The sequence below is a fragment of the Lactuca sativa genome, chromosome 6 (genome assembly GCF_002870075.4).
Source record: "Lactuca sativa cultivar Salinas chromosome 6, Lsat_Salinas_v11, whole genome shotgun sequence".
Lineage (NCBI taxonomy): Eukaryota > Viridiplantae > Streptophyta > Magnoliopsida > Asterales > Asteraceae > Lactuca > Lactuca sativa.
In genome coordinates, this window is record NC_056628.2 from 118,406,500 (window position 1) to 118,476,737 (window position 70,238).

At 39.2% G+C, this 70,238-nt stretch overlaps 1 protein-coding gene and 2 pseudogenes across 1 annotated transcript; all 3 read right to left on the reverse strand.

Annotated features, from left to right (window-relative positions):
* Window positions 1-23,085: 23,085 nt before the first annotated feature.
* On the reverse strand, window positions 23,086-29,965 carry LOC111899262 (26S proteasome non-ATPase regulatory subunit 2 homolog A). The gene is made up of 22 exons (XM_023895123.3): window positions 29,618-29,965; window positions 29,444-29,544; window positions 28,124-28,244; window positions 27,976-28,035; window positions 27,803-27,870; window positions 27,678-27,720; window positions 27,506-27,571; window positions 27,399-27,437; window positions 27,242-27,324; window positions 26,951-27,065; window positions 26,289-26,363; window positions 25,876-26,034; window positions 25,696-25,803; window positions 25,514-25,618; window positions 25,091-25,231; window positions 24,892-24,996; window positions 24,260-24,814; window positions 24,110-24,169; window positions 23,912-24,025; window positions 23,749-23,834; window positions 23,561-23,669; window positions 23,086-23,479 (listed from the first exon to the last, which is right to left on the reverse strand). The coding sequence occupies exons 1-22, from the start codon at window positions 29,732-29,734 to the stop codon at window positions 23,225-23,227; spliced, it is 2,685 nt and encodes an 894-aa protein (XP_023750891.1). The 5' UTR covers window positions 29,735-29,965; the 3' UTR covers window positions 23,086-23,224.
* An 808-nt stretch (window positions 29,966-30,773) lies between these two features.
* LOC111899266 (uncharacterized) lies at window positions 30,774-32,300 on the reverse strand (annotated as a pseudogene).
* A 148-nt stretch (window positions 32,301-32,448) lies between these two features.
* Window positions 32,449-33,207, reverse strand: LOC111899267 (uncharacterized; annotated as a pseudogene).
* Between the last annotated feature and the right edge of the window lie 37,031 nt (window positions 33,208-70,238).

Consider the following 70,238-nt stretch of genomic DNA (forward strand, 5'->3'; position numbering starts at 1 on the left):
CTTATAGTTTGGGCTGTTATTTGGGCTGCTAGATTTTGGGCCGTGACTGGATATTATGGTTAGAGTGTTGTGGGCCCATTGGTTGTTATGGATCATGAGTTTAGGCCCATTTGATGAGGTGGGCCCAATTTAGTAAATTGGGCCAATAGTGGGCTTTGCTTCGGACTTTTGGACTTTGGGCCATTGGTGGGCTTGGGAGCTTACCTAGTGTTGGGACGGATTGAGTTAGGGGTAAAATGGTAAATTTACCCTTGGAAGAGTATTGTGCTTGGCCTAATGTTTATTTCTGCTATGTTGGCTAGTTCGGGATTTTCGATGAGTCGGTGATTCGAGAATCTGCTTCTTCAGTTCAGAGTTTCGGCAGTGCGAGGTGAGTTATCCTCACTATATCAACAGGGTCTAAGGCACCAAGGTCGGCCCTTTATCGGATTGAGATTCGGGTATTGTTGTTATGTTATTCTTTTGATATGTTTGCATCCTGGTAGCTAGGATGGTGTATGATAGAGACCTAGTTGAGGTCGGTAACCAGATATGTAAGGTGATGCTATGCTAGTGACCGGTTAGGTCGGTATCCTAGTTAGGATGAAGATATGCTATGTGATCTGTTTGATCGGCTTGTTGACTGCGAATTGTTATATGATTGTATGTTTATGTGCACATGGTTGTTTGGACTGGAGTTGGGTGGAGGCGGGTCCTGCTTTGTGCTGTAGGCCAAGATACCCAAGGCGGACCGGTTGTCCCGAAGGCCCAGCGAGCGGTCCAGATAGGCTATAGGCCCCAAGAGGGTGGACCAGACATGCCAGGCTCGGAGAGTGGACCAGGTCGACTGAAGGCCCGGTGCGGGCGGACCAGTCATACTGTAGACTCAGAGAGTGGACCAGGTGGATTGAAGGCCCGGTACGGGAGGACCAATCACACTGTAGACTCGATGTATATGGCAAGACTCGGAGGGTGGACCAGGTGGACTGTTGGCCGGTGCGGCGGACCAGTCACACAGTAGACCCGAAGTGTATGGTTGTTCTGTGATCGGATATGATCTGGCATGTTATGCGTGTATGGTATATGTGGTTGGTATTTTGGGGATATCTCACTAAGCTTTCGGGCTTACAGTTGTGGTTTTATGTTTTTCAGGTTCTTCAGGAGACCGTGGCAAGGCAAAGGCGTGATCGTACCGCTCCTCATGTTTATGTTGTGATGTGATTCTGGGAATACTCTAAATAAATTGTCTTGAAAACCTTTTTGTAATAATTTAATGAAATGAGGTTGTTTTTGAAAAATTTAAATTGGTTGGAATTTTTCGGTCGTTACAAGTTGGTATCAGAGCCTTGGTATTTGTTGTTATGTTATTGCTTTGAGATGTTTGCATCCTGGTAGTTAGGATGGTATGTGTTAGAGACCTGGTTAAGGTCGGTATCCTGTTATGTAGGATGATGTTATGCTAGTGATCGGTTAGGTCGGTATCCTGGTTAGGATGATGATATGTTCTATGATCTGCTAGATCGGCTTGTTGACTGTGAATTGTTATATGATTGTATGTTTATGTGCACATGGTTGTTGGACTGGGGTTGGGTTGAGGCGGGTCCTGCTTTGTGTTGTAGGCGAAGATACCCACGGCGGACCGGTTGTCCCGAAGGCCCAGTGAGTTGTCCGGATATGCTGTAGGCCCCAAGAGGGCGGACCAGACGTGCCGAGGCTCGGAGAGTGGACCAGGTCGACTGAAGGCCGGTGCGGGCGGACCAGTCATACTGTAGACTCAGAGAGTGGACCAGGTGGATTGAAGGCTCGGTGCGGGCCAACCAATCACACTGTAGAGTCGATGTATATGGCAAGACTCGGAGGGTGGACCAGGTGGACTGTTGGCCGGTGCGGCGGACCAGTCACACAGTAGACCCGAAGTGTATGGTTGTTTTGTGATCGGATATGATCTGGCATGTTATGCGTGTATGGTATATGTGGTTGGTATTTTGGGGATATCTCACTAAGCTTTCGGGCTTACAGTTGTGGTTTTATGTTTTTCAGGTTCTTCAGGAGACCGTGGCAAGGCAAAGGCGTGATCGTACCGCTCCTCATGTTTATGTTGTGATGTGATTCTGGGAATACTCTAAATAAATTGTCTTGAAAACCTTTTTGTAATAATTTAATGAAATCGGGTTGTTTTTGAAAAATTTAAATTGGTTGGAATTTTTCGGTCGTTACATATAAGAGTTTACTCTCCAAGAACGTTCTTGGGCGGTAAACTCTCGAATCTCACAGTTTTGCTATGTAATCTATGTTATTAAGCACATTATAAGCACTATAAAACAAATAGAGAAGTGTACTCATGATTTTGGATGAAAACCCGAAGATCCGAGAGAGAGAAAATGGCTTTTCTCTAGTTGGAAATGTAACTAATGAAATAATTTGGTTAAGAATCATATATATAGTCCTGGGATTTTTGGCAGAAAATATTTTTATTCAAGAAATGAACTCTAATATCATAAGGTTTTGAAATACTCGAGTTTCACAAACCCATGTGCATCCACTCTCCTGATATCTCCTTAAATGTAAACCCTGAAATACTCAAACTTATTCGGAAAAGTCTGAAATTCACTGTAACTGGTCTAGCTTCTATTGAATTGATAATTTTCGTACAGAATGGAAATTTCGGGATGTCACATCATCGCCTCCTTAGAAGGAATTTCGTCCCAAAATTAGAATTTAAGCAAATAAGTAGTTACAAATAACTAAGTAAAAAGACGAGGATATTTCAGTTTGATCTGATCCTCACGCTCCCAAGTGAATTCTGGTCCTCGCTTGGTGTTCCAGCGAACCTTCACTATCGGGATACGGGTTTGTTTCGTCTGCTTGACCTCATGGTCCATGATCTCTACCGGTTCTTCCACGAAGTTGAGGCTCTCGTTGATCTCGATCTCGTCGAGTGGGATTACAAGAGTCTCTTCGGACAGACACTTTTTCAAGTTAGAGACGTGGAATGTAGAATGTACGTTACGAAGTTCGTCGGGTAAGTTGAGTTTGTAAGCTACAGGACCGATTCTTGCGAGAATCTCGAAATGTCCTATATACCTTGGATTAAGCTTCCCACGCTTACCGAAGCATATCAAGCCTTCCAGGGTGAGACTTTAAGAAGGACTCGGTCTCCCACCTGGAATTCCAAAGGTTTTCTTCGCTTGTCAGCATAGCTCTTCTGTCGGTCTCTAGAGGCTTTCAATCGTTCACGGATCTGAACGATCTTCTCTGTCGTATCCCGAATGATTTCCGGGCCTGTGAGAGTACTGTCAGAAACTTGCCCCCTAGCTAATTGGGTATCACCCACTTCAGCCCAGCACAGAGGGGATTTGCACTTTCAGCCATAGAGGGCTTCAGATGGACCAGCATTGATGCTCGTATGATAACTGTTATTATAGGAAAACTCGACAAGGGGTAAGTGAGTATCCCATGCCTTTCCAAAGTCGATCACACAGGCTCTCAACATATCTTCCAGTGTTTGGATGGTCCTCTCACTTTGTCCGTCGGTCTGTGGATGGTAGGTTGTGCTTATGTCCAGCCTTGTTCCCAGGGAGTATTGTAGCGATTTCCAGAATCTTGAGGTGAACCTACTAACTCTATCGGAGATAATGGATATAGGTACACCATGTAGTCGTACGATCTCCCTAATGTATGTTCTCGTAAGCTTCTCCATCTTGTCAGTTTCTTTGATAGGCAGGAAGTGTGCAGACTTGGTCAATCTATCGACGATGACCCATATGGTATCAATTCCACCCGTTGTCTTGGGCAACTTGGTTATGAAATCCAAAGTGATCCGCTCCCACTTCCATTCTGGAATCTCTGGTTGTTGTAGTAAACCGGAGGGCTTCTGGTATTCGACCTTAACCTTTGCGCAAGTAAGGCATTCACTTACGAAGGTAGCAATCTCTGCTTTCATATTAGGCCACCAGTATAGCTTTTTAAGATCCAGATACATATTATCTGAACCTGGGTGGATGGAATATCGAGTGTTGTGCGCCTCGGTCATGACCAAGTCTCGGAAACCACCGTGCTTCGGTGTCCAGATCCGGTTCATGAAATATAAGGCTCCGCCACCCTTGGCTTCTAAATTTTTATCCATTCCTCTAGGGGATTCACTCGTCACATTTTTAGGTTTCATGGCTTCAAGCTGGGTTGCCTGAATTTGCTTAGACTAGTGTGAATGGATGGTCATTGTCAACGACTTGACTCTTCGACCAAAATATTCCTTCTGACTTAGGGCGTCTGCTACTACGTTGGCTTTACCCGGATGATAACGAATTTCACATTCATAGTCACTGAGTAGCTCGACCCACCGTCGTTGTCTCATGTTGAGCTCCTTCTGATCGAATATGTGTTGTAAACTCTTGTGGTCGGTAAAGATAGTGCTTTTCGTTCCGTACAAGTAATGTCTCCAGATCTTCAGAGCAAACACCACTACTCCTAGCTCAAGATTGTGGGTCATGTAGTTAACTTCGTGTGTCTTCAACTATCTCGAGGCGTAGGCGATGACCTTACCTCGCTGCATCAGAACACACCCGATCCCTTGATTCGATTCATCGCAATAGACTACGAAGTCTTCTATTCCTTCGGGAAGGGATAGTATTGGTGCGGTGCACAAAGCTCGCTTGAGCGTTTGGAATGCTCTCTCCTGTTTCTCTTCCCAGTCAAAGGCCACACCTTTCTGGGTCAGTGTTGTAAGAGGTTTCGCTATTCGGGAGAAGTTCTGTATGAACCTGCGGTAGTAGCCAGCGAGACCTAGAAACTGCCGAATTTTTGTAGGCGTCTTCGGTGCTGACCAGTTCTCAATGGCCTTAATTTTAGATGGGTCCACGTGGATTCCCTCTTCACTTACCACGTGTCCTAAGAATTCGACTCTTCGGATCCAAAATTCACATTTAGAGAACTTCACATAGAGCTTCTCTGCTCGTAAAGTTCCTAGAACTTGTCGCAGATGATCGCCATGCTCTTCCTTACTTCGGGAGCAGATCAGGATGTCATCAATGAATACAAAGATGAACTGATCCAAGTAAGGTCGGCATACTCTATTCATCAGATCCATGAAGACTGCGGGCGCATTGGTCAATCCGAATGGCATCACCACAAACTCGTAGTGTCCGTAACGAGTTCGGAAGGTTGTCTTCGGAACATCCTCCTCTAGCACTCGTAATTGGTGATATCCGGATCTTAGATCAATTTTGGAAAAGTAGTTCTCCCCATGCAGTTGGTCAAATAAATCGTCTATGCAAGGCAGAGGGTAACGATTCTTGACCGTTAGCATGTTGAGTTCTCTAGAGTCGATACACATACGGAATGATCCGTCTTTCTTCTTAACGAATAAGACCGGTGCTCCCCAAGGTGAGAAACTTGGTCTTATAAAGCCCTTGCTGAGCAGTTCGTTAAGTTGACCGGATAGTTCATGCATCTCTGCTGGTGCTAATCGGTAGGGCGACTTGGCTACTAGGGTAGCTCCTGGGACTAAGTCGATTCTGAACTCGACCTGTCGTTGCGGAGGTAATCCTGGTAGCTCTTCTGGGAAGATGTCGGGAAAGTCGCTCACTACTGGAATGTTCTTTAGTTCCTTCGTTTTGAGGCTCGTATCGACGACGTGAGCAAGGAATGCATGGTATTCTTTACGTAGATACTTTTGTGCTTGAATACTTGATATAATACGAAGACTCGCACCGGGTTTGTCGCCGTAGACGATAAGAGTTTCGTTAGACGGGAGGTTTAGACGGACTGCTTTCTCGTAGCACATGATGTCGGCGCGATGAAGACTTAACCAATCCATGCCGATGATAACGTCAAATCTTTTAATCGAGACCAGCATAAGGTCGATTGGGAATGAATGGTTATCTAGAGTTAGGGTACAACCTAAGTATATGCTATTCGTGCTTTCTGTTTTTCCATTAGCCATTTCTACTGTGAATTGTTCTTTAAGTGTGTGAGGTCGTTGTTTAAGCATGCGAGCAAATTTGTGGTTCACGCAGCTTCGCTCCGCTCCACTATCGAACAGAATGCATGCATAGGAGTTATCGAGGAGGAACGTACCAGTCACCACCGTCGGGTCAGCAACTGCTTCCCCATGGCCTATTGCCAGTACCCTCCCTGCTCCGCCAGCATTCTTCGCTTTGGGGCAGTCCCTCTTATAGTGGCCTGCTTCACCACATCTATAGCAGGTCGGGCTCGCGCCAGAGCCGGGGACTTGGGCGATCGGCCTCGCCGGGGATTTACATAAACGGGCGGTGTGTCCTTTCCTGTTGCAGTTAGAGTACTACATTTCACGGCAGGGGCCGTTGTGGTGGTAATTGCATTTGTTGCACTTGGTCAAACTTCCAGCATACTGTCCCACCGGAACAGTAGCAGCAGCATCAGCAGGGGTCATTGCGGAATGCACTGCCACAATTTGCTGCTTTTTGGCAGCTCGCTGCTTCTTCTTCTTTTCTTCCCAGAGCTTCCGCTTAGTATCAGCGGGTTTGGAGGGTTCCGGGATGGCTAGGGTGGTTGTTGTTGCTGGGGTTTTGACTCCATGGTCGATAAGTCGTTGTGCCAGTCGCTTGGCACTGTCGAAGGCAGCAGGGTTTGATGATAGGACATTCCCCTGATACGGACGCACTAGCCCCCATATGTACCTCTCGATCTTTTTCCCTTAAGTGGGAAACAATCTAAACGATAGTCTAAGATCTCGTCAATAGTAGTCCAACGATAAAAAGACAGACGAAAACGGTTCGGATGAAGGAGTTATGAATTTCGAACGGAGTTTTCCTGTCCCAGCCTACTAAAAATGAAATATAAGTAATATATTTATAATATATTAAAAATAAACTCAAAATTAGCCAACAGAGTCTAAACAAGAGTTGTAGAGCATAATCTCACATTCGCGTCGATATAAAGAACGTCGAAAACGGAGTTCGTATGCGAAAGTTATCAATTTCTGAAGTTCGGGGCGCGAACCCCAAAGCAGTGTCGGAGACCATGACGTGGCAGGTCTTCTAACACCTCCGGGAGTCCCCCAAACGTAACTTGTGATGACGCATGCAGTGACGATCAAGCCCACGACGTGGAAAAAGGTGCCACGACGTGGCAAGGGCAGATTTTGCCCTATAAATAGATTTGAAGGCCCAGTCGTTTAGGGTTGCTATTTTCTCTCCTCTCTCCCGTTTTACCTCGATTTACATGCAAGAAATATCCCGAAGCCCTGGTATCACCCCGAGACCCGAAGTGAGTCTCGAAGCCCGAAGATCCCGAGAAGAAAAGACTTACCGAGCCGAAGCTCTGCCCGCGAGGAGTCCGGTTTTTGTGAAGATCTTCCAGATCTACCGAAGAATACTACTTCTACAAGCCATAGTGCTGTTTGATCATCTTCTAATCAAGTGAGTGTGTAGTTACTTTCTCTAACGCATAATTATAAAGTATTTTATACGAAATACGTGTTATGTGTATATTTTGTTGTTATATGTGTGAATGTATATTCACTTTCTTCTATCTCATGGATATGATTTATTCTCTATGAAATACGTGTTATGTGTATGTGTCTTATCTTTTATCTGGAATGTGTTTTGAATGAACATACTATACGGGTTTTAAACTATGTATAAAAATGTATATTTTATCTACTAAAATTTTGGGTAGAACATGGGTAGATAGTTGTCTTGTGATAAAAAGAGGAGAGGCCTCGATGTTTTTGATTTAGTCATCTAGCGGAGTTTAAATGACGACCATAGACTTTTCTAGACAGTCATGTGGAACGCTAGCAGGCTCGCCACCTGTAGGTGTTAGTGAACTTGGGTGTTCATTCACTGTACTCCATCCCCCTCATGGTTGCCTTATTTGAGTTATATTGTTGAGGAACCCCAGAAGCATGTGTTGTTGTCCTGAAGAAATATTCTTAGACTAGGTCCCTTATGTTAGTTGTCTTAGGGATGTAAAGTGAGAATAACGGGAATGGGTAAGTGGGTTGTTGTTGGTTGGTGGAATTAAATATAATTATTTATTGTGGGTTGAAAAGTATATATGCTCACCAGGCTACCAAGCCTGACCCACTCAGTTTGTTTGTATTACAGGTAGTGGCGCCAGAGCATAAGTTGGATGGTTTGTCAAGTTATTTTTGGATTATAGACCTGTTGTTGTAAATAACTGTTGTAAGGTCTGTACTGAAATGTTTATGCTTTTGGTCTGTTTATCGGAACATGAAATCCCGAGTATTGTAATATAATGAAAAATACATTTCTTTAAGAAATGCTTTGGTAAATCTTATTTTATCATATTTTGTTTTGGGAACGAATTCCGCAACTCTTTAAATCAAAGGATTACTCTGAAATCATTTTAAAAGCATAAATTAAAGCGGTCTTTTCTGGCCGTGATTTTGGGGATGTCACAGTTGGTATCAGAGCATTAGTTTAAGCGAACTAGGAACTTGTAGGATTTCTAGACTTAAACTTAGAATGCTAAATGAAATTGTGAGATGTGTGTCTGTTATATTTTAGACACGAGCATTAGTTTATTTTAGGAAAATTGCCTAAAATGCTTTTATGTGCTAAATGTTATATGTTTGCCATATATGATATTATTTGTTCGGATCTATGGTCTGTTGCCGACTGGATCTGGAAACCTTATGTGTGTAGGATTCTAAGCGTACGTCTACGAATTTAGAACTAGCATGTAAACGTTTCGGAGTGATAAGGATGGTATGAATATCTATCGTGAATGAGGATCTAATTTCACCTTATTCAGTGTATAGATCAAAAATGGTGAGAACGAGGAGTGGAGTTGGAAATGTTGATGAAAACAGGAATCAACCACTAGTGATTGAGCAAATACCTGTCGTAGCAGCAGCACCTGAGCCGATAACAATGGCTGGTGTACAAATGATGATTCAAGCAATGCTGGATCGTTAAATGGAGGAAACTAGGCGGTTGCTTCAATAGAATTTTGAAGAACTGTCAATTCATGTGGAAGAGCCCGAATTAAATGAAGGGCACTCTGAAGGTGGAAACTTCAGTGGATCTGTTGGTCAAGCCAACCCACCGATAGTTAGGCAAAACAACCAGGAAAGAAGGAATGATGGTATGGGATGCAAGTATAAGGATTTTCTTACTTGCAAACCATCGACCTTCACTGGAAAGGAGGATCCGATTGGAGTTATGGATTGGATCTCAGAAATGGAGTTAGCCTTCATGACGTGTGGTTGCAGAGGCAAGTTGCAAACCACTTTCGCAGTACGTCAGTTTAGGGGTGGAGTTGTTCGTTGGTGGAACACTTTAGGAAAGACCCTAAGCCCTAATGAGCCACTGCAACTGACAATGACATGGGCAGAGTTCCTGTTGCAGTTCAAGCGCAAGTTCTGTTCGGCCCAAAATCTGTTGGAGTTAAAGAACAAGTTTCTGACATTGACCAAGGGCAGCATGTCAGTTGATGAATACACAAACGCTTTCACCGATAAGATGAAGTTTGCTTTGCGCATCGTGCCAGATGAGCTGACAAAGGTTGACCGATACGCAAAAGGACTTCCATGGGAGTATGCGGTGCCAGTGCGTCAGGCACCTACTCTAGAGACAGCTATTTGGGCTGCCAAGTCTGTTGAGGACATGATCAAGGAAAGATCCGCCAGCAAGGTTGAAGTTGGCGAGAAGAAAAAGTTTGAAGGAACTTCAGGTTCTAATAAGAAAAGAAAATTTTCGAAGTATGATTCGAAAAAGTTTGGAGGAAAAGGAGGCAAAGCAAAATGGTGTGAGAAGTGCAAGAAAAAGCACTTTAGGAAATGTAGTGAGGATGTAACCTGCTATAAGTGCGGAAAAATGGGGCATTTTGCCAATGAGTGTCCGAGCAACAAAAGGATGTGTTTTGGTTGTAATGAAGAGGGGCACATTTTGAAAGACTGTCCGAAGAAGAAGGAGGCAGCTAAGCCCAATATTCCACCAAAGCCGAAGGCGCGAGCCTTTCAGATGACACTGGAAGCTGCGAATGATGAAGCTGATGTCGCTTCAGATGCCTTTCTCGTAAACGAATTACCTGCTCAATTTTTATTTGATTATGGAGCCAACTACTCCTTTATTTCGCATGAGTTTGGTAGAAAACTAGCCTTGCCTGTTGATAGACTAGATAATGCTTTATTTGTCGAAGTAGCTAGTGGCAAGTTTGTACCTGTTAGCCATCGTATGAAAAACATCTTAATTAACCTTAATGGGAATAAGTTTCACAAGGAATTATTACCTATCAAACTTAATGGTTTCGACATCGTGTTGGGAATTGATTGGCTTAGCGCCAATGATGCCGAAATATTGTACAAGAAGAAGATAGTAAAAGTAAACTCGCCAGGGAAAGAGTCATTTATGGTGTATGGGGATAAACGCAGAGTGAATTCTGGAATCATTTCCCAAATGAAAGCCAGAAAGTGTTTGACTAAGGGGTGTACATCATATTTAGCATTCGTGATTGATGCTAAGAAGGAAAAGAAGGTGATGCAGAGTATTCCAGTGGTATGTGATTATCCGGAAGTATTTCCCGAAGATCTTCCTGGATTACCACCTGATAGACAAGTGGAGTTCAAAATAGACTTGTTACCAGGAACCATGCCAATAGCAAAAGCACCGTATCGATTAGCACCGACGGAGATGAAGGATTTGATGATGCAACTTCAAGAGTTATTGGACAAAGGTTTCATTAGACCTAGTTCATCGCCCTGGGGAGCTCCAGTGTTATTCATAAAGAAGAAAGACGGGAGCATCAGAATGTGCATTGATTACAGAGAGCTGAATAAGGCAACAATAAAGAATAGATACCCGTTGCCAAGGATTGATGACATGTTTGATCAATTGCAAGGTTCGAGCTATTTCGCGAAGATCGATCTTAGGTCAGGATATCATCAGCTGAAAGTAAGAGAGCAAGATATAGAGAAGATTGCATTCAGAACACGATATGGACACTACGAGTTTTTGGTTATGTCGTTTGGACTAACCAATGCTCCGGCAGCATTCATGGATTTAATGAATCGGGTTTGTAATCCATTCCTTGATAAATCTGTGATAGTGTTCATAGACGACATTCTGATTTATTCGAAAATCCAAGAGGAGCATGGCAGACACTTGCGAGAAGTGTTAGAAGTTTTAAAGAAGGAGGAGATGTATGCAAAGTTCTCCAAATGTGATTTTTTGATTCGAGAAGTCCAATTCTTGGGTCACGTGGTCAACCAGGAAAGGATAATGGTCAATCCAGCAAAGATTGAGGCTGTAATGAAGTGGGAACATGTCACACCTCAAAACCAAAGGCGGAAACATTCTGGGGCGGAGGACGTCATGAATATCACAACCAATGTACATAGTAAGCATAGTACACAAAACTTTACATTGCATAGATTCATTTACATTGTCTGAAAACAAGAGTTACATGTGTTATACATATACATATCATATGAACAAAATTACAGACGTGTCTTCTACGTACTTCGTCTTCGCCAAAAGGATCGTCGGTACCTGTCTAATGTGGACCTGAGAATACAAGCAGTTTGAAAATCAGCATAAAGCTGGTGAGTTCATAAGTGTTTTGTTTTCTGAAAATGAACATGTTTCCTTTGATTTTTCCGAAAAAGTTTGTTATCCAAGAAAATCCCATATTTTCTTATAAGTATAGTTTAGTTAAATATCACAGTGTATAGTTTAATACATAAAACTATATATTGAAAACCACTGGGAATTACCATCCAGTACTACAGCAGATATTTTTAATACATAGAAATATTGATTGAAAACCATGGGAATACTATCCCGTACTAGATATAAAATAGTTATTAATACACAAAACTATAGATTGAAAGTCATGGGAATACTATCCCGTACTAGATATAGAATAGTTTTTAATACACAAAACTATATATTGAAAGTCATGGGAATACTATCCCATACTAGATATAGATTCAAAACCATGGGATTACCATCCCGTACTAAATATAGATTCAAAACCATGGGATTACCATCCCGTACTAGATATAGATTCAAAACCATGGGATTACCATCCCGTACTAGATATAGATTCAAAACCATGGGATTACCATCCCGTACTATATATAGATTCAAAACCATGGGATTACCATCCCGTACTAGATATAGATTCAAAACCATGGGAATACCATCCCGTACTAGATATAAGAACTATAGATTGAAGATAGATATAAAATCAAATCCGTGAATAAACTTATATTAATACGTATTGTGAGTCGGGTAACCATGCTAATGTGACACCGAGACCTCCTTGACGTTCGTCAGACGTCGGACGATATCCAGAATTTGTCACCCCAGGCGTGCCCGCCTAACTGTAGCTAGCAGTTAAGGTGTTGGATTGTCAATCCCGAATAGATCTATTCACAAATTCCACGCTCTCCCTCCAGGAGACTCTGGTTATACTTCCGGGGAGGATTTGCTGATAACCCAAAGGGTAATGACGAATCTCACAAGCTAGTATTAAATTATTCACGGTGTTTTCAGACGTTATCAAACATACTAATCGTTTTGAAACATAATACAGTGAAAACAGTTAAATGTAATGAAATTATCTGGCAATATACTCTAAGTTAAATAGAGATAAACTGAATCAGACATAGTTTATCTAATAACTTTAAATAAATCTGTGCTCGTTAAACATGAACTAAAGATCCCAAATTATTCCCATAATAATTTGATTGTTACTTATACTGTAATTGAAATCCATGAACTTATGTTCGATAAAACATCCCTTATGCTCCACATAATACATAAGGGGTAAAGATATATAAAAGTTAGCCAGATATTTATAGAAATACATCAGTTTTAGATTTTGAAAACCTTTATTTTTTTGCTTGTATCCCCCCCCCTCCCTGAAAACATTGAAAAACACGGAAAAAGGTGTAGGGGTATGAACTCACCAGACGAGAAAACGTGACGGTTTGGATGCTAGACGTCGGTTCGGGGCTTGCAAACGCAAAATATTCCTATGTATTATGAAAAGATACACATTTGTATCTAATTAGGACTTGAATTATTTATTAGTTGAGGACATACACTTCTAGTCGCGAAAACACTCCATTACAAGTGTTTGGAGGGACCCGGGTGGCATCTATGGACACATAAGGCTTGGATATGGAGTTTACTCTTCAAGAGTAAACTCACACAAGAGTTTTCGGCCCTAATGACCCACTCCCCATGAGTTTACGGCCATAAACTCATGGTGGGGTGTTCTACGGTGCTAAATGGCCTTGTATCATTTGAGGGTTAATTCTAGGTTTGGTTTCAAAGCATGGGAAATTAGTTTGGGCATTTTAAGGACCATTTAAGGAGTTTACGGCAGTAAACTATGTGTTTACAGCCTTAAGATCATGTTTACCCATTCACAAAGTGTTTTGGTGGTGTTAGGACAATCACATGTGATTTAAACTCATTTTACAAGCTTAGGGGTGAAGTTATGGCACCATTTGACATTGTTTTAGGAGTTTACGGCCCAGGAACCCATCCTTGGGGGGTTTACAGCCGTGAACTCCTAAGGATGTTGTTTTCATCAAGTTTAAGGCCCCTAAATCGATTGTGGTTGGTTCTAGACTTTAATCCAAGGCTATTGGTGTGTTTAAGTGGCATTTAAACACATGAAATTGAGTTTACTACCCATGATAATGAGTTTACGGCCCAAGAATGTTCTTGGGCAGTAAACTCATGTTTACTCCCCAAAAATTAAGTTCAAGGTGTTCTAAGTCCGTTCCCTTAAGTCATTTAGCCATATCTAAGCTCCAAAGGTGGATTGCAAGGGTTTTAAGACTCAAACCCCCCCCCCTTTAAGTGTGTTCACGGACCAAGAGCATTCCAGGGCCGTAAACACATGTTGATGGTCCTAAATCATGATTTGAACTCGAAATTGAAGGCTAAAGATGCTAATCTATGAGTTACGGAGGTTACCTTGATGAATTGGAGCCTTAATTTGATGATTTTGGACCTTAAGTTTGGATTGAGGAGAGAGGTTAGAGAGAGTAGTGAGAGAGTTAAAAGCTTCAAATGAGGCTCATTTCACTTTATATATGATTCGGGTTTGGGACACGGTGGAATTCTACCCGATATCGATGTTAAACGGGGCTTTTGGTCGCACCCAATTAAGTTTACGGCCACTTTCATGAGTTCCTAAGGGGTTTGGACACTCATGAGACTATAATAAACATATAAATTTAAATAACCTATCCCAAAAACGAAATCGGAACGAATTGCTAAAGACGGGTTTTACGGACGGAACGGGTTACGGCAATGGAACAAACTTTGGGTTGTCACAGAACAACCAAAAAGTCCCACGGAGATCCGAAGCTTTTTAGGATTAGCCGGATATTACCGAAGGTTTATCCAAGGCTTTTCTTCAATCGCTAGTCCATTAACAGCTTTGACCCACAAAGGAGCTACTTATGCTTGGAGTGATAAGCATAATGAAGCATTCGAGAAGCTAAAGAAGAAGCTATGCGAGGCACCGATTTTATCTCTACCCGATGGAGTTGAAGACTTCGTTGTTTATAGCGATGCGTCTGGAGTTGGATTGGGTTGTGTTTTAACCCAAAGAGATAAGGTGATCGCATATGCATCTCGACAACTGAAAGAGCATGAAAGGAACTACCCTACTCATGACTTGGAGTTGGCAGCAGTAGTTTTTGCTCTGAAAATATGGAGGCATTACCTCTATGGCACGAAGTGTAAACTTTTCACTGATCATAAGAGTCTCCAATATCTCTTTAATCAGAAAGAGTTAAATATGAGGCAACAACGCTGAATAGAGTTACTCAAGGACTACGACTGTGAGATACTTTACCACCCCGGTAAAGCTAATGTTGTTGCTGATGCTCTCAGTCGGAAAGTCAATGTTGAGAGAAAAAGGCCAAGAGCGTTGAGAATAGAAGTTGTCTCGACAATTGTGGAGAGTATAAAGAAAGCTCAAGAAGAAGCTTCTGAAAAGAATGACAGGAAGGAGGAACATTTGGGCAAAACGTTGGTGTTTGGTACAAACGGTCATGGACTGAAGGTATTCCAAGATCGTATTTGGGTACCTAAGTCAGGAGGAATAAGAGATCTTCTGATGGAAGAAGCTCACAAAACCATGTACTCAGTTCATCCTGGCAGCACTAAAACGTATAGGGACCTGAAACCCTACTACTGGTGGTCGACGATGAAGCTTGATGTTGCAAAGTATGTGGTCGAGTGTGTAACTTGTGCAAGCGTCAAGACACAACATCAGAAACCATATGGGAGTTTAGAGCCTTTACCTGTGCCTATGGTTAAATGGGAAGACATTGCTATGGATTTTGTCATTAAACTACCCCGAACAAAGAATGGTCACGACATGATTTGGGTGGTCGTTGATCGATTCACTAAGAGTGCGCATTTCATAGCAGCCAAGGAGAAATGGTCTATGGATAAGCTTGTGAATTCTTATGTGAAGGAAATTGTGAGGCTTCATGGTGTCCCGTTAACGATTGTGTTAGATCGTGACAGCTGTTTCACCTCAAGGTTTTGGAAAAGTCTACAAGAGGAAATGGGTACCAAGTTGTGTTTAAGTATAGCATACCAACCACAGACTGATGTTTAGAGTGAAAGAACGATACAAACACTTGAAGATATGCTGAGAGCATGTACCCTAGAATTCCTACGTAACTGGGATGAACATTTACCTTTGGTAGAATTTTCCTACAATAATAGTTTCCACTCGAGCGTAAAGATGGCACCTTATCAAGATTTGTACGGACAGAAGTGTCGTATGCCGTCTTGTTGGCTTGAGGCTGGAGAAAAGTAGTTTATGGGACCTGATATGGTCCATCAGACTGCTGAGAATTTGAAAGTGATCAGGGAAAGAATGTTAGCAACTCAAGATAGTCAAAAGAGCTATGCTGACAAGAAGCGAAGGCCAATGACCTTCGAAGTTGGAGATTCGGTTTTGCTTAAAGTCTCGCCGTGGAAGGGACTTATAAGATTTGGTAAAAAGGGAAAGTTAAGTCTAAGGTTTATTGGACCGTTTAAAGTTCTTCAAAGGGTTGGGAACCAAGCTTACAAGCTTGAATTACCCGAAGAACTAAATGGAATTCATAACACTTTCCATGTGTGTTATTTGAGGAAGTTCACGGGAGAAGTTCTCGATATAATTCCAATTTCTGAATTGAGAATTGATGAAAACAAAAGGTTAATTGAAGAACCTGAGGCAATTGTTGACCGAAAGACTAAGAAGCTTCGACGCAAGATGGTCGAATTAGTGCTTGTCCGTTGGAAACATTCGAATGTGCCAAATCTCACCTGGGAAACGGAGAGTGACATGTTGAGTCGCTATCCGCATTTGTTTGTTGATGTGTGATTCCGGGATGGAATCATTCTAAGGGGGAGAGAATTGTAACGCCCGCGTTTCCAGGCTAGGCATTATTGTTGATGTAATATTCTAGGTTAACCTTTGTAATTCTTTTGAAGTATTAATGATGAAATATTTGAGTATTATGTGTTTTATGCTTAGTTGCGTGGCTTAATTGAATTAAGAATAAAATAACCGTCAAAATTAAAGTGTGATATAAGCCCGATATCCTTTCATAAAGTTGTAGTTGTCGAAACAAGGATTCCGGAGATATAGGGAATGTCGAAATCCGAGTTATAACGAAGAAGTTATAACCTGTCGAAGTTTCGCGACAGAACCGGCACGACGCCGAATGACGTAAAATATTAATTTAAGATAGAGCGATATCTAGCCTTAGTGATCTAAATGAAAGTCGTAGGGTTCGTTAAACCGAGAGCGTGCATAAAAAGAACGCTCAAATCTGACTTCGTATGAGGAAGTTATGATTTTCCGAAGTTTCGACTTAGCGGTATGCAGCCCGAATACTCAAATATGAGATCGAGTGATTCTTAACTGAAACAATCTAAACGAGAGTCTAAGATCTCGTCAATATTAGTCCAACGATAAAAAGACAGACGAAAACGGAGTTCGGATGAAGGAGTTATGAATTTCGAACGGAGTTTTCCTGTCCCGACCTACTAAAAATAATATATAAGTAATATATTTATAATATATAAAAAATAAATTCAAAAGTAGCCAACGGAGTCTAAACGAGAGTTGTAGAGCATAATCTCACATTCGCGTCGATATAAAGAACGTCGAAAACGGAGTTCGTATGCGAAAGTTATCAATTTCTAAAGTTCCGGGCGCGAACCCCAAAGTTTTGTCAGAGACCACGACGTGGCAAGCAATGCCACGACGTGGCAGGTCTTCTAACACCTCCGGGAGTCCCCCAGACTCAACTTGTGATGACGCATCCAGTGACGATCAAGCCCATGACGTGGAAAAAGGTGCCACGACGTGGCAAGGGCAGATTTTGCCATATAAATAGATTTGAAGGGCCAGCCATTTAGGGTTGCTAGTTTCTCTCCTCTCTCTCTCGTTTTACCTCAATTTACGTGCAAGAAATATCCCGAAGCCCCAGTATCACCCCGAGACCCGAAGCGAGTCCCGAAGCCCGAAGATCCCGAGAAGAAAAGAGTTTCCGAGCCGAAGCTCTGCCCGCAAGGAGTCCGGTTTTTGTGAAGATCTTCCAGATCTACCGAAGAATACTACTTCTACAAGTCGTAGTGCTACCTGGTCATCTTCTGATCAAGTGAGTGTGTAGTTACTTTCTCTAACGCATAATTATGAAGTATTTTATACGAAATACGTGTTATGTGTATATTTTGTTGTTATATGTGTGAATGTATATTCACTTTCTTCTATCTCATGGATATGATTTATTCTCTATGAAATACATGTTATGTGTATGTGTCTTATCTTTTATCTGGAATGTGTTTTGAATGAACATACTATACAGGTTTTAAACTATGTATAAAAATGTATATTTTATGTACTAAAATGTTGGGTAGAACATGGGTAGATAGTTGTCTTGTGATAAAAAGAGGAGAGGCATCGATGTTTTTGATTTAGTCATCTAGCGGAGTTTAGATGACGACCACAGACTTTTCTAGACAGTCCTGTGGAACGCTAGCAGGCTCGCCACCTATAGTTGTTAATGAACTTGGGTGTTTATTCGTTGTACTCCATCCCCCTCATGGTTGCCTTATTTGACTTATATTGCTGAGGAACCCCCGAAGCATGTGTTGTTGCCCCGAAGAAATATTCTTAGACTAGGTCCCTTATGTTAGTTGTCTTAGGGACGTAAAGTGATAATAACGGGAATGGATAATTGGGTTATTGTAGGTTGGTGGAATTAAATATAATTATTTATTGTGGGTTGAAAAGTCTATATGCTCACCAGGCTCCCAAGCCTGACCCACTCAGTTTGTTTGTATTACAGGTAGTGGCGCCAGAGCATAAGTTGGATGATTTGTCAAGTTATTTTTGGATTACAGACCTGTTGTTGTAAATAACTGTTGTAAGGTCTGTACTGAAATGTTTATGCTTTTGGTCTGTTTATCGGAACATGAAATCCCGAGTATTGTAATATAATGAAAAATACATTTCTTTAAGAAATGCTTTGGTAAATCTTATTTTATCATATTTTGTTTTGGGAACGAATTCCGCAACTCTTTAAATCAAAGGATTCCTCTGAAATCATTTTAAAAGCATAAATTAAACCGGTCTTTTCTGGCCGTGATTTTGGGGATGTCACATATTTATAAGCCCAAATAACACGCAAATAGTATACAAAACCTATCAAGCATATAAATGGGCCACTAAGACCCAATAACCTAAAGATTATCAAAATTAATCCGTTTGTTAGTTTATTTTTGGTTTTGGTTCAATTATTCCCTAAAATAGCATAAAAGGCCCACTTTTTGTAAAAATGACGTTTTTGGCCCAATAGACAAAAATTTACAATTAATGCCCAATTTTTGTAAAAATAACACTTTAGTCCCCATTTTGTTCAAAACTTGTGTTTATGACTTGTTTGTGGTAAAAATAACATTTTAAACCCATTTTTGTCAAAAATATCATTTTTGACTTGATTTTTGTGAAAACACACATTTTTCTGGTTTTTGGCTTTTATGACCTAGTTGTTGGAAAATTTGTAGAAAAATCATCGTAAGTCGAAATTTGGATCCGTAAATTCTGGAAGTTTTTAAATTTTGTCTACTTTGTTCACAATTTTTATCATAATTTTTAATGGCCTCTAACAAGTGTGAAATTGCTCACCTTCACAAGTTGGTCCGAAATTATTTCAAATCTGATAGGTAATTTTGTAAAATTCGCCAAATTTGTAGAAAAATCGTATGAAAACGTGAGAGTATTCATTTTAAAGGTATAAACCTGAACTTGTTGTATGTAAAACAGTTTTGAAAAATATTATCATTAAGGTGGTCAAAACAGTTCGAGATTGGACCAAAACTTTTCTGTCAAGGGCTGAATTTTGAGTTTAATTTATAGATCTTTGACCACAACACTCATTTTTGCTATTTTAAGTGTATAAATCCCAGATCTACTAGTTTACATGTATTATATGTGATAACACATACTTTTCTCAAGGTTTTCATGTAGATCCAAGTGATAAACTTAATATTCTTAACATATTTTTAGATTTATGAAGTAAATAGCACATAATCAACAAATAAGTCATGAAAAACACACATATTCATGCATATACACAAAGATATACATAAAGCAACTTGTATTCTCCCCTAAAACCAAGTAAAAATCAAAAATAGGGGGTATGAACTCACCTTGAGGTGTGGAAGTCGGTTTGGATGAAGAGATAAGAGGAAATGATGTTGTTTTTCGGCCTAGCTTGTTTCTTGTGGAGATGTTCAAAGATGATATGATTCAAGTTAGGATCTTTGATGAGGAACTCTTGAACATAGTAGCATACTCACGAAATTTTTGGAGTAAAAGATGGAAGAAACTCTTGAAGATTTGAGAGGAAATGGAGTGTAAAGATGAAGTTGGAATGAATTATTGTGTGGGAGGGAGAGAGTTTTTAAGGGGAGGAGAGAGATTGAAATGATGTTTGCATGGAAGACCGCCATGCAAACATGAGGTGTCGTATGCACATAATTCCTCATTTCTTCCCTTTTTTGTTTAATTGCATAATGGGCCGAGAATTGGGCTCAAGAGAGATAAGGATAAAATGATTTTGGGCCCACTATTGACTTTGCTCGAATTTATGAAGCCCAAAATTATTTTTCGGCCCATCAGGCCCTTATGAGGGGTTTACAGCCCAATAGAAGTCCAACAGGTATTTTATGGCCCATTAGGGCTAATGGAATCATTTATGGCCCAACAGGGCCCATTAGGGATAAGAGAGCCCTTTTAGGTCCACATGACCCAAAATGCTAAAGTTTTACAAGTGTGGGTCTAATTAGAGCCCAATTAGGGTTTCTAGGCCCAAGATAGTCAAGTTGAAGGTTTATTGGTCCATTAGTCCCAATAAGAGAATCCTAGTTCATATTAAACTTTAATCAGAATTCTTAGGGCTTTCAGACTCTTTGTTGATCATATGAGATGTGTTTGAATGAGCATAGAGTATCATATTTGCTTAGAGTACCAGTTATTATATTAGTTGAATGATTACATGAGAGTGAAATTTCCTAGCAAAATGCTAGATGTGACACAAAAGAAATACTCACAAGAAATTTAATACAAATATTTATATTTTAACATAAAATTCATAAAAAAAAAAAATTATAATTTAATACAATCAATTCACAGCTCAATACAGTCAACACACAAAATTAACAGCTTAATATATTAAATTCATCATTTAATACACAAAAACTGTATATTCACATCCATATTCTGTACTTAGTAGTTATATTTATACGTTCAGATATGTGGGCTAGTTTTTCTTTCAAATTTTAATTTATATAATATTTACAATGTAAATTTTACATGTTATTCAAAATTAGAGAAAATAAAATCTATATATAATGCTTCTTTCATCTTATATTTTAGAAGCAAAAATAAAATTCGTAAAAAAATTAACAGCTTAATATACTCATTTCACAACTTAATACATTTAATTTACAATTTAATACACAAATTCACAGTTTAATAAACTATATTTACATGTTAAAACTTACATCTAATGATGTTTGGAGCTTGGAGGTTATATTAGATTATATTTCACACACTCATCACAATTCACAACTTAAAAAACCTAAATTCACATTATTTGAAAAAACACTAATATAATAAAAACACGTTTAAATTCACATTAAAACTTATAAAAATTCATACATATACTGCTTAAAACTTATAAAAAATTCATTTAATAACGACTAAAACTTATGAAAAAAAATCATACATTCACAAATTAATACTTACAAAAAATCATGTATTCACAACTTAATACTTATAAAAAAATCATGCATTTATAGCTTAAATTTTTTTTCTAATTGAAACAATCAGATATATATAAAATCCTTGCATTAACAACTTAATAATTATATTTAAAAAAAACGTTTATTCACAACTTAAGAAACTATTTTAGGAACTTATTCATATTATTCAATGTTTAAAAACATACCTTGTTTTTAGTGTAGCATTTCAATGCATCTTATATCCAGATTTGAGATTGTTCCCTTGCTTCAGATCCATGAGCACTGATGGTAGGCAGCAACAACGGTGGTGCGACGTCGGTTGTTATAGAGGTGGAGTCACATCGACGGTGGTAACATCAGATCTGGATGTCAGATCTGTTAGCGGTGATTTCCGTCGGATCTATTGTTCCGGTGAAGCGAATCAGAGAAGTTTTCTTGTATTCCATCAGATCTGGAGACGAACTAGATCTGGACTTCAGAGCAGAGTGTGATGTTTTTTGGTGTTTAAACGAAGCACAATAGCTGATGTTAGGTGGTCGTTGGTGGTGATAAGGTCGACTATCAGATCTAACCAAATTGCACTAGATCTAATATGTTTTGTGTTTTAGAGAGAGAAAGTGAATCTGAAACAACTTCTTGACCTCATATCTAAAACCAAATTACGATCGACAGTGATGGAGAAAGTTGGTGGTTATCACCGCTCGCCGGAGCTCATAATCCGGAGGAGAAAATGGAAGATCTGAAGATGAAAATTGTAGATCTGAAGCTGAAGTTGTAGATCTGAAGAGAAATTAAAAAAGAAATTAAAAAACAATTAATTAAAAGAAATCAATACTCCAATAATATAATATTATTAATATATTAAATAATAAAAATAATATTTATTAATATATAATAATCCAATAAAAAAATCAATCCAACAAAAAGAAATTAAAATTTTTAATTAAAAATTTAGTATATACATAATACTTAATAAAATTAAAAAGAAGATTTGCGAAATGGTCTCTATGGTTTGGTAAATAGACTCGATTATTCAATGGCCAATGAAGATAAATAGTAAATTTAAACAAGTTAACAGTCAAAGTTAACATAGGAATCAAATCTACACAAATAATCCAAAATTTGACCATTGGTACACCAAACATTTTTGGATCAAAACCGTATAATTTTAACAGCCAACTACCATTTTTGCAATTTTGTGAACTCCAGCCGCTTTCTTTTTTTTTCTAATTATTTTTATTGCTTAGGTAGAAAAGTACAATGCGGCCAAACAAAGGCTTTTCCTCTTTAATTGTCGGTTAGCCCAACTTGGTAAGGTTAGCCCAATTGTCGGTTTAATTTTCGCTTTTCCTCTTTAATTATGCATGCTGATTGCTAGTATTGGTTTTGGAATTCTTTTTTTTTCTTTTATACTAGTTGTGAAGATGAAAAGATTTTCTAGTATCATCCTTTCATTATAGACAAGATAGGCTTGTGTTCAAATTGGTACCTTTTCAGACCGGTCTTTTTTTTGGACGGAGTATGGTCTTAGTTTTTTTGTTCGATTTTATATGGTTTGGATTTGGATTTTTTTGTCTGGATTAACTTTTTTTGGTTTAGTTTTCTGTTCAGATTTATAAGAGTTTCGTTAAATTAGATAAGTTGTAGGTAGGAGTTGGTTGATATTTCATGACAATATATAACTTGTAAAACATATATATATATATATATATATATATATATATATATATATATATATATATATATATATATATATATATATATATATATATATATATATAGAGAGAGAGAGAGAGAGAGAGAGAGAGAGAGAGAGAGCAAGAAAACAACAATAGGTCAGTGAGGGAGGGTATACAAAAGTTGGATATGAAGATGATTCACAGAAGAGAAGAAAACATAAAAGATAAAAATCTAATTTAACATGACATGTGGCCAAGCAAAAGCAGGCTAGGCTAGGCTTCTTCCCTGTAATCTGGGTTCTCTTTCAATATAACAAAACCTTCAAGGATGGGAGACAGGGGAATATACTTTTCGGTTGCGAGTTCAGCCCTATCACCAGCAGCCAAGAGGACCGGAGTGGAATGGGTCTGGAACCCGGTGATGGTCTTGGGCCGCCCTGCCTGCCCCACAACGTCAACAGCTTGCCCCACCCGAACCGGTACAGATAAAGGTTTCAGATTCTCATCCACCGTCAACAGCATCCGTGGCTGCCATTTGTTTAATTTTTTAAACCACACTTGAATCATTTCATGCACAATACAAACAAAGATAAAGACTAAGTGACAAACCTGCATAGCCAATACTACAAAGTAGAGAACATAGTGATATTTCCCCAAGATGATGGCTTTCATATCAAGACATGCATGGAGTAATACTACAAGCCCAGCAAGTGCCGTCCTGCCAACATGCAAAATATAATTCATAAAAATCATCGTTTCATTCATGTATTTATTCATTTCATGAATCGCTCACTTACGGGGATAGCAAGAAACGTTCAGAGTGGTAAGGCGCAAGAGTCAACAAACCCTTCCCCATATGTACAAAACCTTGAGCAATTCGCACCTACAACCAACAATCAAGTTTTATTATCAAATGGATGCTAAAACAATGAACAAGTAAGTTTACAGAGAGATGTTTACACAGAAGAGAAGGCTGGCTTCTTTGTAGTAATAACTTGAAAGATTCCGAAGCATGCCAGCAATTCTAGCATTGTTTGTTCCTGCACCTATCAAACCCAAAGATATCACTGCCGCCTGTACAAGAACAAAAACAGGTCATTCAATAGAAATAGATTGGTAAAAAAATACATAGAAATGGAGTATGTATATTAATTTTACCATTGCCACTTCAGTATCAGCATCATGACTGAGTCGACTTAACGTATCCATAACGTGTACCTTAAATCATCAAATGAAATGAAATGAAATGAAATGAGTGGACAATTAATTAATTGCATGAAGAGAAATAAATTAAATTTGTTAACCTACCTTTGGGTTTGAGATGCAGAGAAGACCAAGAGCCAATGGAACTGCCTTTCGGATATTCTGCTCCCCATATTGTAAAAGATGTTCTAACGAACGGATTGCCATATCAAGGCCTAGTTCCTCAGCCATTGCTACCATGGCTATACCCAGTACAGCTGGACCCTGAAAAGTTTCACCGCCTTTCTCCAGGTGCTGGGCACATTGACCAAGAAAGTGTTGAACCTTCAAAACATTTCCAGTGCCAGCATAGGCACAAGACAGCAGGGTCATATCACAATACTTTCTGATCTTTTCATTGAAAGTCTTGGACACCTCAGCAGTAGCCTCCACACTGTCCTGCTTTCCGAGGTAAAGAAGACCTAAGCCAAGAGGTAGTAATCGCGTGAGAGGCTCCCCCAAGTCTGACTCACTGCGGTCCATCAGTGCAAATATTATGGCCTGAGCAACATCCTCGTTGCAGGAACCCACATATACCAAACCCAATGCAATTGCAGTGAACGCGATAACATCCAACGCTGCTTTCGGGTCTCCAAGAATTGGAGTCAGCTTGTCACGGATCTGAAAAAGAAAAAAAAAAAAAAAAAAACTGTCAGCAGTGTGTGTGTGTGTGTAAATTGTCAATAATAAGGACCTACCTGTTCGTTCTGGGTACCCGCATATGCAAGGCCCAGACCAGTTATGGCTCCAATTCTAATGGAAGCATCTTCTTTATCCAGATAATCAGCAAGAAGTGCCAATGCCTGAAACAAACCAAACCAAACCAAAATAAAATTACAACCAACAACCAACCAACAAGTCAGAAAGAAAAAAAAAAAAAAAAAGCAAAGCACTCACAGGGTCACAATCATTCTTGATACCACAGTTTACAACCCCAACTCCTAACAATGCACCAGCAATCACATGATTATCATTGCTATGAAAGTACTTGTCAATTTGAGCAAGCCCAGCATCAACATCCCAAAGGAGGATCATTCCCTAAAATCACACAACCAATTTCCTTTCTTCAGACAACATTCATAAAAGTACACTGAGATTGCTACAAGTGACCAGTTTTTCAAAGAAGAGCTAAATGCAACTTCCAATTACGACATATTATAGTTTGAAAAACCAACCCAATTAGACTTGGGTAGATTTTTGCTTTCTTATTTTCGTTTTTAGTATCCAGGCATTGGAAACTAGCCAATAATAGCATAGCAGAGAAAATTGATTGGGTAATAAACAAATTACTGCTTAAGCTTAATAATGAGCAGAGCATACCAAACTTGCAGCAGCACTGGCTTTTCCATGTTCTTTGTTCTTAAAAAGCCAATTCCCAGAAGAGCCACCACTTGAAGCCTCAGATGGGACTGTCATTAGTTTATCCTTGAAAACAGAAAAATAAATTATTAGATTAGATGTTGTATTATTTTTATTTTAACAAATAGTCGAAAAATAAATACCTGACCAAAGCCAGCATTTACAAAAGCATTCACAAATGTAGCTGCCAGGTTTTGCCTGGCTGAATCAACACTTGCACCAGCACTTGCCCGCCCATCCAGTAAGTGTGCCTAAATAAAGAGAAATTAATTATCAATTATTAATTATTAATTATTAACTATAAATAAATGATGAAATCCAACCTTATATATGTCTTCAGGAGATTTGGGCTCCATGACTTCAATATCTCGAGCAAGGGTAAGATAGCCTTCACTTAGTTTGGTATTGTTAATGATCTCTTGCAAAGCCTCCCTCTCGTCATCATCCCCACACATCTCTTCATCAAGCTCAAAACTTGTTCCCTGCGTTATGTAACATCTTTTTATAATTACAAAATCATTTGCTTCCACCTCATCAAAATGCTACTTCAGCGAGTTGAAACTTTTTCATCTATAATAATAACAACTCGAGACAGTGTTTGCTCAAAAGAAAGCTTTTACAAGGAAAATCACTCCAAATGTATATCATGCCAGCAGTAAAATTAAATATTGTTTCAGACAATTTTTTGATGCAAAGGGCTTGATTAAGAAAACAAGAAAATGTAAGTCATACTTACTTGTCGAGCCAGAATGTAACAAAACTGCTTCTTTCGCAAAAGATCAGGACAAGATGTGAAAACCTGCTTCACATGCTGCCAAAAAACATCCAATGCTCTATCAGTACAGAAACCATAAAATCAGATGGAATTAGTTAAAATATACAAGCATAAATAATTTTTTAGCTTTATCTACGTATTATTAATGTTTAATAATAGTTGAAATTTACAATTTTTTTTCTTGAATAAGCTTTACAAATTTTCCTAGCAAGATGATTTAAATCCGTAATCATCATCCAAGTTTCATAGACCCTAAATTTAATGCACAAGTGTTTGGTTGGATGGAATGGTGAAGAAATTGAAAAGGCAAGACAAGGAAGGACTTATTACCTCTATTTCTAAACAAGTGCAATTTAATTAAAATAATGAAATTATTAAAAGAGATTTGTCACACGAAAAATGGGTTATATTGCATTTTAATTATTTCCATCAGGCAAAAGCAAAACAAATAGGTTTTTTTCATACCATACAACACCTGATAGTGGGGATCCAGATGTTAAAATCACAAGATTTTATCAAAAACACAAGATAATAATTCATCAGTTAACATCACTAGGTAACATCTCAGATTATATTTATAGCAACCAAAAAAAAACACTTTCCAATGACCATGAAACGCAAACCTGCATGTTGTCGAGATAAAGTGCAATCTGAAGTGCACTTGGATATTCTTCAAACTTTGTGTAGATTGTGTATGCAATGTCCAAAACTGACATGTCATCTGGTCCAGGGAGGTATCTACAAATGTACAAAAGAATTTAATTAACACATATAATAATTGCAGAATAAGATTCAAGATTAACAAGCACATAACAAAATATGAAACTACACATAAAAACAAGAATGCTCAACAGTTTAAGTTTTAAACCACAAATAGCCAACAGAAAATGACTCATTTAAACTTGGTAGTTTACCTTGCTGAACTTGTTAGGTACAGACAGGTTCTTTTATAATTTGTGCTGTCCACATGCTTCACAAGCAGGTCAAGAAATTCAACCTGAATTTAACCACAGTTAAGAATCATATGCCTCTTCATAACACGTATGTCAAAAATTTTGAAGAAATTAATACCTCCATGAGAAGGTCTACAGCCTCAGGTTCAGCATTATGCTGCAATGAGGAAACGATTAAATTAAGTTCGGGTAAGTCAAGAAAAATAGTTGCCAGATAAAGAATACCTTCATGTGAAAAGCAACAATTTGTTCCACAAGTTCTATCAGATCATCAACAGATGCCTCCTCATTCTGAATAAATCAAATAACTTCAGTATCAAGATTAGTGAAATAATTACACTTGCAGTGGCATGCTTATCGTATTTAATAGTGAGAAAAAATTAAAGATGAATTATACCACTCTTTTCGCATACTCTTGTGCAATTTCACCAGCCAAATTCCTACAAAGATGAAACAGAAGGGTCAATGAACATTTGTTTTCTTGCTTATGGATGTAGATTTTGGCGATTTATATGTGATTACCTAACATACTCATGACCCCATGAACCAATATCACCTTCAGAACCCAACAAGCGATACTTTAAACTCTCCTGAAATGTATGAAAATATTATTAGCGAACAAAAAAGCATCAAAGACTACATAGCAGAAACTCTTGAGACAATGGACATGTCATAAAGCAAACTAAATCTCTTACCCGATCACCTTCTGCAGACATGGTCAAAGCTAAAACAGAAAGTATATCAGCAAGTAATTTCTGCATCAACAAAGGAAAGTATATGTTATCAGCAAGTTATTTCTGCATGGAAATGGGGAAGTAGGATGCTACAGAATGAAAGAAATGCCTTTAAGTCTGAAACTGGCATTGTGTCATAAAATGATTTTAGAGTTCCATAATGTGGGCGTAAAAACTTCAGTGGCTTTGGAACTGATGTCATAGAGCTGGTTGATGTCCGAATTTCTTGCCTACAACCAAATAATATTGTTAGTCTAAGTCACAAGTTGTGCTGCAATTTGCAAAAAAAAAAAAAAAAAAAAAAAAAAAAAAAAAAAAAAAACAGATATCACCAGACCATGCAAAAAACCACTTCAAGGAACAAGAAAATAAGGAATTGCAAAAACATTCCCACATCCACACTCAAGAATCAACACTAAATATGAATATATCATAACACACTAGTTATTATATGGAACAATCTAGATAAGAAGAATGAAGGAGTCCCTTCATGTAACATTTATAGAGCCAACATCCCAAACTGTGTATTGCAACGTGATGCACTTCAACAAACTCACACATCTTATAAAAGATTATGACCCACAATTCCACCATCACAACAAACCTTCCAGAACCTATGAAAAGATCATTAGTAACATTTCTAAAATTCCACTCGGTTATCCTAACTCAAACGAAAGAGAATCTCTCCACCAACACTTCTAGAACCTACTTACAAAACATCCAGTCTGAACAAATAATAAGCCATTCATGCATCACTACATCAATAACAGTGGAACAGTTTGCTGAGATTATATAAGAGGATCCGATCCAACTATGCATGAAAAGAACAGAAAAATAAAGTATGAACTCAAATGAAACGCCTCATCAGTCAGCTCCACTGGGAAAAGGTCACATTTTTCTATTCCAAGGTTTTTAAATATCTAAAAGGTTAAAGCATTTCTCAGCATTAACTTTAGTTAAGGTACTTGACATTTTAGAGTTCCAGATAATGCCTTAATAATGAAAGTTTTCCTCAAGTTCCTTCAATGTAGATTTATCCTACTTCACGGTAACTCTGCAAATTATCCTTTCAAACCGATCATAACAATACTTTAGTTTGCTCTTGCTCAGAACGTGGTAGGCTTTCAGGACTATGTTAGGCCATGTTCTCATTGGCCTTCAATGTAATTATATTAATTTCATAATCCTAACTTACACCTGCTTAGCCGAGGATAACATCAAAAATTTTAACACACATAGAACAGTTACAATCAGGACAATTCAGACACTCGGACATTTCAGCTAACAGATCTCATCAAAACTGAACCAACAATGCTAGCAAATAAACAATCCACGAGTGCCCCTTTTTATTAAAAAGAAAAAACACACACACAAAAAAAAAAAAAAAAAAAAAAAAAAAAAAAAAATCATCGATACAAAATATTAGTACCTCATGCTCTCGAGAGCAACCTTCTGTAACCCTTGATCGGCATCCTGGACCCTCTCAACATACAGCTCTAATTGCTGCTTCAACGCCAAATCCTCCTCTGACTATAACAATTAAAAGCAAAAAATCAGACATTTTCAATATATAAATAGATGGATAAAATAACTGAGCACTTACAAGATCTTCATCTTTCTTATCATCTTTCTTCTTAGGATCTTTCGATGGGACCTTCAAATTCGCTTCTTCTTTGGGGTTTCCACTACCACTGGCATTATTGTTTGGCTCCGGCTCCATATTAAGATATCAGAAGCTAAAACCCTAAATCTTAAAACTGTGAGAGAACGGGAGCAGAAATTTGAATCCCTGCAGATGGTTTTCGTAGAGGGATGAATTAAAGCAGGATGGAGGTCCGGTAGTGTACCACCGGTGAGTAGAGGATCTGAGACGATGTCACGATGAAGAAATCGATTTTGGGCACTTGAAGACCGAAGAATAGGGTATTAAGGGAACCCTTGCAATTCTTTCTCCCCAAGCAAACTTTCTTTTTCTTTTTAATTATTTTTGTTCCTCATTGATGTGGAAAAGCACAATCCGGCCCAGCGAAGGCCCAACGACTTCGGGCTGTGAGGGCTTCAATCCGGCCCAGCGAAGGCCCAACGACTTTGTCATTTGACCATTCGGAATAGTTTTTTGCGGAGAGGACTCAGGTCTCATGGCCTTTTCATTCGCTTTATATGGTTTGTATTCAGATTTTTTTGGCCCGTTTTCATTTTAAACGATTTTTTTGTTTCGGTTTAATTTAGTTTTTCCAACTAGGTGGGGAGCCCCGCGTTGCGGGGGTCGGATGCGACAATTTTTTCCGTTGTTTGTTTTTTGTAAATGTTATTTGATCAACTATTTGTTTATAGTTTGAGTATTGTTATGAGACAGTAATATTGTTTCATCATGAATAATTTTTTTGTTGTCGGATAAGCTATTTATCCAAATATATACTTCATGGGTTTATCCTTTGATTGATGGGATCGAACCGAAGAGCCGGATTCCACGGATCAAATACTTCATGGGTTTTTCCTCATTAAGTGTTGTCTAAGTATTTTCCATGTGATCGATGATCTCCATTCCAGGAGCAGGCGTATAATTCATTAAAGTTGAAGGAAAAAAACAATTACTTTAAATATTATGAAAGTTGTACTGTTACGATTATAGTCATTCTTTTATGTGTATCAAGTATTTTTCATGTATTTGCTCACTATAACATTTTACTTTGAAATTAAAAACACATTAATTTTTTTTCACAATATTGTGGTAGTCAATGGTTAGCAGTTTTCTGCATATCTTCTAAAGCATGCAAATAAATATACTCCAAAAAAAACATGTAAGCATGATAATCTACACAAGCAAAACCGCATTAATGCATCCATCATTCTCACGATTATTCGTGACTTGAGCATATTTCCCTGCATTCAACCACATCCACAAACACGTCAACATCCCAAAGAAAGATTTATATTATTATTATATAATTATTAAAAAGTACAATCATAATCTCACTGCATACTACTTTCCCAGCTGGTGTAACCAGACCTAGTTGACTGACATTCACCCAAACATCACATCATTTTTCGTTCAAATTTACTACTATATGTAAAGAAAGTGGGAAAAAGAAAAATAAAAATAAAAAATGTAGATACCTCAATGATGGTTCCCTTAGTGACAACACCAAGTGATGTATACATTGGACCATTAGGATTCTTCTTCACACCAATCATTTCAAGATTAAAAGTGCACTTCAGTTCAGGATGTGTCACATGGACTTTTGTGAACCTAAACCAGTTGGACGAATAAATCTCTCATATTTTGGAGGTTTTCTTGTGAAACTTTGTCCTACAAATGTCATTTTTGTGATCATCCTTTGCCATTGTTTCGCTGCAATCAATCAATGCACACACACAAGTTATAACTTATTTCGTTACACAAACAAAATAGGTGAAGAAGAAGGGTAAAATAGTCAAAATACTCACTTTTCCTTTTCCCAGTTCTGATCACTTTGAACATCTCATCTTCAGCCACGGGTCTTACCTTGGGTAAAGGCACCTCCCACTTCCCTGCTTTCTCCTTTATTTTTTGTTTTACTCTATTGCTAAGAATCTGAATGTTTGTTAATTATATTATATATGAGAGGAGAAGAAGTGTTTTGTTTATTAATTTAAGGAAAGGAAACAAACCTTTGCACGTGTTGTGGTTTCACGGTCAAGAAGATAAGCAAGAACAACACCTTCCTGAACATCATCATCCACCTTGCGTCTGCTTGATGATTCTTCATACATAGCCAATCTATTAAATTAACACACTTAAAACTTAGAAGGAGCAAATAAAAAGAAATTGATGCCAGAAGATGATAACGAATTATAAAAGTAGAGTAAAGATACTAACGTCTTCTTCATTTGAGCCTTTTCTTAAATATCGTTTCTTAGCAAACATCTTACCCTTGATTCCTAAAGCCTGGGATAACCATAAAAGAGGGAAACCTTTTTTAGAATTCCATGGCTTCCAATTGAGATTTGAGCAATTAGTTCAAATTTCTAATAAAACTATCCAATTTGGGAGAGAAACAAAGTGATTGATTAAGAGGGACAACCTTTTGAGCAGTTTCGGAGCGCTTGTGAACTTCACGGGCTTCCTTCTTCCACTTCCTCTCAAAGTGATCATGGTGATACCCATTTCTATTCCTGTGAAGCTTTATGTAATCTCGTTGAGGCTTTTAACAACAAAAGAAAAAAAGGTTATCAAATCACAGAAGAATGCCAAATTAATTGTTGGGATGCATTACTTTTGAGATTCAAACAGTAAAGTTAGGCATAATCGAACTTCTTTAATGAAATTTCATTGATAAACAAAGCATGCGAATCAATCCCATAAGCAGTTAAAAGGAAATAATACGAATCAAATCACAGAAGAATACCAAATTAACATTTGATAATTCAAATCAAATATCTATCTTTTGTTTCTTACAAATCTATAGCACGATAGTAATTTAAACCTCCTATGAATCCAGTCTCCTGAAACTTATCTGCATATGTTTGAAGCTCATCTTCTGTAATCCATGGAGGCAATGAAGAAGGAGTTTCCATGTGATCGATGATCTCCATTCCAAGAGGTGCTACCAGTACATCGCCATGGTTGATCAGCAAAAACTTATTCATTAGAGTCAACCAATCGTATTTCGCAAAAGCCCTCTCTGCTCTTCCTGATTCCTGTATTAATTTCTCAAAGTTTATAAACTTCATCGTCATACCTTTAACAGAGTGAGGGGAAGAAGTTAACCTGGAATTGAGTCATATAGAAACTATCTCTGAATGGTTTGGTCAACGATTGGATGGGACTGATGTCTGGAGATCTAGCAGAGAACACAACACCGAGAGCAACGATTCCTTTCACCCGATCTGGCCGGTAAAGGCCAAGATGCCAGGCGGCGTGTGCGCCCCAATCGTGTCCCACCACAAACACCTAATATTCATCCTTACACAAATCAACCCTAAAACGCTAATTAAAGCTTCATCGTAATTAAAGCACTCATGCCTGTTGTTGATTGAAATGATCTAGAACGCCGATGAGGTCAGCGACGATGTGGAAGACGGTGTAGGAAGAGGGAGAGGGCGGAAGCGTTGGAGGAGAAGGACTACTGGTCCTTCACCTTTTTCTGCAACGTGCATCCAAATTCCATTGGTCTTGATTCTATGGTGAGTTATTTCACCCATCTTCTTCATCTGAAAATCGAATTGTATTAAAAATCTGAAATGAAAGATTGATGACCTGCAAAAGTCAAATTGACAGTGGTATAAAGGTTCAACCCTAAATCAGCAAGAAATTTGAGAAGAACGATGATAAACATAACAGAAGCTAAGTGGAATGAGAAGGTGCAGGGGCGTCGTAGAAAGAGAGCAATAAGGTTGATGAAAACGTTGGTGTACATACCAGATTTCTTTTGCTCCTTTGGTGCTTCAAAGTCATCCATGGAGTTTGTGGCTGTGGCTGATGGCGGTGATGGAGTCCGAAGATCGAATTTGGGGAGTGGAATAATCCGATAGATAGATTCTAAACCGAACCACCACCCCCAATCGTGGAGGGCTGGGGTCAGAAGGTTGAAGAAGACACAGTTGGCTCCTTAATCGTAGTCGGCTATTGTAGGTGAAGTGAAGTGGGTGTGCGAACAGAGAATAGAAAGGCCATTTGATCGGAGAGGCTGTGGAAAATTCCAGAATGTTGATAAGATAAACATCAACAAATCCGACACGACACGTGTCCACAAAGAATACGGATATTGACATAAAATGACCCTAAAGACGATTTGAAGACACATACATAAACCGGGGACCATTTCCGCCAAAAAACACCTAGGTTCGCTATTCCTAAAAAGTGGCCTCCTTTAATATATATATATATATATATATATATATATATATATATATATATATATATATATAAGAATTGATAATTTGATAAAAGATTTTTGTCCTCTCCTTCAAGTTCATCACATATTGATCAAACATCATACCACTTGCCTGATATTTTCCAGGACCACAAAAAGTGCCATATATTGGCTTGCTTCTTTTTTGATTGATTCAAGAATGCTTGTTGCGGTAGGGGTTAATATACCTCTATATTTATCTATTTCTTTTTGGACAATGCTATGTATCTTCATTAAACACACCATAATGCACTCTAAACAAGTAATGATAGGCTTGTCTCTACCATGTTCTAGCTTAGAGTTGAGTACTCCACACAAATTATTTAGCAAACAATTTGAATGTGCTCTACCTGTGTAATATAAATCAAAATTAAACAATGAGAAATAATGTTGAGAAGAAATACGACAATGGTAACAATAACTCACCAGAGAAATGGGACCTAGCCTAATGAAAAATAGGAATCTTCCTTAGCCATTCATGTGCCCTGTCACTGAAAACCTTGAATTCTTTCATTGCCCTTTCAAAGAGGCCAATGGTTGTACTAGTAGCACATCTCCACAAGTGATCCCTAAACTATTCACCCATCCATTGCAACTTCATGTTTTCATGTATGTGTCTCAAACACCATCTATGTTCTAAATTTGGAAACACTTTTGTTATGGTAGGTATAATTCCTTGCATATTATTTATATTGAAGTTAGTACAACTAGAATCATCAAAACATAGCATTAAAACAGATTTTAAGTCATACCTTTTGTCTGTAAGATATAAAAGTGAATTCACATGATCCATCCAAATCCAAATCATCACCAAGGCACTCCATGAACTTGTAGTCTCAGCTTCTACAATAGCATAAGTTATTGGGTAGATTCCATTGTTGGAATCAAGATCCGCAACTGTTAGGATTTGCCCAAGGTATGGTCCTTTCAAGAAACATCCATCCAATCCTATTAATTTCCTATCTCCAATTTTGAACCCCAACTTAAGTGTTCCAAGACAAATATAAATCCTCTTTAATATTCTAGTTTGAACAACAGGATTTGGTACACTTCTGTCTTGATAGTTGTACCTAGTTTATTGCTTTGTAGCTCCAAACAATAATATCTCAAGAAACTATATTGTCTATCATAGTCACCATACAACTGATCTTTTCCAATAGATTAGCCCTAAACACTTTCTTTTTAGACAATCTTAATTCAAAATTCATCTGAAGTTCTGTGACAACTCGAAATTTTCATTCGGTCAAACCCTAAAAGTCAATCACTCCATATTATAAGTCAAGTTCACTTTTACTTGTTTTTGGGAAAAATAAGTTCAATTGATTATTTTAATATTATTCTTTAAACAAACGGGTGAAAGAAAGTGTCGTCTCGGGTTTTGAAATTTAAAACCCGCAAACGCCTTGTGTCTTAGAAGTTCACGGCCAAACTTTTAAGTTTGGGTTGAAAAATCATCCAAAAATCGTAAACTCATGCATAAACATGAGTTTACTCCCCAAGACTAGTCATTCTTGAGTTTACTCCCCAAACACCAAAAGAGTAAACTCCAAAATATCCTTTCAAGTATCATCCTAGATTTTGTTCTAGATCTTCAAACTAGTAAGTGTTCTAACCATTTCAAGTTAGTATATCACTTAATCTAGTGATTATACATCCTTTAATCCATTCATTTATGTGTTTTGACTAGTTTTTCCAAAACACCAAGAACACACACTAGTGTTCTTGGACTTAAAGTTCATTTCAAGCTTCCACAATGTAAGTACTTCTATCCTAGAGTCATTTAAAGCTAGATATACATGTTTATACCAAGGAAAAGTCCCAATAGCACCAAGAACAAGGTGTTCACGGTTTTGGGAGGCTCCCAAAACCGTAAACACCAAATATAGTGCCTTAGGGTGCTTTAGGGTGCCTAGATGCTTCACAATGCCTTAGGGACTTGTCTAGATTCATCTTTGATGAGTTTATCACACAAAATGCACCAAAATCATACATTTTTATGTGTTTACGGTTTGGGATCTCCTAAAACTGTAAACACCCCAAATGATGGGTAAAAGTCCCATAAATGTCCCACGGTTGTTCCTTATGTATAAATCTAACCTAGACTACTGCCATGTTTGAGCTAAGGACTTAAAAACCGCCAAATACCAAACTTATGAGTTTAAGGTAGTAAAATCATGAGTTTAAGGTAGTAAACTCATGAGTTTAAGGTAGTAAACTCATGGAGAAATGGTCCTTAGACCGTAAACTCCATTTAGGAGTGTTTTGATGCCACACAACACTTCCTAAGGCTAAATCATGAAGTAGGAATGCTTGGAATAGCTTAGAAGACTTCAAAACAACAAATGGTCAAAAGGTTAGGAGTTTACGACCGTAAACTCTAGAGTTTATGACCGTAAACTCAAGGGGTGTTGGTCCTTAGGGAGTAAACTCACTTTAAGAGTGTTCCTTGAACCCTAATCATACTAGCCTTTCCCTACAACACTTAGATGCACTCATTAGCACTTATAACACTTATACAAAGTGTTTGCAATGTCCCAGAGTGTATTGACTTGTTTATTAGTTGTTTAAAGACTAATTGTTTATACACATATGTCCTCATATGTAATTAGGATCTTTGTGCGTGTTTAAGTCTTCACTCGACACCAAGCACTTATCCGACACTTCCTTCTGATCCACTCGCAACAGGTGAGTTCATACCCCTTAATCAATGTTTTAACTGTTTTTAAATGTTTTATGGGGGGGATGCAAGTAGAATCATGCTAGTTATTATATCAATCACATGTGATTGATAAGCAGCATTCAAATGATTGGCTACTCATTAGCCGTTTTACCAAACAGTTTCCTTCAAATGTTTTATAGATTAACATCAAGTCGATCTTTTCTTAGATAATAATTATGTTCAAAAGTTTTACAAAACTTATTTTATGCTTTTATATTATCAATTGCATGTCTATATATGTATAGATATATAAGAAATGTTTAAAAGACTTAGGAAAGCTATCCACCCTATTTCTTTTTCGCGCTTGAGATGTGGTCTGGTGGGACATCGGGTATCCGTTCGAAGGTTGTTTAAATATTAGTTATATATCATATGTACATATATAGTCATAAAGGTCCTTCCAGTTCATCCAATGCCCCTGGGTAGCAGGGTATACATCCATGTTCATACATACCAGTTAAATTACTAGTAAGCTACCATATGGGTAGTTTAGGAAGATACTAGAACTATTACTAGAACGCGATATCATATAATGAGTCAGTTCATTCATGAGTCAATACTTGCTAGATAGAGATAACATACATTACAACTAGTACTCACAGTACATTACTATACTTACTAGATAGAGATAACATACATTACAGCTAGTACTCACATTACATTACTATACCTGCTAGATAGAGAGAGAACACACATTACAGCTAGCATACGTAGAACGATTAACAAGACATTACATATACATGAATACGTTAACATAATTGTGATCCACTGTATCGGAGCATGCCTTCAATGTCATGGCCCGAGTTGTAGCCAGAGTCTCTTGGAGGGAGAGCGTGAGGTTGCGTATAGATCTATACTGGATTGACTATCCTACACCTTGCTGCTAGCTACAGCCGGACCTGCAGGTCTGCGGGTGCCAAACGTCATACCTTTTTACGACCTACATTTGTCGTTGTTACCTAGTCGATAGTATGGTACAATTAATCACATGATACCTTAATATAAATCTGGTTTAAGGTAGTTAGTACAGCAGTAGTTCCTACAATACAACACTACAGTACTACATTAATTTCCCCTTTACATATATTTAGTGATCATTTCACTTAAACATTAAATGTACAAACTATGTTTTGTTAATGATAGTTACAATTGGGAAAATTACACACTTTTACAAGAAACGAACATTTAGAACAGTTAAATCTTAGTAGAAGACTACATTCAGAACAGTCGGGTCTTGGTAGAAGGCTACATTCAGAGCAGTTAGGTCTTGGTAGAAGGCTACATTTAGAACAGTTAAGTCTTGGTAGAAGACTACATTTAGAACAGTTAGGTCTTGGTAGAAGACACCCTTATATAATAGTAGGAATCATAGGGATTTCTAGGATTTTTCAAATGTTTACAGTTGTTTTACAAAACATTTTTATACTTACAGTTCATATACATTTCCAATACTTACAATTCCCATACATACAAATACTTACATACAAATTAAGACACTAAAATTACTTATGATCTCACCAACTTTAAAGCCGATACTCGATTTCAAAATACTTGTATCCTCAGGTCAACGATAGACAGGTACCGATGCAAGGTTTAGAGAAGATGGAGCTCGTTCAAGACTTATCTTTCATTTTGTTTATACTTTAGTGTCTATTATAATTTGACATAACACTTGTATTAAAATTATATAATTAATGCAATGGATGATGTTGTTGCTTGTTTACTAATTTTTATTGTTGTGATACTGCACATGACGTCCTCCGTCCCAGAACGTTTCCGCCGTTCTTGGTTTTGGGGTGTGACAAGTTCTTTGTGCGTAGCTGAAACTAGACCTCTTGGATTGGAATCCACCATTTAGAGAATAGTGTTAGCTAAGAATTTTGATGTACATGCCTTCATATTTATGCTTGTTAAGAATAAATGCTCATCAATAAGTGTTTTCACCAACCAAGGCTCTTTTTCTATACAACTAGAAATCTAAATTGCAAACGGACAGGAACTTATTTTGGTAAAGACTGTTTTGCCATGGATGTGACTTTACTAAATATAGAAGGCCCATCACTAGAATCTGGAACCACGCCCTTGCACTTTACTCTTATTCTTAGTTTGTTATTTTTTGCCATGTGTAAGACCCTCATAATATGGATTGAAAGCAACTTTATTTGACCTTACATATCTTTTTTTGTTTTAAAAGCTTGTCCCGCAAAAAATGATCTAACATGAAGTACCCCATATGAACATGGCACTTTATTGTTCAACTTTCTTAACATCCTCTTGCTAGTCTTCCTCAAATCCAACACTTTCAAACTCATCATTATTAATCACCTCTAATTTATCCCCATGTTGGTTTAAGTCATCTAGTGTCCTTGGTGCTTGTCCAAACAATTCAACATCATCCACAACACTATTAAATTCCCTCGTATCCACATCATTGTCATCTACAAGTGCTTATGGTTCTACTAGGTACTCACCATCATTTGGATCTTCGTCCTCTTCTTGACCATTTTATTCATCATCTTCAACCTCTCTCTCATACTCATCCATATTTTCATTCCTGGTGCCACTAAAAGGAACAAAATTATCTTGTTTCTCTCTTTGATCATAAACATACGGACCAGTAACAACATGAGCTTCTTTTGGTATAGGGACATACCAATCAGTAAAAACATGTTCTTTGTCGGTTATACTGTATTTAGTAAGTTAAGATGGATCAAAAGGAACCAAGGACATGGAATAATCATACGAACCAGTAACAACATGAGCTTCTTGTCACAACTAGGAATTTGAAGCCTTGTAAACATTAAACAAAGATAACAAATGTAAACCAACAATGGGAAATCATGTAAGATGCTTATTCATTAACAACAAAATCTCAATCAAACACATCATATATGCACTACAAATAGCCAACAAACTATTGGAAACCAAGAAATCCTTGTTTAAGTCCATTTTGGACTAGGATTTCCTTATTGGGCCCAATGGACCAATAAGCTTCCAATTGGACTATCTTGGGCTTAGAACTCTTGAATGGGCTCTGATTGGACACACTTTCATTTATTTTAACATTTTGGGCCATATTGGGCCTAGAATGAAATAAAATACCTTAATGGACCTCATTGGGACATAACTAACCTAATTATCCCTAATGGGCCATAAAAATCATTTCTTGATTTATTTTGGGCCAATAGTTATCTAAATTATCTATGATTTGGACTTAGGCATTTATGGGCCCAATTCTTTCCTTTTTCTCTCCAAATCTCGGCCCAAGCCCAAATGAAAGGAGGAGTTGACTTCTCATGGCCACCTCATTTTTACATAATGGTCTTCCATGCAACTTATCCCATATCTCCATGCACACATCACCTCAAGACCTCTCTCTTCTCCTCTCCCTTTCTCTCGGCCGAAACAACACCAACACACACACTTCACTCAAAATCTCTCAAAGAAACTCTCTCCATTCCTCTCCAAAATTTTTAAGATCTAGGGAGCTTTCAAGGAAATTATCCCAAAAATTCTTCATCTAAGGTAAGATCATGCTTGGATCTATGATCTAGATTCTTTGTTTATCAAAAATCTTTTCCTAACCCATGCAAAATCATGATCACTCTCTTAGAAACCCTCTATGTTCGAAATCAACAAAGGAGGGCTTGCTAGGGGTGAAAGTAACATCAAACTTCTCCCAACATTCTTCAAAACCGAAATCACAACTCAAGATGAGTTTCATACCCCCTTCTTTTCGGTTTTTATGAGTTTTATGGGCGAGAATACAAGAAAATGTGTAGATCTATGTGTAAATGTATGCTATGTGTGATTTGATGCATGTATGTGTGTGATATCATGTGTTTTGTGATGAATATGCTATCAAAAAGTGTATAAAAACCGAGATCTAAGACATGAGAAAGGAAATAAACATAAATTAAGCTATTTTACACTAATCAAATCAAGAAAAATAGTTTATAAGGTTAGGATAAACATACTTGAACATAAAACCCATTTTTGGGCTTAAATTGTCAAAAATACAAACTTAGGGTAAAAATCAACAAGTCACGGTTTCTTGAAGGTTAAAAGGGGCCAAAACAGTTTCCATAAATATTTTCCTGATTTTTAGAAATTTTTAAGGACTTAAAATGTAAATTTTTAACCTAATGGGCTAATTTTGGGCTTTTCGGCCCAATAAGCCCCACAATGCGAAATTTTACAAGTTGAGGGGCTGGAAATGAAATTTTCTGTAAAACAGGGAGTAATTAGCATAATAAAATGTTTATAAGGTTCAAAAATGCTTTTCATTATCAAAAAGGACTAAAAATGCAAACTTTTTAGATTTTGTGCCAAAATTGTAAAAGTTGTGAAAAATGGGTCCTTAACCGAGAACCACTATTCTAGAGGGGCTGAAGCTGTCAACTAAATAAACTTTGGGGTAAAATTGTGTTTTCATCAAATAAATCATACAAAAGTGTCAAGAAAAGTGTTTTAAGGACTAAAAATGAAATTCTTTTATATAAAAGGACCAAAAGTGTTATTTTTATAAAAGGAAGAGTAATGAAAAGGGTCAAACTCTACTTACAAACAATCAAATTAAGATACAAGATCCGCAATTACCGACGAAATGGAAAACAAATACACTCTCAATAACACATATCGTTACCAAACGAATTGATTCGGCCTCGAATCAATAACAACACAAAATCGTTAAACCAAAGTAATTCGTTAATCACGCGATAACTACAATGAGTCAACATACAAACTTTGGGCTTGAAAGTTTCAAATCTTGCTTGTTGGGCCTTGCTAGCCCATCAACATGATCTTTGGGCCCAAAGGGATTATGCTTACGTGATATTGGGCCTTCTATGACCCAATTCCACGTAAAAGGACTTTCAATAGCTCTAATGTGTTATTGGGCCCTAATGGCCCAGTAGTACTGCTACTGAGGTCGAGAAGTCAAATGCGAGTTGGGCCAAGTGTCTTTCGCATTTCCGATAGCCTTGAATAACTCCTGGAAATAAAAGGGGGCTTCGTACCCTCCTTTCTCCTCGGTTGTTGGGCTTATGAGAAATCAAATTAAACAGATTCAGGACGATAAACAATAGTAATCAGGGTGGGTGGATTAAGTGAGTAGTAACGGTCGACGCCTTTAAGGATCATTCGCAATCTGTAGTTATAAACTAGTCATTTTCTTAATGCGTGATTATAACAACTCACAAACCCTAATTAATCCAACGCCACCCGGGTAATCAAAAACATTTGACGTATCAATATAACAATAAACAAGTCATGTATTTTACGTATTGGGAAAACATCGGGTTTTCCTGGGAAGTTCAACATTTTCACTTGTGTGACGTATACAAAGTTCAACAACTATACATGTTTTAAAAATCAACAAGCAAATTTACGGATCTTTACACTTTTTTTAATAAACAAATACTATTTACATAAAATATTGGATTTTCTGGGTTTACAAACTACACCAAATCATTTTACTACAACATTACTTATGAACTCACCAACATTTCATATGTTGACATTTTTCAAAATAACTTGTATTCTCAGGTAACAGGTAAGCCGAAGAATAAGTACCAAGTTATGCCATGGTGTTTTGCTTAGATTATCTATCGAACGGTTTATGTTATGAAATTGTAATGACTAAAACAATGTAATGGATGTAAACAATATCAGTTGTATTATTTCAATGCATGGTGATGAATGATGTTATGATTCATGTATACTCATTGTGATGGTATTCAATTTATGTCACAAGAGCCCTCGGACGTTTCCGTCGTCTGGTTCGGGGGTGTGACACTTCTTTTGGTATAGGGACATACCAATCAGTAGAAACATGTTCTTTGTCGGTTATACTGTATTTACTAAGTTAAGATGGCTCAAAAGGAACCAGGGACATGGAATAATCATACATCTCATCTTGTACATGTCTCTAAACAAATGACTCTTTAGTTGGGAAATTCATGTCCAATTTATTGCTACAATAACCATTTTCCTTCTTCTTAGGCCTAATCCTATTAAGTTCAAGAGAAGGGTCATCGTCCAGTTGCTCAATAACCATTTTAGTTGGGGACATGAAATAAGTGTGGACTCTAGTTTGACCATGTTCAACATACACATTAAGTACTCTATTTGTAGGGACATATTGAGCCATAGAAATGACATCTTTATCATTCCAAGTGCCTTTAATCTAAAATCCAAGTCTAGATTAGGAATTCTATAATGGTAGTACATTGTGGCATCCTGACCATACCCTAATTCTTTGATCATGTCATTTAATTCCAACCTTCCTTCAATGTACTTTCTTCCTGGATACTTGGTAAAAAAAACTCACTATGATATATCCTTAAAGTGAACCAAGTGTGAGAACCATCTGAAAAAAAAAACATCAACATGCTTTCATTATACAAACCAAAGAAACACAAATTTCACATGCAAAGTACTAAGTGCAAGAACTTGTTGTAATCTTGTTCAAGGTTTGGTTCAGTCGTATGAGGACCACCTAAATTCCACATGCAAAGTACCATTTTTTTGTTGTTAAACCCAATTTCAGGAGAAAGATGGAAAGAATTGGGGATTTCATCCTCGTGTAGATGGTGAATAAAGATGAATGTAGACGAAGGGTTTTCTTGGGGTGTGTGAGTTCGACTGGTTAGGGGTTGTTTAATTAAGCTAAGTTCCATTAAATGAGTGTGGATTGTGAAAAGACTGAAATACCCCCACGTGTGAGGCATGTGATATGCATTAATGGCTCAAAATGGACAACGTAAACAATAAGGACCTTCCATGCAAGTTTTGCAAACCACAAGGACTATCTACATCAAAAAAAAATTAGCATGCACTGATTTTGTGACATTTCGTAAACCACATGACCAATTGTTGTGTAATGTCGTCTAAATTTTAGTTGCCAACTTTGGTCATAAAAGAAAAAAAAACAAAAAAAAAACACAATATAAGTTGAAAATTGTATTTTGGAAAACGTGATAATTTCCAAAAAATTCAAAAAGTTTCATTTTTTATAAGATCACATTTCTAAAAGAACAAATTTAAAATCGCTCAAACACAAAACTAGAAAAAAGTCAAAAGCTCTATTAATACTTTTACGAATTTTATAATTTAGCATAAACTGATTTATGCAAACGATACTAATTTTGTGAGTTAAATAAAAAAAAGGGTAAATTACACGAATGGTCCCTATGGTTTAGGGTAACTTACGTGTTTGGTCCCTAACTTATTTTTCTAACTCGAAAGGTCCCTACTATTTGTTTTTGTTACACGCTTGGTCTCAGTCTTACATAAAAAGTCTATTTTTTTCCTTGATTTTTTAATTTATTTAAATAAACACACCCCCAACCCCACCTTTCACCTGACCTTATCTACCCTACCATTTTCCCTATTTAAATAATTGTCTTTTTGCGTAAGATAGTAACAAAAACAAACAACAGGTACCAAGCGTGTAACAATAACAAACAGTAGGGACCTTCCAAGTTAAAAAATTAAGTTAGGGACCAAACGTGTAAATTACCCCAAACCATAAGGACCATTCGTGTAATTTACTCATAAAAAAATTGTCACATAATTTTTGCATCTCACATAATGTGTGAATCATTGTAGTTGTGGATGTCCGGAGCCTACTATGTTTTCAAATAAGAGCTTTAAATAGTTGGATTTATTCCACATTTGAAGTTTGAAATTTGAACTTTGATGATAACTAGAGGGGGAGCCCCCGCGATGCGGGGGTCGGATTAAACGTTTTTGTTTGTTGTTTTATCTTTGTTGAGGGGATGGAACATATGCGAATGTCCTCTGTTATACGTTTTTTTACAACTAAGGATGAATACATGCATGATTGGTCTTTCTTATCTATTTTTATGTTGAAGAGAGTTAGTAATGTGACAATGACTTTATGTCCAAAACCTGACCGTACCGTTTAGTATCTGACAACGGAATAGACAATTTGGAGGAGAAGAAAAGTTCATAAACGTGCTTCACATGTGGTTTGCTATGTGTGGGCATCACGGTTTATATATGGAATGAGAAAATAGACATAAACGATAGATTATATTTCTTAGAGGTGAATACAAGGCTGAACCATGGAACTGTTCATAAGCATAACAACAAAAGAGGAAACGATTTACAGAGATCATGGATAATAAGATGACAAAAGAGTTCATGATTTTGTTGTTGTTGATCAGTCTATGTATGGCTACTCGTCTTCTGGAAGTGTTTTGAGTAGTTTCTTGAGCTCCTGGATGGTCGTTTCAGTTTCCTTCTTTAGACTGTAAATCGCCATGATTCTTTTTGATGCCACGTACGTACTGTTGTTAATGAGGTCCTTCATCTGTAGGTAGTTGGTGTACTTTGGTCGGCAGCTCAGGTTCTCTAACAGTTCGTTCTTCATATCCTTGTTGAAGTAGAAATCGCTTTGGAGGTTTGTTAGAGCGGCCAACTCTTCCTCTGCCTGGCCAATCAACATATGAATGATGCTTTCCATTTCAGTCGGTTTCATTTTGTGGGAAGTAGTTTTTACTTTTCGTTTTCCGATGGGTAGTGTGATTGGATGTGGTGTGGAGATGTTATGGGGTTTATTGATTTATAGGGACTATTGAATACTGTTGAGTGTTGAATAGGGGCATTAAATGGGATGCAACAGGGAGAAGGGTTTTTTGTGTACGTAACCGGCTGCAATCGATTGCTATGTGCATTTATTGTAGGTGATGTAAGGCTATTTAGGACTGACGTGGTTGTTTAGATGTAGGAATGGTGATGTTTATCTCTTACATATTCTAATTTTTTTTGTGAAGGTTTATATTTTTATGTCATTGTTATGCAAAGATGTTATAAATTTTGCTGGTCTGTCCGTTTATCACGTTTGTTATCATTTTGAAAAGAAGATAACTCACAATTTAGTTATTGGAAAAATGGTATAATTATTTTTTAATCTGATATTTATACAAAGTTGTTGTAATCGATGGTTTCTTTAAAAGTGAAAGATGTAATTTAACTTTTAAACATTGGACCCATTATAAATAAAGTATCTGATATTTTTTTTATGTAATTTGATATTTGGAAATGTAGTGTTGTAATTCAAAGCTGTGATAATCGATGGTTTCTTTGGAAGTGTCTTAAAAGGGAAAAGTATGTAATGAATTTTTATATGATTTTTGTTAAATCTGAATTTATATTTGGAAAACCTGTGCCATAACACAAAGTTGTAGTAATCAACGGTTTATTTGGAAGTGAAGCATGTAGTTTAACCTTTGGACCTTGGGGTTATTGAGTGATGGCATGATTTTTGTTTTGTATTGAAGCTAGGATATTTGTTTTTGCGTATAAAATTTTTGTTTGTGAACACTGTCGTCGTCATTCATGTCTGTCTTAAATTATGTATTTAGTGTATGTAGAAAATAAACGAAAGGTATATTTTTTTTTGTTTAATAGAAAAGCATACTATATGTGGGAAACCATCTAGATTAAAGACATATATGGTAACCTACTATTCGATTACAATAATAAATAACTCCAAAAGCAAATATGTTTAACATATACTAACATATGGTTAAGACACCACGACAATATTAGTTGTTGACGGTTTTAAACGTAGCAAAAGTCGAACAGGTTACAAAACAACGGCGTGTCATTTTATGGGTTCCTGTTTATTTTTTCCGGGTGCGTTTGACATCTCCTGAAGGCGCCGGCTCATCTGTAAGGTGTTAACCAACAATATCATAAACGGAGATTTAATGAAAGTGATATGTGTGTTTATGTATGTGTATGTACCGTTTGCAGTAAAAGTGAGGGTACGTGCAGTATGTCCTCTGGTTGTGTCTGACATAGGGGGCTGTGTTCCACTGCGGACCTTGTTATTGGAGGTTGTGATGGAATTGCTGGAACAGCTGATTGTTGGCTTGTTACTGGTATCTCTATGTCGATTATGATGAACCGTACATTATCGTCAGTTGATGTTTTTAGCATTTGAATAGACATTGTTCTTTGTTTCCCCCTGTGCTGACTAATCACCACTGGTAAGGTCTTTCTGTCAACAACTATATTGTCGTCTACTGTATGCTTAGAGTCTGAATTTAGGAGTTTCCAAAATGATGTTTCAGATATGATTGCTGACATCGTGGCAGTTGGATCGCTTATCGTGACATGGAACTTGTGCCTACACGATGTTTTTATCTGTTATTATGTTTTGTAATACAATAGTATGTTGTAGGGTTACAGGTCGGTACGTACGTTAGTATGGGTTTTTCGATCTTTGAGTGCGCACTGCAGTACCATTGCGTTCCCCTTTTGAAGATTGGATCCCTACAGGTTGGACATATCATTTGACACCATTTGTCCTGGAACACAATGTCTGCAATGGATGCTTTCACTAAAAACGTTTTGTCCTGTATGTAACCAACATTGCTAGTGTTTATAACAGACGTGAAGTTATGTTTGAGCTGAGGGTTCTGTAGGTTTACCAGGAGTTCTGATCATGTTTTTTCTCTGATTTCCTTCAACTTGGCTGGTATCCCTGATGGTGTTGTTGATGGTCGATGTGGACCACTATACCTGCAATGTTGTTGAAGTAGATGTGATTCTTGTTTTTGGGTTAAATGTATTTATATATTTTGGTTGGTTCTAAGTTTTTACAGATTCATCAATTTTGTGGTTTCTGGGATTTGTGGATTTACATACACATGCGTAGCATGTGAGGATCCGTGACGTAATGTTCCTACAATAACAATTTGAATTGTAATAAGTAACATGTATCATATTGTGGTTATGATATATTAAAAAATGGGTGACAGACCTCCAGAAAGTGAAGGTTTTAGATTTGTAACTGCTACTACTGTCATAGCAGGGGGTGGCGTGATTAGACTCCGATTGAATTTGATAGGATTCGTAAAGCATTCTTTCCATAGATTTATTGGGACCTCATTGCCTCTAAAAGATTCAGAAATTATTTTGTCAGCAGTGTTGAGATGATTTTGTTAGGGTGATATATTACGTGTTATTAGATGTACCTGTCATCAGTTAGAATAAGAAGAACATACGGTTGGCCATCATGTTTTGTGCAGTCTCTGATCTTGGAAAACATACCAATGAAATCTAAAAAGGTGGACAGATAAATGGTTACTTTCTATGAGTGAAACCAGTTTGGTATATTATGATAGTACCTAGATAGTATGGTGGATGTTGTCACACCCCCGAACCAGACGGCGGAAACGTCCGGGGGCTGTCGTGACTCAATTGAATACCATAACATTGAATATATATGAAACATAACAACATTCGTCACCGTGCATTAATATAGTACAACCAGTAGCGTTTACATGTCATACATTGTTTAAACATTACATTCCCAAAAATAAATTGTTCGATTCGTACATAATCAAACTGCAAGCCATCACCGAATATGTTTTCCTTTGGTTCACTGGTTCCCTGAGAATACAAGTATTTTGAAAAACGTCAACATATGAAATGTTGGTGAGTTCATAAGTAGTGTTTGAAATCCAATGTTTGTATTGTTTGAAAACTACCAGAAAATTCGACATTTTCTGAAAAGAAAAGCTTTTGAAAATGTTGTGAAGATCCATAGGTATGCTTGTTTGTTTCTATGCTTGTAAAAAAAATTGTTCATTTAAAATTGTATGCATTTCAAATCTGTATGTATTGAAAACCCTAGGAAAACCCGATGTTTTCCTAATTCCTTGAATTCCATGAAGTCACATTGAAAACATTGCATAGCGTGTAGTGTCAGTCCCAGGCGACGTTGGATTATTTTTGAGCATGATTATTTGCTACAAACACGCGTTACACAAACGACTAGTCTATAGTTATACTAACGATCCCGTAGGCGTCGTTCGTACTAATCACGTTATCCAATCGCCCTGACTATGTGTAGTCCCACATCCGAAGAGAGAGAGGTCACGAAGACCCCGATGACTCCATTAACCGGTTGGGGATAAAAATGTATGAGGGGTCCCCGACCCGCCTCGCATGAAATGTAGACTTTACTAGCAATACCAAAGGACCCTTGGGGACCAGTAGTATACAAGCCATTGAAAGTCCATTTACGTTGTGTCGGATCGGTAAAACCCAACACTCCGTAAAAAAAATGTCTTCGGGCCTTAAGATCAGGTCATTGGGCTAGCTAGGCTCAACGACAAGATTTTACACTTTTGGGCCCAAAGATGGTGCGTAGACGTCTGTGCACACTCGCATGTATGATGAATTACCAAACGTTACTTGTATGAATCGTAGTATCGTAGTGTCGTAGTGTTAGTAGTTGTAGGTTTCTATTGATTCGAGACCGAGCCAATTCGTTTAACAACGACTTTTGGTATTGTAATGTATTGTATTTCGTCGATAGTCGTGGTACCATTGTTTGCATGTATTGAAATAGCCTTGAAAGTTTTCTGTTTCAGCCCCTCATTGATTGTAAAATTTACTTTTTCAACCCTTTTGTTAAATAATTTCCGGTTTGGTCCTTGAATCGATTTTCTTGACATTTTAACACCAAAAGTTATTGAAATTAATATTTTTCTGCATATTTTTCAATGAAAACAGTTTAAGCCCCTGAAATTTCAGTTTTCTCGGTTATAACCCTTCTTTTCGCAACTTTGACAATTTTGGCCCAAATTGTAATATTTTTGCAATTTTGGTCCTTTTTAAATTTAAAAAGCATTTTTAAACCTTTGGAAAGGATTTGGAACACTTATGGTTCACTGTTTTCCAGAAAAATACAGTTTTGGCCCTCCAAAACAGAAAATCTCGCATAATGGGCCTCATTGGGCCAAAAATGTCATTTTTAGCCCATTAAGCTTGGAATTTATGTTTTTAATCCCCTAAATGAGTATATTTCCAGAAATTGTTTTATTGAAACTGTTTTGGCACACCTCATCCCTCAGAATTCGTGATATGCCAATTTGGACCCTTAATTTTGTATTTTTCACATTTTAGGCCCAAAATTTGTGTTTTTAACCCAAAGAAAATTGTTACTAAACCACTTAACCATTTTTCTTGAAACACTTTGTATTTAGAAATATATTTGAAGCTAAAATCATTTAACACAAGATATATCTCGGTTTTGAGGGGCTTTATGGCTAGATCCAACATTATAACACATAAATGCATACATATAAGCATGGAAATCATACAAGGCATACAAAACACATATAGATCTACACTTTCACTTGTATTCCCCCCCCCCCCCCACAAAACTCATAAAAACAGAAAATAGGGGGTATGAAGCTCACCTTGGGTGTGGTTTCGGTTTTTGGAAGAAAAGATGGAAGAAAACTTGATGATTTTTGGCCTTAGCACCTTTCCTTGGTAGATCTCGAGTTTGAGATGGTTCTAGGATGCAAGATCACGATTTTTGCATAGATTAGGAAAGGATTTTGATAACAAAAAGAATCTAAACCATAGATCCAAGCATAATCTTACCTTAGATGATGATTAACTTGCAAGATCCTCTTGAAAGCCCCTAATTTTCGAGATTTTTGGAGAGGGGAGGAAGGAGTGTTCTTAAGTGATCTAGAGAGAGTTTGAGAGATTTTTGTGGTGTGTGTGTACTTGTGGCCGAGAGTGAGAGAGAGGAAGAAGTGAGGTGATCTTTGAAGTGATACTTGCATGGAAGAATGGGATATCTTGCATTGAAATCCTATGGACAATAATGATGTGGCACAACAAGTCAACTCTTCCATCTTCTTGGGCTTGTGCATTTGGGCCGAGAATTTGGAAAGAAAAGGAAAAATTTGGGCCTTTGCCCCTTAGCCCAATATTAGTGTTAATCTTGAGTATGTTTTAAGCCTAAAAGAATGTGGTAGGATTTTCATATTTTTATTGGACTAGTTTAGGTTATTCATGTATCAAGGCTTTTAGTTCATTTCATTCTAGGTCCAACATGACCTAAAATGTTGAATTAAATAAATGTGGGTCCAATTTGAGTCCAATTAGGGTTCTAAGCCCTTGATAGTCAAATTGGAAGCTTATTGGTCCATTTGGATCCAATAAGGGAGTCCTAGCCCAAAATGGACTTAAACAAGGACTTCTAAGGTTTCCAATTGCTTGATGACTATTTGTAGTACTTGCATGATGTATTTGATTGAAGTTTTTGATTCACATTAGCTTGAATGTATAGATTACATGACACAAAATTTCCAGTTGTGACATCATCCCCCCGTTAGAGGGAATTTCGTCCCGAAATTATGTTTGAAAGCTAGATTTGAGAATGCTAGAATAGGTGAGGGTACTTCTGCTTCATTTGATCCTCGCGTTCCCACGTGAATTCTGGCCCACGCTTTGCGTTCCACCGTACCTTCACGATCGGGATGCGACTTTGCTTAGTACGCTTCACTTCCCTGTCCATGACTTCGATTGGTTCTTCGATGAACAGGAGATTCTCATTGATTTCGATTTCGTCAAGAGGAATGACAAGGGTTTCATCTGATAGACACTTCTTCAGATTAGAGACATGAAACACGGGGTGTACGCCGTTTAGCTCCGCGGGTAGTTGTAGTCTGTATGCTACCGGACCTATTCGGGCGACGATTTCGAAAGGTCCAATGTACCGTGGGTTTAGCTTTTCCCGTTTTTCGAAACGTATAACCCCTTTCCAGGGTGAGACTTTTAACAGTACTCGATCGCCGACCTGGAATTCTAAGGGCTTTCGCCGTTTATCGGCGTAGCTCTTTTGTCGGTCACGCGATGCTTGTCATCGAGCTCTGATCTGAACGATCTTTTCTGTGGTTTCGCGAATGATTTCCGGTCCTGTTAGTGCTCTATCCGACGTATGTGTTCTTGCTAGCTGGGTATCACCTACTTCAGCCCAACATAATGGTGATCTACATTTACGCCCGTACAGTGCTTCGAAAGGAGCCACCTTGATGCTTGAATGGTAACTATTGTTATATGAGAACTCAATCAACGGCAGGTGGGTATCCCAAGACTTTCCAAAGTCTATTACACATGCACGAAGCATGTCTTCAAGTGTCTGAATGGTTCGTTCGCTTTGACCGTCCGTTTGTGGGTGATACGCGGTGCTCATATCAAGATGAGTTCCCATTGCCTTGTGGAGTGATTGCCAAAAGCGCGATGTGAACCTACTGTCCCTATCCGAGATGATAGATTTTGGCACTCCATGGAGTCTTACGATTTCTCGTAGGTACAAACGCGTCAGTCTCTCCATCTTGTAGGATTCTTTGATTGGCAGGAAATGGGCAGATTTCGTCAGTCGGTCGATTATTACCCATATGGTGTCCAATCCGTCCGACGTCTTGGGCAGCTTGGTCACGAAATCCATAGAAATCCCCTCCCATTTCCACTCAGGGATTGCCGGTTGCTGTAACAATCCGGAAGGTTTCTGGTACTCCACTTTTACTTTGGCGCACGTAAGGCACTTACCAACATAAGTCGCGATTTCCGCCTTCATGTTAGGCCACCAATAGTGTTGCTTAATGTCCAAATACATCTTGTCCGAACCAGGGTGAATGGAGTATCGTGTCTTGTGGGCTTCCTTCATAACGGTCTCTCTAAATCCTCCGATTTTTGGGACCCAAATACGGTTCATGAAGTAGTATACCCCATTCTCCTTGACTTCTAGGTTCTTCTCCATCCCGCGTAATGCCTCGCTAGTTCTATTTTCCGCTTTCATAGCCTCTGCCTGGACTGATGCAATTTGAGTGGCCAGATGAGACTGAATGGTTATCGAGTGCGTTTTCGTACGACGATTAGAGTACTCCTTCCGAATTAATGCATCGGCTACCACGTTGGCCTTGCCTGGATGGTACTTGATCTCGCATTCGTAGTCGTTTAGCAATTCCACCCATCTTCGTTGTCTCATGTTCAGCTCCTTCTAATTCAAGATGTGCTGGAGGCTCTTGTGGTCCGTGAAGATGGTGCACTTTGTACCGTACAGGTAGTGCCTCCAATTTTTTTTTAGGGCGAAGACAACGGCTCCCAGTTCTAGGTCATGGGTCATGTAATTTACTTCGTGCGTCTTTAGTTGGCGGGACGCATATGCTATCACTCTTCCACGTTGCATGAGAACGCAACCTAAGCCCTGATTTGACGCGTCACAGTAAACTACAAAATCTTCCATTCCTTCGGGTAGAGATAGTACAGGTGCGCTACAAAGAGCTTGCTTCAAGGTTCGAAACGCAACCTCTTGTCGGTCCGTCCATTTGAATGACACGCCCTTTTGCGTAAGCAAGGTAAGCGGCTTGGCGATCTTAGAGAAGTTTTGGATGAATCTCCTATAGTAGCCTGCTAGGCCTAAGAACTGACGAATTTCGGTGGGCGTAGTCGGAGTTGCCCATCCTTCCACAGCTTTGACCTTAGAGGGATCCACATGAATTCCGTCTTGGCTAACTACGTGGCCTAGGAAATTCACACTCCGGAGCCAGAACTCGCACTTGGAGAGTTTGGCGTACAGCTTTTCCGTTCACAGAGTTTATAGGATCTGTCGGAGATGTTGGCCATGCTCCTCTTTGTTTCGAGAATAGACAAGGATGTCATCGATAAACACAATGACGAAGTTGTCCAGGAACGGTCGACAGATTCGATTCATTAGGTCCATAAATGCGGCGGGTGCATTTGTTAGACCGAAGGGCATTACAACGAACTCATAATGTCCGTAGCGGGTTCGGAAAGCGGTCTTAGAAATATCCTCTTCTCGGACTTTGAGTTGGTGGTATCCGGACCGTAAATCTATTTTAGAAAAGTAACTAGCTCCTTGGAGCTGGTCAAATAGATCGTCGATCCGTGGGAGTGGGTAGCGGTTTTTAACAGTGAGTTTATTCAGCTCTCTGTAATCGATACACATTCTGAAAGATCCGTCCTTCTTTTTGACAAAGAGCACCGGAGCTCCCCATGACGAGTAGCTAGGTCGGATAAATCCCTTGTCCAGAAGCTCACTGAGTTGGCTGGACAATTCCTGCATCTCAGCAGGAGCCAATCGATATGGTGATTTAGCAAGAGGAGTTGCTCCTGGAACGAGGTCGATTCGGAACTCAACCTGTCTCTCTGGGGGTACTCCTGGAAGATCTTCGGGAAACACGTCCGGAAATTCACACGCTACTGGAATGTCTTGGATGTTAGTTTCTTCTTTGGTCTTGTCCACTATGTGAGCCAAGAACGCCAAATTGTTCTTTCGCAAGTGTTTTTGTGCTTTGATGCACGAGATGAGACGAAGATTCGTACTGGGTTTGTCTCCGTAAATTACTAGGGTTTCGTGATTTGGGAGACGAAGGCGAATGGCCTTCTCATGGCACATAATCTCAGCATGGTGGGGGCTTAACCAATCCATGCCGATAATCACATCGAAACTCCTAATTGATACTGGCATCAGATCTATTCGTAAGACGTGTTGGTTGAGGGTTAGGGTACATCCGATGTAGATCTCCCTAGTGGATTCGGTTTTCCCATTGGCCATTTCCACCGTATAGGTTTCATTTAGCTTCTGGGGTTGTTGTTTTAGTAAATGTTTAAACTTCTCACTTACGAAACTTCGCTCCGCTTCGGTATCAAATAAGATGCATGCATAAGTGTGGTTTAGGAGGAATGTACCGGTCACAACTGCAGGGTCCTGAACTGCATCACTCTGACCCATAGTCAGCATTCTTCCTGCTCCTCTGTTTCCCGAGTTGTTGTTGTTAGGGCAATCTCGACGGAAGTGTCCCGTCCTTCCGCACCCGAAACAGGTGTGGCTAGGCCCTGTATTGTTGCTGCCGGCATTGGTGTTGTTGTTATTGTGGTGGTTGTTGTTGTTCTGGTTGTTTCCCTGACTCTGGTTCTGAGAAGGATAAGTCCTGCAGAACCTTGCAGTGTGTCCCCTTCGGTTGCAACTGGTGCAATGGAACTCCCTACATTCTCCTTGGTGATGGAAACCGCACTTGTTGCATTTGGGAAGATTACCGGAATAGGGTCTTGAAGCATTTGAAGCATCTGAGGCTGGAGCATGTGGTGTGGCTAGAACCGGCGCAGTGACAGCGTTAACTGCCACTGTTTGCTGCTTTTTAGAGGTCTCGGGGCCCTGACGCCCCTTTCTCTTGTTGTTCCGCCCTTTCTTGCCATCATCCTCCTTTTTCTTCTCAGTCTCCACTGGCTTCTCGCCCTTTTTGTGGTTATGATCATATAGCCTCTTTGCCAATCTCTTTGCACTGTCAAACGTTTCAGGGTTCGCAGCTATCACATTCCCTTGAATGGGGGGTGTCAGTCCCCAGATGAATCGTTCGATCTTATTTCCTTCTGATGTGATCATACTCGGGCACAACAGAGATAGTTCGCTGAATCTCGATATGTAAGCATCGATGTTCCCATTCTGCACAGTGAGATTCCATAGTTCCTGTTCCATCTTCTGTATTTCGCCTCGGGGGCAGTACTCCGCCATTAACATTTCTTTCATTTCTGCCCAGGGAATAGAGTTGGCGACAGGGAGCGTCATAGCTTCTACGTGTCCATTCCACCAAGTGAGTGCTTGGTCCACAAAAGTGCAGGCCGCGAACTTCACCTTCATCTGCTCGGGGCACTCGCATATCTCGAATACCGACTCTACCTTCTCGATCCATCGCTTTAGGGTAATCACTCCTCCAGTGCCGTTGAAAGTTCGGGGTTTGGCGTTGGCAAAATCCTTGTAGGTGCACGTTTTAGTGGGTCCTTGGTTCGTCCCGTTGTTCGAACTTCCGGATCCTTGCCCGTTGATAGCTTCATTTTATTTACTTATTTTTATAGTTTATTTTAGTACATTTCATTCGCATTTTAGTTAACTTTCATGCATATTTTCCCTTTTGTTATTTTTATGACCATTTCGGGGTACTTTCTAGTTTCTTGAGCATTATTGCAGATTTTCTTGGAAACTAGCGGGGCGGCACTCTTGCGAGGCGATTGGGCTTGAAGGGAATTGGAGATTTCATGCTTGATGGCTATGAAGGTGATTCATGGGGTGGACTTGTCAATTGCTTGAAGGCTTGGAAGAATTGAGCTTTAAATTTGAAAGATGCGGGGGAACATTCAAGCGTATGAAAATTATTAATCGGGCGAGTTCACGAGCTTTGGAGGATTTAGAGAGGTCAAATTGGGCTTTAAATGAAGAAAAACTTGAAGAAAATGGGCTAGGAGGTGATTGGATTCGATCTGGGCTAGTGGGATATGCTTTAGAGGCCCAAAATCCCAAAGGAGCCCATGTCAGGTACCACCCGCGCAACCCACCCGCGCAGCAGCACGCGGGTCGCGCAAGGCCCTGCAGGGGCAATTTCGGGAATCCTTCTTTTGAGCTATTTGAGGAAGGTTGGTGCCCATCTTTTGCATACTCTTGGACATCCGATTTTTGAAGATTCTCTCTGGAGTTTTGGAGATTTTTGAAGGCCAAGAACCCTTGAAGAACATCATATTTTTACCTCTTGATTCTTGCTTAATGTTTGGTACAATTTTCTCTAACTTTGTTTCTTTGTGTTTAGCCATGCTTGGCTAAACTAATCTTGGTTGACTTTTGGTTAATCCTTTGAACTTTTGTTGAATGTTGAAGAATCCATGAACATGTTCTTAAATCTTTATGGGAATGTTTTGTGTTTTAACATCTTATCACTACTTGTATGTTTTAGTTCATGAGTTTAAATATGTTTGTGGTGATTAGTTGGCTAATTTCTTGATTAAGTAAAGGATCTTCAAATTAGCAAGCAACAAATGATTTTTGTGTTGTTTTTGCTTCACACAATCATAAAAACATTTCCTCCAACATGGTGGTGAAAGCATTTGACCCCTCTTGGATTTGGTGACTTTTTGGTTCTTAATGCTAGTTGACTTTCACTAATTACATGCTATTTGGAATTAGTGACTTTGACTAAGGAAATTGTTATGAGCTTCTCTAGCCATTTCAACAATTAAGAAAAGTCTAGGTAATCTCAAGCTCCTTGGATTACTATAGCCAAATTAAGGATTTAAATCAAAGTATTGCACCATTGGAGTTTAATGATATGTTCATCAAAAGTCAAAGTGAGGAAACTTTAAGTCAACCATCTCTCCCTTATTGATTTTACATCAAACTCTTATTTTTGTTGCATTTGTCTATTTAAATCATAGTTGATTCTAGTTTGTTTCAAGTATTTCAAAACACCAAAACCCCCCATTTTATTTTTATTGTCATTTTACAAGTACTTTTACAAAGAGATTTTTCATAGAGTTATAAATTGAACCAATCTCCGTGGATTCGATCCCTTTACCACTATACACTATTTTAGTGTGTAATATTTAGGGTTATTATTTGTGTTGGCCTCGACAACCACCAAATTTTTGGCGCCGTTGCCGGGGATTGGTTTTGATTTAATCAGTTTGTTTCTCTATGCCCAGATCTCAGCGTACAGGTGACTTGATTTACAACCACGAAATCGAAAAAGAAGCAAGGCGTTTAGCAAAGGAAAAGCGAATTGAACGTGGTCAAACTTCTAACCCCCACGGGGATTCGGAGGTTGAAACCGCTTCATTAAGTGATATAGAACCCGATTCTAGTCCCGACCCTCGCCAAGAAATTCCCGAAACACCACCCCTACAACAAAACCCACCCATTATTGAACCAATTGCAATGGCGGACGGAGGAGAAGTTCCCGAAAGGACTTTGAGGCAAATGATGGAGACCGATGTTACACAAACTCCAACCGGTATCAATTACCCGGTTTTGGAAGGAGGTTCGGAATTGAAGTCAAGTTTAGTCCACCACCTACCAACTTTTCATGGATTGGAGAACGAAGACCCTCATAAGCACTTGAAGATGTTCCACATTATTTGCACTAGCATGAAGCCACAAGGGTCAACCGATGACCAAATCAAGCTAAGGGCATTCCCCTTTTCATTGGCCGATAGAGCAAAAGATTGGTTATTCTATCTTCCACCGGGGTCGATCAACTCATGGACCGACATGGCAAGAGCTTTCCTTGATAAGTTCTATCCCGCCTCAAGAGTCTCAAGTCTTCGAAATGAGATTTGTGGAATCCGCCAAGGTCAAAATGAGACTTTCCATGATTATTGGGAGAGGTTCAACAACTTGTGCTATAGTTGCCCACAACATCAAATTCCGGAACAACTCCTCATTCAACACTTCTACGAGGGATTGTTGCCAATGGAGAGAAGACTAGTTGATGCCTCAAGTGGTGGAGATGTCTTTAGTAAAACCCCACAACAAACAAGACAACTTTTCAACACCATAGCCGCGAATTCACAACATTTTGGCCCTCGCCAAGATATGAAAAGAGACACACAACACAAAGTCAATGAAGTGGGAACATCAAATCTCGAGTCTCAAATCAAAGATCTAACCTCCGTTGTCCAAAAGCTAGCCATGGGACAAACTCCACAAGTGATGGTTTGTGGAATATGTGCAACAATGGGACATCCTACGGATATGTGTCCCATCCTTCAAGAAGATGCGGAGCATGTGAATGCCACGGGAGAGTTCCAAAACTACCACAACAAACCATCCGGTTACCAAAATGCATATAACTCAAGTTGGAAGCCAAATCCCAACATGAGCTACAACCCAAGACCATTGCCTCAAAATGCATTGGTTAGATCATCCTATCCACCACCACAACCTCATTACCAACATCAACAACCACACTATCAACCCAAACCGCACCCTCCACATCATCATCAACAACCTCCTCAATCCCAACCAAGTAGCTCCGGAATGTCTCTTGAAGACATTGTCAAATTTCTAGCCACTAGTACCCAACAATTCCAAAAAGAAACAAGGACTAGTATCTCCAACCTTGAAGCACAAATGGGAGATATAGTTACATCCATAAGCAAGTTGGAATCCCGTGGTAAACTCCCTTCTCAAACCGAAAAGAACCCAAATGTCAATGTGGTGACATTGAGAAGTGGCAAACAAGCCGGAGAAAGTAGTTCAAAGAAGAAGCCGAGGGAAGAAGAGGAAGAGATAGAAGTTATTCCCGTTGAAGTACCTATAATCAAGAATGATGCACAAGCCGGAGTTCCAAAGAAGACTGCCCCTCTAGTAACACCAATATCCACTCAACCACCGTTCCCCTCCCGACTTTCAACTTCAAAGAAGAATACGGAGGAGAAAGAGATTTTGGACACCTTCCGAAAGGTGGAAGTAAACATCCCTCTACTTGACGCAATCAAGCAAATCCCGAGATATGCAAAGTTCTTGAAAGAACTTTGTACCAACAAGAGGAAGTTGAAGGGAAATGAGAAAATTTTGATGAATGAAAACGCATCCGCGGTTTTACAAAGGAAACTTCCACCCAAATGCAAAGATCCCGGAATGTTCACGGTTCCTTGCAAGATTGGGGATGTCACTTTTAGTAGTGCTATGCTTGATCTTGGTGCTTCTATCAATGTCATGCCCTATTCGGTATATGAATCATTAAATGTCGGACCCTTAAGTGAAACCGGTGTCATAATCTCTCTTGCGGATAAATCGAGTGTCTTTCCTAGAGGTGTTTTAGAAGATGTCCTAGTGCAAGTGAACCAATTAGTCTTCCCGGCGGATTTCTATGTGATTGATCTAGATGAGCAAGTGTCCTCCAAATCGGCTCTAATCTTGCTTGGGAGACCGTTTTTGAAGACGGCTAGGACAAAGATCGATGTGTATGCGGGAAGTTTGACAATGGAGTTTGATGGCGAAACAATAAGTTTTAATATTTATGATGCCATGAGATATCCTAGTGACGTCTCATCTTTGTACTTTGTTGATGTTGTTGAGCCAATTACTCAAGAATTGTTTGAGTTGTCTAACGGTGATATGTTGGAAATGATCTTGAGCAAAGGATTCGATTGTGGGAAGCTAGCCGAACAATTAAAGCTTTATTCTTTGGATCCGGAAGTTGAGAAGTTGGTAAGTAAAATGGAGATGAAAAAATTCACAAGATTAGATGTCAAGCAAATTGAATTGCCCCCAACTCACACAAAATTGCCGCCATCCCTTGTTCAACCACCCGAATTGGAATTGAAGGTCTTACCTCAACATTTGAAGTATGCTTACTTGGGAAAGAATGAAACCCTTCCGGTTATCATTTCAACTCATTTAACCGAATTCGAAGAAGAGCAACTCCTCAAGGTGTTGAAAGAGCATAAAGAAGCCATGGGTTGGACGATTGCGGATATCAAGGGTTTGAGCCCCTCCACTTGCATGCACAAGATCTTAATGGAGGATGAATGCAAGCCAAGTAGAGACGCGCAAAGAAGGTTAAATCCGCCAATGATGGAAGTTGTGAAGAAAGAGATATTAAAGCTTCTTGATGCGGGGATGATCTATCCAATCTCGGATAGCAAGTGGGTGAGCCCGGTGCAAGTTGTTCCAAAGAAAACGGGAATCACGGTGGTCGAGAACAACAAAGGTATGATGGTCCCCACTCGTGTGCAAAACGGGTGGAGAGTATGTATTGACTACCGTAAACTCAATGCAAGCACAAGAAAAGATCATTTCCCATTGCCTTTCATTGACCAAATGTTAGAAAGGTTGGCCGGGAAATCTCATTATTGTTGTCTCGACGGGTATTCCGGTTTTCACCAAATCCCGGTGGCACCGGAAGACCAAGAAAAGACGACATTTACATGTCCATTTGGTACTTTTGCCTACCGGAGAATGCCATTTGGATTGTGTAACGCCCCGGCCACTTTCCAACGTTGTATGGTTAGTATCTTTTCGGAATACGTTGAAAACATAATTGAGGTTTTTATGGATGATTTCACGGTCTATGGCAACTCCTTTCAAGAATGTTTGACTAACCTCACAAAAATTTTAAAAAGATGCATCGAAACAAACTTGGTTTTGAATTTTGAGAAATGTCATTTCATGGTGAGTCAAGGTCTTATTTTGGGTCACATTGTGTCTAAAAAAGGAATTGAGGTAGATAAGGCAAAAATTGATGTTATTCAAAGCTTACCTTACCCGACTTGTGTTCGGGAAGTTCGTTCTTTTCTGGGCCATGCAGGTTTCTACCGAAGATTCATCAAGGATTTTTCAAAGATAACAAGACCAATGTGCCAACTCTTGCAAAAGGAGGTCGATTTCGAGTTCAATGAGGCGTGCAAAGAAGCTTTTGACAAGCTCAAAGAGTTGCTTACATCCGCTCCCATCATGCAAGCACCAAATTGGGATCTCCCCTTTGAGATCATGTGTGATGCAAGCAACTATGCGATAGGCGCCGTTTTGGGTCAAAAGAATGGGAGGGCCTCCCACGTGATCTATTATGCATCAAGGACACTAGACAATGCTCAAAGCAACTACTCTACCACGGAGAAGGAGCTATTGGCCATAGTGTTCGCCTTGGAGAAATTTAGACAATACCTACTTGGTACCAAGGTCATAGTGTATTCGGATCACGCAGCACTTAAGTACTTGATGACGAAGAAAGATGCAAAGCCGAGACTCATCCGGTGGATCCTACTGTTACAAGAATTTGACTTGGAAATCCGAGACAAGAGTGGATGCAAGAACCTCGTTGCCGATCATCTAAGCCGGATCACTTCAAATGAAACTCCTCTCCCATTGCGGGACGAGTTTCCGGATGAGCATCTCTTTTCCCTTACTCAATCTATTCCTTGGTATGCCGATATCGTTAACTTTTTGGTCACAAAAAGGTATCCCGACACATTCACACGTGCTCAAAAAGACAAGTTGAAAAGTGATGCAAAATACTATGTGTGGGATGAACCTTATTTGTGGAAACATTGTCCCGATCAAATCATTAGGCGATGTGTGCCCCAACAAGAGCACCAATCCATTTTGCAATTCTGTCATGAATTTGCTTGTGGGGGACACTTCGGACCTAGCCGGACTTTGAGAAAAGTCCTTGAATGTGGATTATTTTGGCCAACCATGTCACGCGATTGTTATATGTTTTGCAAAAGTTGTGAGCGGTGCCAAAGAACGGGAAACATTTCGCAAAAGAACCAAATGCCCCAAAATCCAATCCTTGTTTGTGAAATTTTTGACGTATGGGGGATTGATTTTATGGGCCCATTTCCCGTGTCATTTGGCAACGTTTATATTTTACTCGCGGTTGACTATGTTTCTAAATGGGTTGAAGCCAAAGCCACAAGATCGGACGATGCCAAAACGGTTATCGAGTTTTTAAAGTCTAATGCTTTTGCGAGATTTGGTGTGCCTAGGGCTTTGATTAGTGATAGAGGGACGCACTTTTGCAACAAAATGATGGAGGCTCTATTGAAGAAGTATCACGTGACTCATCGTGTCTCCACTGCCTATCACCCTCAAACGAATGGTCAAGCGGAGGTGTCGAATCGTGAAGTGAAGTCTATTCTAGAGAAAACGGTGAATCCGACAAAGAAGGATTGGAGTTTGAGACTCGACGATGCCTTATGGGCATATCGGACCGCTTATAAGACCCCGATTGGAATGTCGCCCTTCATATTAGTTTTCGGAAAACCTTGTCATCTTCCCGTCGAGTTAGAGCACCGAACATTTTGGGCGGTCAAGAAATGCAACTTCGACATTGACGAGGCTGGAAGGCATAGGAAACTTCAACTCCAAGAGCTAGAAGAATTGAGAAACGAATCCTATGAAAACGCAAGGATTTATAAGGAGAAAACGAAGCTCTTCCACGACAAGTCCATCACCCGGAAGAATTTTGAACCGGGACATAGGGTCTTACTTTACCATTCACGGTTGAAGTTATTCCCGGGCAAATTAAGATCAAGGTGGATTGGCCCATTTGTTGTAATAAAGACTTTTGACCATGGAGCGGTGGAAATCCAAAGTGAAGAAACGGGACAAATTTTCAAAGTCAATGGGCACCGATTAAAGCCATTCTATCAAGGTTTTAATGCAAGTGTTATTGAAATCATCCACTTGGATGTCCCGGTGTGTTGAACCAAGCTAGAAGGACGTCTCGCCTAAGACGTTAAAGAGGGGCATTTTTGGAAAGCTTTATGTTTTCATATTTCTACGTTCGAATAAAGAAGTTTTGAAAATGTTTTGATGCAACTTTTGAAGTCATTTTTGAAGAAGCCAAGAGTTTCTAGGTGTTTGGGGCCTTCCGAATCAAGAACTAGTGAAGAAAACGAAAAAAATCGCAAACCGGGACCAGAACTCTGCGCGACCCGCGCACGGGTGCGCGGCTGGTGTGCGCGGCCGGTCTTCAACTCGCGACAAAGATCGGACTCCTAACTGCATGATCTGCGCGACCCGCGCACGGGTGCGCGGCTGGTGTGCGCGGCCGGTCTTCAACATGCAACAAAGATCAAATCCAAACTGCAACATGTGCGCGACCCGCGCGCCCCCTCTGCGCGACCCGCGTGCTGTTTTGACGACTATCCCCTATTTTGTTGACCAGCTTTGACTTTCGTTGACCAGGTGGTTTAATGAGTTGACCAACATTGACCGGGTGTTGACCACACTTGAATATGGATTGAAAACCTCCAGCAACTCTCCTTCTTCATTTCATTCTCTCAAAACCCTCTCATCTCTCTCAAACTCTCAAGAACACATACACCCACTTTTCACAAAAAATTGATTTCCCGGAGTTCCACCGGTCGGAATACGACGAGACCACCACCATTCTTCACCATTTTCCGTGCTCTACAAACCCCACCTGAAGTTTACTCCGATCCATCGCCGGGTCTAGGGGCGCCACCACCACCCAACTCGCGCTTTCCGGCCATTTTCCGGCCAACTCCCACCACCTCTCGCAAATCCGACACCACCAAAGTGTTTCTTTTTCGGGGATCTTTACATCTAACCAAACAAAACCTCAAAATCTCACAAAAAAAAAATTTCCATAATTTTTGAGCCACCACGAGCCGCCGCCGGATTTTTCACACAAATCAAGTTGAAAATATCCGTTCAATGAACAAGTCTTGCATTTAGGCACCCACGAATAACCAAAGCTTGGGGTGCACGGTAGCGGATTCCGGGTTCATGTTCAATTTTGGGATAAAACGGGTATTCTCTTTCCTTGGTTTTTATTACATTGCATTGTTTCAATTCAGTAATTGCATTCAATTATGCTTTGGAAATTGCCTAAGATCGTTAGTTGTTGCCCGGTTTATTTGGAAACATTGATTTGAGAAAGGTTGAGATTGGTTAATTTGTTTGGAAATTTGTTCAAAAATTGTTTAAACTTTGGTTGGGATTTCCTCATTTTGTCTCGTATTGCTGCCGAATTTTTGTTGGGATTATCAAATTCACCGAGTGTTGTTGTTGAAACAATTTTACATTGTCAAAAGTTGGGTGTCATTATTTCTTGGATTTTTTTGTGTTCAGTCTAAAGATAGTTGCATTAATTTGAGAGTGGTGAGGTGAGGGATTACGTTGGTGAAGTTGTTTTTGATATTGTAGGTTTCGAAAATGGGCAAAACCACGGCTCGGACACGCACCCATGGATCATCGATCGATCCTAACCCGCAAAAGGATACCGCCGGTCCATCACGCAAAGCAGCCGGTAAACGGAAAAAAAGAGGAGAAGAGGGAAGCGATCCTTCCCTTACAAATGCTGAGATCAAAACCTATCGCTCCAATCTTCGGGGTCGCGCAATCCGGCCGACAAAATTCTACCATAAAAAATCCATGAAAAAGCTTGGGGTGCATGATGGTGTATACCATTTGTTCATAAAACTCGGTTGGCGTGGTTTTCTTCGACTTTGTGACAGAACTTACGAGGAACCCACAATGGAATTTCTTAGCACATATGCACGAGATGATGACACGGAAGTCCTCACATTCCAGTTGAAAGGGGAGCATCATAGACTCACATACGCAGAGCTTGATTCTATCATGGGTATAGACGATCCGTTCCGCATCAGCCCCCAAAGTCAAGAGTACCAAGATTTTCTGCGTTGCCCTGATGCAAACTTCTGGATGCAAATTTCCGGTCTCCCAACCTTCAACCCAAGCCGACAACGAGCCAAGCACATCGTTCACCCCTGTTGGCGAATTGCTCACCGAGTCCTTACGACGAGTATCTTCGGGCGTCTCGAGCCCGGTCAAATCAACAGATGTGAGCTATTTTTCCTCCGAAGCATGAGGCATGCACTCTCCCTCAGTTTTTCAGGCTTCTTTTTAGACAAATGTGACTCCATACGCCAACGTTCCTCAGGGGAAATTTTCATCGGGGGACTCATCACGATCATAGGTCGAGCCGTCGGCCTAGACTTCCTGGCCCCCGAGTACATACCTGTCGACACCCCACCGAACTTCCTGCTAGATTGTGATACTCTCATCCGGATGGAGATGTTGCTCGATCGGGGAACACGCACGTACAATTGGTTAGACTCTGACAAAGCCCCGGTTTACATCCTGCCAAGTTGGATCGGTTCTTCATTCGATACAGACGACCCCGACACTTGGCTTCCTCCAGATCAGTTGACCCAAGCAGGTGTATTCCCAGAATTCGGTGATGATGAGGGTGACGATGCAGATGAACAAGAGGAAGAAGATGAAGAAGAGGACGATGAGATGCCCAAAGCTGAGGACCATTTTGACCAGCCTTCGATGCAGCAGCCGATGTTTCAGCATAATCAATTCCAGGCCCCTCCACATCATTTTGACCAGCCGCATCAGCAGGAGGGACACGAAGTCCCACCATATTTCCCCCCCACGTTCTTTGACCAATTTGCCACAATGTTCTCCACGGTGCAGCGTATCGACGCCCAAACGCAAGAGAATTCGAGAGCCATTCTAGATGTGGCAAGCCGTGTTGATCGATTGGAGCAGTCCTCCTCTCACACTTCCCGCCAGCTCCAGGATATGTGGGACTACCACCATCGCCACGGGCATTTCCCGCCGCCCGACCCCCCGATCTAGGTCCTTTTTGCCCTTTCCTTAAGCATTGAGGACAATGCTTGTTCTTAAGCTTGGGGTGGGGCATTTCCCTTTTTTTTTCTTACTCTTTTTCATGCATTTTTAGTTAGGTTGCATAACATATTAGTTTAAGTTAATTTGCATTCATTCTTTTTTTTATTATTTTATTAAATTTTAAAAAGATTTTATTTTCTTCTTTTCTACTTTTTATTTTTGCATAACATTTAGCTTAAGACATTAGCATTCATGCATTTTTGTTGTCTGTTTATTCCCACCTCTCTTGGATGCCATGGAACAGGTTCATAGTTATTGTATCATTATTGGTCCAGGATCTTGTTGCTATCTCACCCATCGAACCGGGACCACTAGCTGCAGTTTGGGATTTCATACTTGGGATCAGATGCTGGTAGCTTAAAGGGGTAAGTGATCATGGACAGGTAGTTTTCATGAAGAATTATGCATACAATACTAACAACTGTAGGATATACTATAGCAATGGGTGTTCTTAGCCTTGCGGTCACTACCGCGGAGAGGATCACACTTGATCATGTTTGAACTGTTAGGATGAAGCATTGGTGCTTGTCCCCGAGTAGAATCCATATCCGGTCTCTTTACATCACCATATCTTTTTGCGATTTTCTTAGAATTTAGAGAGTCTTTTAGTCCACATTTGGACATTTTCATTATCTTTGAAAAACCACAAGTTTGAAAAGGAGCTTACATTACATCTTTATGCTCCACACATGGTCATTTTCACACTTAGGCCATTCGGATTATATCATTACCCTTTCGGTTCCACCTACACACCTTTGGGAACCAAATTTTGAGTCAAAGGGTTTTATCATCAAAAAAAAAAAACAAAAAAAAAAAAAACAAAACAAAAAAAAAACAAAAAAAAAGGGGCAGGCAAATTCCCAGCTGCAGAAATCTGAGAAGGGTGACCGGTTCAATTATTGAACTAAATCTTCCAACATTTTGGTCACCCGGCGTTTGATATTCATTTATTTAGGTATGTTTTAGTGTATATAGATCAAGTTGTTTTTCGCAAATTGGTGATGTTAGGGAGACTGTCGAGTCGGATACTACGGGAGGTTTAGGCCAACACTAAGTGAACTGATTCCTACAACGGTGCCCGAGCGATTAAACCTAGTTACACATGAGAGAAACCGGCAAATGTGAGATCAGAGTGTACACTTAAAGAAGAGCTCCACCCGAGCCCATCCAGTCGCTTTCTCCCTACTACAGATGTTCTTCATTGTATACATGTTCCATTGAGGCTGCGACTGCTCATCCCTCCTTACTCACCTAAAGGAGTTGTCCTGGCTGTGGTTTATGGTTCCATTGTCATCGGATGAAAAAGTTGTGAGATAGCAGCGAAATCAATTCTGACCATGTTGACTAACGTCGAACAGGTTCCATGGTTCTATCCATTCTTTTTATTTCTAGGGTAGTTCATCCCAAGTTCATTTAGTCTTGTCTTACTTGAGGACAAGTAAGGTTTAAGCTTGGGGTGATTTGATAGCTTCATTTTATTTACTTATTTTTATAGTTTATTTTAGTACATTTCATTCGCATTTTAGTTAACTTTCATGCATATTTTCCCTTTTGTTATTTTTATGACCATTTCGGGGTACTTTCTAGTTTCTTGAGCATTATTGCAGATTTTCTTGGAAACTAGCGGGGCGGCACTCTTGCGAGGCGATTGGGCTTGAAGGGAATTGGAGATTTCATGCTTGATGGCTATGAAGGTGATTCATGGGGTGGACTTGTCAATTGCTTGAAGGCTTGGAAGAATTGAGCTTTAAATTTGAAAGATGCGGGGGAACATTCAAGCGTATGAAAATTATTAATCGGGCGAGTTCACGAGCTTTGGAGGATTTAGAGAGGTCAAATTGGGCTTTAAATGAAGAAAAACTTGAAGAAAATGGGCTAGGAGGTGATTGGATTCGATCTGGGCTAGTGGGATATGCTTTAGAGGCCCAAAATCCCAAAGGAGCCCATGTCAGGTACCACCCGCGCAACCCACCCGCGCAGCAGCACGCGGGTCGCGCAAGGCCCTGCAGGGGCAATTTCGGGAATCCTTCTTTTGAGCTATTTGAGGAAGGTTGGTGCCCATCTTTTGCATACTCTTGGACATCCGATTTTTGAAGATTCTCTCTGGAGTTTTGGAGATTTTTGAAGGCCAAGAACCCTTGAAGAACATCATATTTTTACCTCTTGATTCTTGCTTAATGTTTGGTACAATTTTCTCTAACTTTGTTTCTTTGTGTTTAGCCATGCTTGGCTAAACTAATCTTGGTTGACTTTTGGTTAATCCTTTGAACTTTTGTTGAATGTTGAAGAATCCATGAACATGTTCTTAAATCTTTATGGGAATGTTTTGTGTTTTAACATCTTATCACTACTTGTATGTTTTAGTTCATGAGTTTAAATATGTTTGTGGTGATTAGTTGGCTAATTTCTTGATTAAGTAAAGGATCTTCAAATTAGCAAGCAACAAATGATTTTTGTGTTGTTTTTGCTTCACACAATCATAAAAACATTTCCTCCAACATGGTGGTGAAAGCATTTGACCCCTCTTGGATTTGGTGACTTTTTGGTTCTTAATGCTAGTTGACTTTCACTAATTACATGCTATTTGGAATTAGTGACTTTGACTAAGGAAATTGTTATGAGCTTCTCTAGCCATTTCAACAATTAAGAAAAGTCTAGGTAATCTCAAGCTCCTTGGATTACTATAGCCAAATTAAGGATTTAAATCAAAGTATTGCACCATTGGAGTTTAATGATATGTTCATCAAAAGTCAAAGTGAGGAAACTTTAAGTCAACCATCTCTCCCTTATTGATTTTACATCAAACTCTTATTTTTGTTGCATTTGTCTATTTAAATCATAGTTGATTCTAGTTTGTTTCAAGTATTTCAAAACACCAAAACCCCCCATTTTATTTTTATTGTCATTTTACAAGTACTTTTACAAAGAGATTTTTCATAGAGTTATAAATTGAACCAATCTCCGTGGATTCGATCCCTTTACCACTATACACTATTTTAGTGTGTAATATTTAGGGTTATTATTTGTGTTGGCCTCGACAACCACCACCCGTTACCTCCTCCGTTGTTCCCTTGGTGAAGTTGTGCCATAGCTGCTGTGACCGCAGCAGACACGGCTGCCTGGAAAGCAGTGGAGTCAACTTCGGGCGGGGTTGGTTCGGGATTCCCGCGAGTAGCTGGGCGAGGCATCTTTCTGTCATGAAACGGAAATATGTTGAGTGTACGTGGTTTCTGTGAGGTTGTGATCCTACTAACTAGGTGTATGATACGAACCTAAACATTACTACCATCGAGCATACAATCATAACGTCTCAACACATATCAACTGGTAATATCATAGCAAAACACACAAAAGTTCATTAATATTATCCGCATTTAATACAAGAAAATTTGCTCGTAGAAGCATACATATGTGACACTAATCCGACAGCATAACGGCTCCATGAGTAGTGTAGTCACTTAAACATAGAGCCGGAGTACATAACATAGTTCCTATTGACCTACTATGATAAGTCTATCCCTAACCGCGATGAGCTGCGTTAGGAGGTGGTGCCGAGGTCATATGCCGAAATGTTGTGCCAGTAGCTGCGCCATCTCTGCCATGTCTCCTATAACCTCATCCCTCTCATGCTCTGCTTGCACTGCCCGAGCCTCCATAGCATACAGCTGTTGTCGCAGTGCGACGATCTCAGCTTCGAGGGAACGGTTCTCTCTTGGGGGGTTCGCTGGTGGAGCGGGGTAATCTGGTTGTGCCTCGTCCTCGCATGGCGGGATGGGGTCCTGGTCCCCGAACTGACCTTCCTCGTCGTCACCGTCGATTTCTCCAAATTCGTAGTCGGTGTCTATGTATTCGTCGGGTCCGACATCGTGTGCTTCTCCTGGATTCTCTCCTGGCTCATCCACAAGCATCCCGTGAGCTACTAAGGCCTGATGAAACTGGATACCCTGCTCCTCCTCCTCAGGCTCCTCCTCCTCTAGCCACCCGTTGTTTCCCTGATTAGGGAAGTAGGGGTCTCCAGGGTGATGAAAACCAGCCATGCTGTCTGCGCGAGTACGTAAATATGCTAACATTATTCCTAGGATGCTATGACTATTGTACAGACTAAGAAAACATTCTCTTTTTGGTGATAAAGGGTATAGTTTTAGGTTCCCTAGCTATCCCAATCTCATCAAGACGTGTGTTAGTTTTACCTTGGAGAGAATGTAGTTGATCAGGCTACATTCACTCCTTGGTATCACTAAGAACAGTTCCGAATTAACCGAGATACCAGTGTTATTGTGTTTGATTCAGCGTTAGGTCCTTATCCCTAATGCAAGCAAGTGTGTTTTATTTACTTGTTTTGTTCAGAGTTATGTTAGTCCCTCTTTTTGGTTTATAGTTGCATATCAATGTGTGGCTCGACATGCTAGTTCACTATAAACAAAGCTCTGATATCAACCTGTCACACCCCCGAACCAGACGGCGGAAACGTCCGGGGGCTGTCGTGACTCAATTGAATACCATAACATTGAATATATATGAAACATAACAACATTCGTCACCGTGCATTAATATAGTACAACCAGTAGCGTTTACATGTCATACATTGTTTAAACATTACATTCCCAAAAATAAATTGTTCGATTCGTACATAATCAAACTGCAAGCCATCACCGAATATGTTTTCCTTTGGTTCACTGGTTCCCTGAGAATACAAGTATTTTGAAAAACGTCAACATATGAAATGTTGGTGAGTTCATAAGTAGTGTTTGAAATCCAATGTTTGTATTGTTTGAAAACTACC

What these genes read in the sequence shown, in the direction of transcription:
- LOC111899262 (XM_023895123.3), bottom strand. Translation starts at nt 29,734, where the DNA reads ATGGAGCCGGAGCCAAACAATAATGCCAGTGGTAGTGGAAACCCCAAA. An exon ending in ATAAGAAAGATGAAGATCTT is followed by an intron (nt 29,545 to 29,617) that starts GTAAGTGCTCAG and finishes TAATTGTTATAG; the next exon opens with TCAGAGGAGGATTTGGCGTT. An exon ending in TGGGGTCATGAGTATGTTAG is followed by an intron (nt 27,721 to 27,802) that starts GTAATCACATAT and finishes TCATCTTTGTAG; the next exon opens with GAATTTGGCTGGTGAAATTG.